General features: G+C 41.2%; 2 protein-coding genes across 2 annotated transcripts; both read left to right on the top strand.

Moving 5' to 3' along the window:
* The first annotated feature begins 1,660 nt into the window (after positions 1–1,660).
* Positions 1,661–27,904, top strand: MTCL3 (MTCL family member 3). Its single transcript, XM_065630361.1, has 6 exons — positions 1,661–2,581; positions 2,948–3,172; positions 6,590–6,748; positions 24,619–24,690; positions 25,329–26,504; positions 27,794–27,904. Exons 1-6 carry the CDS (start codon positions 1,676–1,678, stop codon positions 27,902–27,904), a joined length of 2,649 nt encoding a protein of 882 aa, XP_065486433.1. The 5' UTR covers positions 1,661–1,675.
* A 7,068-nt stretch (positions 27,905–34,972) lies between these two features.
* KIAA0408 (KIAA0408 ortholog) lies at positions 34,973–49,426 on the top strand. The gene is made up of 6 exons (XM_065630363.1): positions 34,973–35,210; positions 39,353–39,551; positions 42,342–42,683; positions 43,029–43,108; positions 44,442–45,816; positions 47,735–49,426. Exons 2-6 carry the CDS (start codon positions 39,417–39,419, stop codon positions 47,906–47,908), a joined length of 2,106 nt encoding a protein of 701 aa, XP_065486435.1. The 5' UTR covers positions 34,973–35,210; positions 39,353–39,416; the 3' UTR covers positions 47,909–49,426.
* The last annotated feature ends 22,663 nt before the right edge of the window (positions 49,427–72,089 follow it).

Here is a 72,089-nt window from a genome sequence, read left to right as displayed (position 1 = left end):
ATCCCTAATAAATCCAGGTATAGTGTAGTGTAGTCTCCCGATTATCATATTTAATTTAATTTTGAACAGCAGGTAAAAGGGAGAGTAATGAGCAAGATACAGGGTCTAAGCTGAGTCCTGGATTTTTGCAGTTTCTTTTGGTTTGGATTTCAAGAGTGACATTTTGTACCTGTACAGCTCTGAACAACAGCAGTTTGGGAATTCTGGTTGTGACAGTTAATAGAGATGCAAAGAAAATAATTTATGGTGGTGTGGTACAAGTGTAGGTTTTGATAGGTCAATAGTCCCATGCTTCCTTTTTCCTAATTAATACTTGGGAAGTTTCTGCCAAATTGTGTTCTTTTGAGCATTACTTTCCAGTATATTGCTTAAAATCGAGGCGGTAATGACAGTGCATTTGAGAGGAAACCTAGTGTCCCTGCCAGTGAGAGCAGAGCAAACACAGTTTCATTGTCTAGTGTGTTCCAGGGAGTAAACCAATTGTCAGGATATGGTGTAATGTCTACACTGACTTTGTCAAGTTGGGTTTCTTTCTTTATTCCTTGTTCTAGTAGGGAATGGTTAGGCCATGTTCTAGGAAGGAATCTTTAGGCTGTATTAGGAATGCTGTCACTTCTACTTTGGCCATGTTTTCCCTTTAAGGCCAGTTGAATAAAGGCTATGTGAAAACAGCTTGTGTATCATAGCCATTATTTTCAGAATATATTAAGGAACATCTATGCAGCATGATATGGCTTTTAACAGCCCTTTTAAAGAATCTTTTGTGACCATGAAAACTCTACTTTTGTCACTATAGGGGGAAATTGCCATCCGAGCACCTGTCGGTGAATATCACATAACATCTTGTACTGGGTGAGGCTGTTTTGAAAATCTGCTGGAGTCATTATGCCTCAGTCATATGTCAGTATAACCAATAGCAAACCTGAGTCATAATCACCATAAGTCCTGACAAAACCTCTGGAAAACAAACCAGGACAAATCTTGGTTTAGAAGATGATTGAAGGGCCCCTTTGCTTTATGGCTCTTGATTCCTGTGTTTTGGGGCCCTATCCTTGTCCTGGAAGGGTCCCTCTCAAAGCTGAAGGGAAATCTGTTGCGTCCACGTGTGCAGTCCTTTGTACAGCAGCCTTTCCCCACTCGGCTGTGACAGACACCTGGAAGAGGCCTCTGAGGAGACAAACAGGTGCAGTAGTAGCCCAGACTGGTACTTGGTTTGGTAATGCAGATGAGCGAGAGGGAAGGTTGTGCGTGGATGGACATTTAACTGTGAGTTGGCAGCCCGTAGGGGGAAGGGCTCGGCATCAGGGGGCAAAATGTCCCTTGATGCAAGTGGAGAGGGAGCTGATCTCAGCCTCGGCCCTGCAGCGTGGACTCTCTCCCTAAAACCACTCCGGACTGACGCCGGGCTTCAGCCTCGGCCGGCTCGTTCCCGCCGCCGCTCCGCCGGCAGGTGCCCGCGGGGCAGAGCCCGGGAGCAGGCGGGGCACTGCGGCGGCAGGGAGCGCGCACGCTGGCCGCCGGCGCGGCCACCGAGCCCGTCGCCCCGCCGCCACCGGGCTGTCCTCCCCGTCACCACCCGACCGTCTTCTCCGCTTCTCCTCCCCCAGCTCTCAGGGCGGCGGAGGAGGCGGAGGACGCCGCCGGTGATGGACGTCTCCCCGAGATAGCCGCCGCCATGAGCCAGCCGCCTGCAGGGGGCGCCGCCGCCGCCGCCGCCGAGCCTCGCCTGCATCCCGAGGGCAGCAGCGGCAGGAAGCAGCCGCGAGCCTCCTCTCCGGCCAGGGCCCGCGATAACCCCCCGCGCCCGCCGCCCGCCGCCGCCGCTGCCGCCTCCCGCGCCCCGGCCGCCGCCGCCAAAGCCGCCTCGGCGCGCCCGCCACCGGCCCAGGCCCCCAGGGCCGCCCGCGGCCGCGCCGCCGACAAGCCGCAGCGCGGCGCGGGGCCTCCGGGAGCTGTCCAGCCCGGCGCCGGTGCTGAACCCCCGCCCGCCGCCGCCGAGGAGCCGGGGCCGCGCACCGCTGAGCCCGCCGCGCCGCGGGCCGCCGAGGAGGCGCCCCCTGCAGGAGGCGGCGGCGGCGTGGGGGAGCGGGAGGGGGCGGTGGCGCCGCAGCCGCCGCCGCCGCCCAAGCACTGGCGGGGGAAAGCGGGGCGGTCTCCGCTGAAGGGCGCGGGGGAGGCGGCCCCGGCGCCTCCATCTTCCTCGGGCGCGGGGAAGGGCCGCGGGGCGGCGGGCGGCGGAGGGTACTGGAAGGAGGGATGCCTGCAAAGTGAGCTCATCCAGTTCCACCTCAGGAAGGGGCTGGCGGCGGCCGCCCAGATGCAAACCAAGGGCAGCAACCACAGCAGCAGCGGCAACGCTTCCTCTCCTTCCTCCTCCGCGGCCGCCGCCCCGGCCGAGCCTCCCCCGGCCGCCTCCGCCTCCTCGCCCTCTGCCATGGCGGCGGCCGGGGCGGAGGGGCTGCCGCGGGGCGAAGCGGGGGGTGGCAGGAGCGGCGCCCCCGAAGGCGCCCTGAGCCCGCAGCTGCAGGAGGAGATGCAGGAAGAGATGGAGAAGCTGCGGGAGGAGAACGAGAGCCTCAAGGTGAGGGGACGGGGTGGCAGCGGCAGCAGGGGGGACGGAAGCCGGAGCGGCGGCAGAGGGGGCTGGGGCCGGGCGATGCGGGGCGGGCGGCCTCCCCACCCCCGCGCCAGGAGACGGCTTCCCCGCTGCCCTCTCCCGCGGCGCTAGCGCTGGAAGCAGAGTTAACATGGCCCTGTTGGCCCTGTCGGTGCGTGCGGGCACTGGCACTTCCCTGCTTCGTTGCGGTGCTTTTAATGAGCAGCGTTGTATTTAGGTGGCGTTCCTGCGGGGAGGAGCTCCATTTTGGCCACCTTCCCGTATACATTCTGACATCTGTGCTTTTAACCCACCTGTTGTGTCCCTGTCCCCTTCTTGCCCTGGTGCAAGAATGAGATAGATGAGCTGAGGACGGAGATGGATGAGATGAGGGACAGTTTCTTTGAAGAAGACGCTTGTCAGCTTCAAGAAATGCGCCATGAACTGGAGCGAGCCAACAAGAACTGCCGGATCCTTCAGTACCGGCTGCGCAAGGCCGAGCGCAAGAGGCTCCGCTATGCTCAGACTGGCGAGATCGACGGCGAGCTCTTGCGCAGCATGGAGCAAGACCTCAAGGTACAGATGTGAGCAGATGTCATGGGGAGGGAGTGCTGAGATGGAGACACAAACGTGCTCTCGGTCCTCATGACTCAGGCATTTCCATCCATTCTGTTGTACACTGTGCACCCAGTGCAGCTCATAGGATAGCAATGGCCAAGCTGGGTGATAGAAGCCCTTCGTTATGTAGGTAGGCTATTTTCAGCTTTAGCCTAATCATTTTTTGTAATGATAATGTGCGAGAAGTGACTCAAATACAAATTAGGATCTAGAAGTTTTGGATCTTTGATGATGAATGCAAAACGTACACTACCACTACAAAATTAAACCAACCTCACTGAGTTGTTCCATTGACTTTGAGGGATTTACTGTGCTCTTTAGTAAAGATTTCAGAGGACTGGTAGATTGAATAATTGCAGAGCAGCAACATGAAATCCTGACTCTTTGGTGTCAGTGGAAAAACTGCCGTTATCTTCAGTGAAGGCGGGATTTTCCACATCCATCTGAAACCATAGACACATCAAATTTCAATGTGTAATCAACTCTATTTAATCCATAACATCTCAATGAACCACAGGAAAAAGTTTCAGTCCTTGTTTAAAGATTGTTGTTGGTAAAATATCCATCATCTCTATTCTAGATTGGTCCAACTACAGAAGAAAACCCCTTTCTTGCACTAGTTGGAAGTTGTTTAATTTCTGCTTCCATCTACTGAACTTTGTTAAGGCTACTACTTAATCGGGACTCCTGATTTTTTTTCGATTGATAGATCTTCCTCCATTAGTGATGGAAGTACAGACCTCTGTTTAGCAACATTTGTCCTCTGTATAGGACTAGTTACCTATGTCTTCTTGGATTCAGTGGGCTGCAGTTGGAAATGCTAATTTAATACATGAACAGGAAGAAGGTCATTCTTAAACTTCTTTCTGATAGGTAAGATGGATTGAGAGTCTGTTATTCCCAAGCCTGGTTTGCAGACTTGGATCATTTTTTCTGAAAATTTTCCAGCTTGTTATCATTCTTATTAAAATGTAGACACCAGTCCAAGACATGTTTCAGTAATTTTCTCATTAGTGCCATTTAAAATTCCAATATATTTCTCTGTATTTCTGTTTGATATTCCTTTCCTGCGCATATTCAATACCCACGGTTGCTGTTGTGGCCATGACAGTTCTGTACATACAGCTGTTCACATGGCTCTTGACAAAGTAGTGTCTTCCTGGTCAGAAGCAAAATGACCCATTTGTCAGGGGCCAGATGGAATTGCTGATCAAAGCAAGGGACATTTTGCACACTCAGAATGATGCTTAGGTGAACAGTTGAGACACGCACATTTGCAGACAGAATTTGAATGTGAGCCTTCATGTCCCAAGTGAATATTGTGATTCAAGCTTATAGAACTGATTTATTTGTTGACTCAATGTTATTTTGTATTAACAAGTAACACATGCACAGGGCCTGGGAGAGAAACGGTAAGGGGACCTCTGGTGAGGTGCTCACTTGCAGCAAAGGAGGTATCTGCTAAGACCTTAGGTTAAACTGGACAAAGGGCTCGCTTCAGTTAGGGTTTCTCACGTCTTTCCCAATAACGACACAACTGAGTATTTGTAAAGAAATAGTGTTTTTGCAAAGTGTTCCCACAGATCATTAATGTGTTCTGCTTTGGAGTAGGGATGAACATCTAATGCCAAATTTTTGCCTAATTGAATTCTGGCTACTGGCTGACCATAACTGTAACTCATGAGCAGTTCTCTGTGGTGTTCCCGAGTCCTCTTCTGAAGAATTAATATCCAAAATAATGTCTATTTTGCACAAGTAATGTATTAGGTGACTTAATCCTTCAGAGATACAGTCTTGCATTTAGCTGTATTAAAACGCATCTTGCATAAGTGAGTCCCGTTTCCCAAATGATCTAGAATGCTCTGTAGGATTTTTCTGCATTAACTGACACTTCACCAAATCTTGTGTCAAAAAATCACTACCAGTAATGATCTTGGTATTTTTTTGTATTTAGTGACACAGACTGTATCTATGGACCGAAGACAGATTCTGATAGGATGCAGTTAAAAATGTCCCACAAGATTTTCCATTTACTTTTGTTGGACAATCAGATGAGCAGTTCAGTACTGAGTGTAGGAGAAGACATCAAGATGTAGCCTTGTTGTGTGATTCACAGCTCATCCTGCAGTCTTTTTGGAGTATGGTTATAACTGAAATTCCCCTACACTCTATTTCTGTTGGGCATTGTGTGTCTTGAGTGTGCGTGCAGTGGGAGAGGTTATTGAATGATCTGGCGCTACACTGCAGTGTTGTATCTGTAATTCACACACACTGGGTTTCTTGTCAGGGAAGGCTGAGTCACTAGCTGCTGCTGTTTTCTGATAAATCGGATTCTTCTAGACTGTTTGCTTACAATTATTAGTTTTTTTCTTTAGAGTTTTAGTATGTCAAAGGGAGTTCCTTGACATATAAACATAAAGATTGTTCTAGTGAAAGCCATAAAGGATAGCTCTCTAAGCTGCCCTAGCTAATGCTAAGAAGGATTAATTATACTTTCCAATGTTCTAAAAAAAGCAGGAAATTAGGCTTTTCAAACTGTGTGTCTAAATCACCATCATAACAGTGATTAGTGTACATTTAAATATTTTTGGTGCATGATTATAGTTTCTGGTGGTTTCACAAAATTCAATGCAAGTTGCTTGAATGGCAAAATTCTTATTACTTCACATGAAGAAGAGGAGTTTGATCTTGACTTTTAACTCTATTCCTGTGAAAATGGATTTTTTTAAAAAAAGCAAAAATCAAAAGCCTTAGCGTTCATTTTAATTTAAAATATTGAACATCATTTGAGTGAACATAAGGTCAGTAAAAATGTTATTTGTTCATATTTTACTCTTTAAATTAACCAATAGTAGTAAATACTAGATATTTAGATTAACTGTCCATGAAGGAGAGAGAACTAGCAGGGTCGAAATAAAGATGTGTCTGTTTGTGGTCCTCTACAAGGTACAGGTAGGGTAGGCCTGAAGTAGGTGGGCCCTGATTTTAGATGCTTCTGCATGTCAAGAATTTGAAGGGCATATGACTTAGTGCATTGAAAAACATAAGCTAGCAGTGGTTGTGAGAAAACAGATGCCACTTTGTCTACAGGAATAATGAAGGTTCTGTTTCACCGTTGACATAACAGAACCTAAGTAGGAGTTGGGGTTTAGTATCTAATGTGGTTTACAGTGAAGCCCATGGGAAGATTATACCATTTTTGGAAGGAATCAGCTTGAATTTTGCATCATTTAGAATTCTGTCTGTGGATGTCCTTGTCTACAAGTTTCCTTTCATACCACTTCCATAATTAACATGTAAATGGTTGCTTAGGCACTAAGCACTGCAGCAGTATTTTTTTTTTTAATCTTTCTTCGGAAATATCGTTTCATTTAGGTTGCAAAAGATGTATCAGTGAGACTTCACCATGAGTTAGAAAATGTGGAAGAAAAACGTACTGTAACAGAAGATGAAAATGAAAAATTAAGACAGCAGCTTATAGAAGTTGAAATCGCCAAACAAGCACTACAGAATGAACTGGAAAAAATGAAAGAGGTTAGTGTTGCTATTTATTGCTACACAAAGCAGTTGAATTTCTCAAATTCTTATTGCTGAACTAACTGGTTTTCTTCCTGTAACTTATTTTGGGGGGCACAAAATATGGCAGGCAAAAGTTGAAAGTTGAAAAGGGTGCTGAAGTACAGCTTGAGGATTGGGAAGCTGAGAACGAACTAAAATACTTGGTGTTTCCTAGGCAAAACAGAAACCAAACTGTGGCTTTGTTTTTCCTGTACAAGGAGGGAAATGTGGAGCTGAGTAACAAGTTCAGAGGCTTTGAGACATTGTACTTGCATTAGGATACACAAGAAGAGCACTGAAGGGAATTGGAGGAATCTAACTTTGCAGATGATGTTCCCCACAGCGTTTTAGAGAGACCAGAATTTTTCCCTTGCTAAGTACTACTAGGGAGCAGCAGGCACACTGAGACTGGGGGTCGAGCCACCTCCCCATCCTGTTGGCTCTTTTGGGAGTACTGGAGAGTGAGAGATTCTACCTGGCCTTTCACTCTAAGCAAAATTTTACATTATACCTAATTCATCTTCTGAATTACTCCATTCATCATTATATAGATGCAAGATATTGTGCCATTAAGTAAGCAGAAAATTGTGTTACAGCCATAATAGCCTGGCTGACAGAGATAACAAAGCATGCAGTAAAAAGAGAAACTGTTGACGAAGAATGACTTCTCAGAGCAGATTTTAGAAGCAGCTATCCACTTCATTGTTTAAAATTCAATGAATCCCACTAATTTTCACTTTTGGTAATATTCCCTAGCAGGAATGCCAATGTCTACTTTGATCTTGTATGAAGCAGAAGAAATGTATTTCAGTTGTTAAGAAAGGCAGGAAATTTTCATTTGTATGTAACTTATAGTATTTTTAGGAATGGCAAGTGCTCACTTTAAGTGATGTAATATGAAAAATATTCATATGTTTTCTTTACAGGAACTGAATTTCAAATATGTTAGTAGAGGATAAATGTGGTTTTTTTCCACCTTCTGCTGCTTTTCCAGATAATTGCACATTTGAAAAGGGCATGAAATCTAAGCCTTATTCAGCTTCCTTTTCCTATGCCTGATACTTTCTTATTCTGTTTTCAGTCTGGTTTCTGCCATCAAATATGACTCAGTTTCCAGGACCATCTTCTTTATGAGAGCATGATCTTTCTGTAATTATTCTTATGACTTGTTGCTAAGCTTGGCTTTACTCCAAATTTTCCATTATTCTTGTCCATTCAGACTCTCTTGCAGATTCCCATGTCTGCATCCTTTACTCCTGCCCCATAATAGGTTGTACCACTGTAAGTTTCTTTTGCCTTGCCTTGAAGATCTTGTGGATCTTCAGATTACAATGAAGTGTAGTGGCAATTTAATAGCTTATGCTCTTTAGGAGCTACGTATCTGCAGGAAATTAATGCAGTTAAGTAGGCTGCTTCATCTCTGCCAGCAGTAGTCTCTTCCTCCTTATCCTGATTCTTCCCTCTGGCTCACTATGCTGAACTAGGGTTCTGCTGCTCTCTTACTGCTTTTTCCACTTCTTTCTTTAGCTTAAGTATTTGCAGCTTTTTGTCTTTGCTCTTGATATCAATGGAAAGATACTTGAGACTCTGGAAGAAAGTGTCCTGTTGAAGCTAGGGGCTCCTCTACGTGATACTATTTTCATGAAGCTGAAACAGATGGATGATTCCCATTGGCACAGAATGGGGTCACTGAGCCAGGATGGAAAAATGAAGTAAGACTCTATGCAAGAGTAGAGGTGGAGTGGACAAGAAGTCAGAAATATGTCCATATACTGAACTGGAGAGAAGTGCCATGCCCAGTCATTTTGTGTCATCATAATTAGGCAAGAGCTTTCATTTACATATTTCAAACAGGCTGCTGAGCGCCTTTCGGTAGGAGAAGGCTGCTTTTCAGGCTAGGACTTACATCATAGCATGGGGGAAGTTGGAGGATGGTTGTGGAGGTGCAAGTCAGAGAAAAGCAAGTTTGAAGTGCAGCCAAATTATTATGCACTTTGCAAGCATGCCATGACTTGGGGGACCAAGGGAAGGAAGCTGATGAAGAATACTAATTCTTACAAATTTGAAATTTATAATTTGTGAAGAAGCTATGAAAATGTTAACATGAAACAGCCATGAAAACAACCCAAAGCACTCTAAAGTGCTTTAGAAATTTCCAGAACAAATACCTTCTCTTCTTCTCTGGCAATTGGAGGTTTCATGCATCTTAAATGTCATTGTCAGATAGTCATAATGTTAATTTTCTGTTTGCTTGTGAGTTATTTCCTTCAGTTTCATGGTTTTACCACCTTTTCTCACTTCAATACAGCCATTATAAACAGTGGAACCTCCTGCTTAAGAAGTTCTACTCAGCATAAGTAGGAATGCGAAGTCAAGACCTTTTGTCTGGATTGTGATTTTCACTTTATTCAGCTTAGAATTAACGAGACAGTCAATCTCCAAAGACAATGAAGCATTTTTATTTTGCAGTATAATAACAGTCCTCAGAGTATGTAACGGCTGATTTCTGTGCTTTTGTGACATCAAATGTACTGCAAACACACAAACCTTCCAATTTTTCTTAGAATCTATTTGTGTACAACTGCCATGGGAAATTTGTTCTCCTTTTATAATGAACAGTGTGAGATAAAGAATGGTTAAAAGACTTAATAGAAAATGTTGGAGGCAGAAGCATAATTTTGTGTCAGGTAGTCTCTAGAGCAGGACCAACACCAAAGTTCTCTTTGTGTAGATTCTATATTGTTTTAAAAAACACAGTAGACTTGAGTACAAGCATGTATAAAAGATAAATGCTAGCAGATGTTTGTGCAGAGACAAATCTAGAGTTCTCCAGTGAACATTTGGGTGAATATACTCTTGTGAATGTATTCATCCATTAATATAGGGACATAGTTGCTGTTTTCTTTCTTGGTTTGGAGCTTTTGAAAAAAATAATTAAGATATATTCCATGACAAATGGAAGTTGTTGTTGATGTCAGCAGAAGCTTGCAAGCATCAAGGATCTGGAAGGGTGTTCCAGCAAAGCATACATTTTCTATCAGTTACATTTACTTTCAGTCCTCCAACTTGCAGCTATTTCACTTAATGTTAGTCCTGCATATGTCCACATGGAAACACAAGATTTTTAATCTGCATTGTTAATTCTTGGAATTTGTTTGTAGCAACTGCTGCTAATTTCCTCTTTATTATTTGTTATTATTAATAGTAATGCTTTTTGGGAAGCTGAAAACAAATTAGAGAAATTGTTTCCTAGAAGAAAGATAAACCAACTGTAGCTAGATGTAATTTTTTTCAGATGTAAAAGATTTGTTAAATAGCTGGATTCTTTAATGCGTTCATTAATTTGTTGGTAATCATTTGTTCAAGCCTAGATAACTCTTCTAGAGCTTTTAGTGATAATAATATGAACTAAGAATTTATTCATTTGCTATAGCTATATAGGAAACACCCAGTTAGTCGTGCTTTAGGTGGTACGTTGTGAGACAAATGAAGTAGGAGGAAAACATGGCAGGTGTGTTGGACCCCGGGCTTTACAAATGTTCACTGCAATGCAAATATGTAATTGCAGGAGGCACAGTGTTTTTCAGAAACATAAGTCTTTATGGATGGAAATAGATTGCTCCCTTAGTGCTCCAAACTGGGCAGATGCAAGACAGCTCGGTTCTTACAGCTGCATTAGGGTGTCAAGCCACCATTTTCTTCTTCTAAGCATAGGTTATTAGCCTGGTACAGAGCTTGTGACAACCAGAGATGTCTTTTGCCCTGTCAGTTCAGGCTGCAGGCAGAGGAGTTTGTGCCTCTGTACGCGGGTCTGTGTTTTGCTGGACTGATGCCTGTCTTGTAAGTCAGACTGGTTTGTATGCTGCATGGAAATGGGAGAAGGCAGCAGGGTCTGGGAAACTGGGCACTGGACCTGGGAGAGGAATCTGAATTCTGTTCCTGATTTTGATACTAACCTGCTGTGGGACCACAGGAAAGTAATTACACTTTTCTGCTTACTCTTGCAACCTTTGCCTGCCCTGTTTATGCACAGATTAGTTCTCCATACATCTCTGAGTGCTCAGGCTGCACGGAAATAGGAGGGTAGCCAGAAATTTCACAACAAAACCTGCTAAAACCACCTCCCCAAAAACCAAGCCAAATCAAAACCAACCAACCAACCAAACCCCCACAAACCACCCAAAGAACTCACAACAAAACATCTCCCCCGCAAAATCCCAACAACAACAAAAAAACCCCAATACAAACTACAAAAAAACCCAAGCCAAACAAAACAAAACAAAACGGAATGGAGGCTGTGTAAAGAACTGGTAAGGGATGCTCCTGTCCCAGTCTCCTTGATCACTAATATCAGCTTGCCTGCTATGTCTCATAAATAAAAATCCACTGTCTCTCCCTTCTCTCAGCCCTTTCTCTCTCTAAGCTGCTTCTCCTGCCATTTAAGCATAACGACTTATTTCCAGTCTTTCTCCTGTAACTCACAAAATCTCAGATTCTCCAAATTCTCTCTCTATCTTGATCCTGTTTTTATTTTGTGTTCGTTTGTTTGGTGTTTGTTTTTTTGCTGTCTTCTGGCTCCTAAGTCGCAGTCTTGTCCTTCTCCGTGCCATCCTCTCCTTCCCTGCATCCTTCCAACTCTTCTTGAGTGTCCAATCTCCTTCCTGGATTTTGAGTCTTTTCCAGTTCATTTCCCTCTTATTCTACCCCAAGTATATTATCCCCATTTCTTAGTTACAGCTTCTCTCTTCTGCAAAATTTGTCCTTTTCCCCTGATTTTTCCACTCCCTCATATAAATGTGTCAATGTCCTTGGCTTGTTCTGTTCCTTTCCTTGTTTCCAAGCTTCAGTTCTTCACTTTTGCATCTGGATTCAGAGACATGGAGGATCACCCACTATGCTAGGAAACAGCAGCTATATCACTGTGAACACTGGAGAAAAGGTTTCTGGTTCTAATGCCTAGCCTCAGCTTTATCTAGACCTGCATGAAGCAACAATTTGCCTTCTGGGCTGGGGTTGGAACATAATCTGTTAGCTGGAGAAAATGTGCAGGTTGGTAGCTGGGGTTAGAGAGGATGTGGTAGTTTGTAAATACAGAATTTTCACCAATTTAAACTGGTAAACTCGAAGAAATGATTATGTGGTAATGTGTAGGAATGGAAGATTTCTGAAAGGTTATGGTTTGGCAAGTTGACGACTTATCCTGAGACAGATGCTTGGTGTGGAATATCTGCAACATCTAAAATGTGGTGAGGTTGTAAGAAACTGGAAACAAGTCTCACAATGAGTGGTGGTTTGCAGCATTTCCAGTAGGCAAGGCAACCATATCCAACAGCAGCATTACAGTTTTGGATGCCTTCAGAATCAAAACTTTCTTGACTGCTATTTGTCTTAGTCCCTTCTCTTAGGACCTTAAGCTTCATCTCACAGTCAGGGCTGCCAGTGCTACCATTGGCCATTGAACACCTGACCAATGCTTCCTTATTTGCAAGAGGTCCATCAAAGTGATTCCCACAGCTGACTTGTTTATCGCCTGTGAAAAAAATGGTTTTAAGTCCATTGTATAAATCAGGTGACTTCCAGTTGTCTAAAAACCACTTCATCTATTCCCTTTTATTGAGCTGATGGTCTGTAGAAGATACCCCAAATGATGCCACCCATGCTTCTCTGTCCTCTGCCTCTTACCTATAGCTCACGTTCTGGCCTGTCACCTCTTACAAGGCAATGCTACATGCAGTTGAACTGCTCTTTTGTGTAAAGCACAACCCTTCCTCCTCACCTTTAGAGTTTTTATCAATCCATGGCTGCACTCCAGGCGTCGGAAGCTATCCTGTCATGTCTCTGTGATCCCAGTGAAGTCATAGCTCTGTAAATGTTCATGGTTTCCTAGCTTCTGTCTGTTGCCCATGCTGCACACATACAAGTCACTGGAGGTGGATACTTGGTTGTGCTGCTTTGAAAGGGAAAGTTTCAGTCTCTTCCATCATACTGTCCCCTCAGTGCTTCCTAATTGCACCTTAGGCTTTCATTTTGCTTCAGAGTTTAAGCCTCAATTCAAATAGCTGGTAATGGAGGGGGCAGGGACAAGGCAGATAGAGACATGAGACGCTAGCACGCCTGCTGATGTAGCTGATCAGCTTCACAGGATCGGTGTAGTGAGCGATACTCTTCAAGGAAGTACAGTAATTTACTTGCTCCTGGCACCAGATGGCAGCAAGGGAGGATTTAATAAAAGTCTCTCACAAGCCCAGTTCCTTCCTGGGTCTTTTGGAGGATCCAAATACCAAGTCTATCAGCAACACTTCCACTAAAAGTACCCTTAAGCAGAGAGTTTTTTGTGATCTGAAATCTCAGTTTGCTGCCTCATGAAAATTCACTTTGCTCTGGTGGAAAGAACAACAGGATAATGAGGAGGCTTTTTTAAAAAGAGACGAGAAACAAGTCTCTGCCTGTGTTATACAAGAAAAAAACAAACAAGTCCTCTGTCTTCAAGAAAGGCTCGGGGATTCTCTAAGTGCCACATTCCTGCAGATGCACAACCCCCAGTTACTTCTGTCAGACTTACTTGTGTGAAATTCTGTTACCTTTGGTATCCTGCCCAAATATTTTGTTCCTTTAAAAACAGTACTCAGCAGGGATGCTATTCATCATCTGTGAGGGTGTGATTCTGGCGTCTTTGCTCCGAGCACACTGCGATTTCACAGTGAGCAGGATAAGCAGAGTTTGCTTCAGTTTAGTTCTTTGAATAGGAGAAAATAATCATAATGCAGAAAGAAATTGATATCAGTTACAAAATCTCTTGTAGTAATACTCTAAAAATGTCATGTCATAAACAGGAAAAAATATTATGTGTATGTGAGAAGCAGTTTACACTTAAACCTCATAAAATTACATCTTAATTATGTATCAGCCATCAGAAATTCATGTGAGCCATTTGCTTCAAGAGAGTTTATCAAAACTGAAAATAAACAGCCTGATGGTCAATAATAATGCCGTTCCAAAACATATATAATAAATAGTGAATGATTTCAAAAGAATAAAGCTTCATAAATATCTTATTGTGAAGAGGTTTTGTGAGTAAAGATGCCTGGGGGGAGATTTTTTTCAGAGAGTCATTGAAGCTGATGTGCTGCTTTGTGGATTCCTATTGAATTGTCTTAAAATTTGTAAGGATGTGTAAAAGGAGTGAGAGGACTGCTTGTTAATGGAGAAGTACTAATGAAAGAGTGGCAACTGTAGTGAAAAAGAGTGTATTTGGAATATGTTTGAAACAGAAAATAATTTAGTCATCACAAAATAAAGTTTGATCAATTCTTTTGAACCTGTAAACATAATGCTGCTACTCTGGTTTGATGGGGGCGTAAGAGTTTCTTCCTTGTGGCAAAATGTTACTTTATTTTCCTTGCTTTCTGTGACGGATATCAGTAGCCTTAGATTTGCAAGTTCTCCAGATAAAATCAGAGTCTCTTTGCAGTAAGCGCTATTTTAAAGAAAAAAAAATAATGACCATCTTAAACAAACAAACCAACAACCAAAAAAAAAACCCACCAAAAACCAACCAACCAAACAAACAAACAAAAAAACCAAGAAAAACCCAAACCAAACAAAAAAAAAAACCCAAACAAACAAAAACCAACCTAACTAGAATGGAGGCACAGAATAAGAGCTGAGCTTCCAAACATATAGAATCTATGTGTTAGAGGAAGGACATGAGTCCCTACATCCTGGTCTCAAGTCAGCACCTGTGACCCTTTTTTTGCTTAGAGCATTCTTCTCAAAGTTGTTCTTTGCTACAGAATTGCTTCTGTTAGTAAAAAACTAGATTTGTAAAGTAAGTTGGGCTAAGGAATAGGTCCACACACTGACGAGATTGCTAGCACATCCCTTGGATGGTTTTGGCCTGGATCAGCTACCACTGCCTCAGGGCTTGGGTAAGATTTGGGGTCTAGCCTGGGGGAGAGCTCATTCCTGATTGACAGTTTGAATGCTGTCTGGCTTGTTTGGGAATAAGCTGTAGGGAATTATAGCTGTATTGCTGCTTTAGCTGAAAGGGGGCCAAGTCGTGGGGTGCCAGTTGGCATCAAGTCCTGAGAACAGTTCCTGACCCTTTCATTTATTAGTGTAAAAACTAGGCAAAGGGCCTCTGGCTTGGTATGGAGCCAGATGAAATGGCAAATGAGACCCAGAATAACAAGTCCAGTCCATTGCTGCCATTTGAATTCCTGCTGCTGAGAATTATTGGCAAGGAGTAATCACCAGCAGTGAGCCCATGGGCACCACCAGCCCATGGGTAGGGCTGTGGGTGAAAGCCCCACATGAAGCTCGGCAGGGTATTCAAAGCTTATGAACACTCAGGTCTCTGGCAAGACCCCAGGGGTCAACGCTTGGCCAGTTGTGTTTAACATCTTCATTACTGACCTGGATGAGGTCAGCAGGACAAGGATCCTTCCCCTCTACTCAGCTCTTGTGACACCACACCTGGAGTGCTGGGCTCCTTAGCAGAAGAGAGACATGGACATACTGGAGCAAACAAGGGCTGTGAAGATGATTAAGGACCTGGAACATGTGTCAAATGAAGGGGGGCTGAGAGATCTGGGACTGTTCAGCCTGGAGATGTTGGGGAGCAGCAAGGACTGGCAGCTCCCTGTGGGATGGGCAGTTCTGGGGGACAACATGGCTGGGGGGCAGGTACAATCAATACTAACCAGGAAAAAGGACACCAGGATTTAGATGTTTGTTCACTACAACCTGGAGGTTTAGTTTTCACTTACCACAGTTTTCATACTATTCAGAAATGCAAATCTCTGGCAGTTTAGCAGATTCAGGTTTTGATAACACTACACAGTTTAGAGTTCTAAGAACTGCAGTTCTTATTTTGAAGGGCAGTATATTAACCTTTTTGATGTGCAGGTGTGCTTTTCTGAAGTGTTTGGTTTTGCTGAGATGTTTTCACATATTATGTGATTTTTTTTCCCCCATTGCTAGTATTAATGACAGTATAAATCAAGATGCATAGAATTAGCCTTGTGGATATCAATTCTATTTTGCTTTGTCTGATCCTAGTTGTATGATTGTGTTAATTAACTTTGGCTATCTCGACGATGAATCCAGGTTAGGATAATAACCAAACTCTTTGCTTAGGTCACAGCTGAGTACTTGCACTTAGAAGGTATTTGCCATGCATCTGTTTCTGTATGTGTTGTGTGTAATGAGAGGCTTCTACATCTCTGTAAAGCATGACTGATGATGACATCCAACTGGTCTAATTACCAAGAGTGTTTTATATTACAGGCTTGGCTGAATAATTTTAATTTTTACAGATGCTAGCAGTTTAGATCTTTGATTAAATGATTAATTGGAAGCACCAGTAACAGTGCCCTAGAAAGAGTTTTGAACTGAATTATTGCCTTGATGATACACACAGATACACTCTGAGGTTCATTTTCCTTGTGGTGTGCTTCTAGGAGTACTGTTGCTGAGCTCCCAAACTTCGGTCAGGTTTCATGCATTCAGAAATTATGAGGCCAGAATTGTATAATATGACCAACCAGTCTGGCCTGCTGAATAACATGAGTCATAAAATACTCCCAACTATTTTATTTAAACTGATACCTACTTTTCAGAAAAGGGTGCTGGTCTGTGTTATAAATTGACAGCTGAGACAGTCTAACACATCTCTTCCTGAACTGTCCCAGGAACAGTCACAATTTTACACCTTCCTTCTCATCTGAATTTGCTCAAAGCTAATTACCCGCCAGGAGATGTATGTTCTTGCTACCACACTAAACTCCAGCATCAATGCCTTGATTTTTTTGTTTTGTTTTGTGTTTTTTGGTTGGTTGCTTGTTTTTTATTTGTTTGGTTTTTGTTTGTTGTGGGGGTTTTTTGATGTGGCTTTTCAAGAGACCTCTGTTCTCTAGGCTGTTTTCCTATTGCCTTAGCATAGCTTTCACTCCATTTTCTTACATATGTATCTTCATATTTAGTCGCATTAAAACAGATATGATTTGATTGCACCAAGGTTTGTATCAATGACTGTTCTTTTCAGCATTTAACATTTCTCCAACCTTTACTCTAACTACAGTCTTTATCCAATATTATTTTATGTTTTTTCCAGGCAGCGGCAAAAAATGTTAATTAGTGTAGGACCAAGAATTGATTCTTGTGTGACCCCATTAGGATGGCTGTGGCATTAATCTGCAGGTGATCTTCTGGTTCAGTGACATTTATGATAAATACTGAAGAGTCAGGTGTTTGTTCATGACAGCTAGTTAAAAATGCGTCCCAGTGATCAAATATTTATAATGAGCTGAAGACTGTCAAACTTCATATCAGAATGAGATTTTCACATTCTTAGCAAAGGGAACCTCTAAGTAAGAGACTTAAGTCAACCTCTACAAGGTTTTAAGCCAGTCTAAGAGCCACAGCCCCTTCCCTTGCTGGCAATAAGCATTTCCCTTAATAAGCTGAACAAGTTTCATTTAGGAGGAAGAGGTCATTTGGAAGGAAGAGGCATGGGGCCAGTCATGAGTCTTCTGAGCCTTTTGTAGCCCATGCAGCCTCTGGACACTCTGCTCCAGACAGCACTGCAATATTCTCCCTCCCCTCATCTCCATCTTTGCATGGCAGAAATACCAGGACAAGCATGGGGTGCAGGCTTATGGTAGAGCAGATTGGTACCAGACAGTATGAGAAGGATGGGTGTGAGGATGTCCAAACTTCTTGTAGCCTCCATGGTTTATTTTTTCAGAGCACCTTCTTTAGATGAGCTGCTCAACAAAACTTAGATTAAAACTTGGATTTGGTTTGTGGCAGGATCACATTGGCATAACTTAAGAGCACTGCAGAATCTGATCCTCTGTTTTCAACAACCTAAGTTGTCAAACACCCTTGAAACTTCCCCATATGTTGTATTATGGAAAATATTTTTCAGCCAATTTACAAATGGCTAGCTTTACAATAGAACTTCCCTAGTGAACACAGACAAAAGAAGAGACAATGAGTAACAGAAGACCCCATCCTTATAGTCAGAGGACAGAGAGGTGATTGCTGGCATATGAGAGAAGGATTTCTTTCCCCTGTTAGCAGAAAATCTTCTCACTGCTCAGGCTTCTAGACCAAGTGCAGATCTCAAAATTTCTCCTACCTGAATTAATCTTAAATTTTTGCATCCTCTCAACCTCTAAAATATGTTTTTTTGGTGAGACATCCCTGTAACTGGAGGTGTTGACCAAGGTGCACTGCCTCATAGGGTGAGATGCAAAGTTCCTTTCTCTGCTGTGTGCCTACAAACCTCCAGAGATGTACATGTTCTTGATGCCATCCTACCCTGCGAATACAGGGGAGGGACTGTAAGAGGTGTCTGTACATTTAATACAACTCTTCTATATGAAATGAGCTTGAATGCAAAGGTTTACATGATCAGCCTGCAATGTTGCCGAACTGGCTGCTGTATACATTTCCAGTGAGCAGTGTATAGGTGCACATTGTGTGCAGAATAATTCTTCATTTCCTTCTCATTACTTTTAATTTTCAGACTAACATTTTTTGTCAGGGTATGGGAACTACACTGGTTTATATATATGCATTTTTGTAACCAAGGCAATGAACCTCATCTGGTTGCTTGCACTTTCCCATTCTTGTGAAAATTTATTTGAAATCTTTTCTGAGATATTCTTCTAAGACAACTGAAAAACTCTACAAGTGATAATAGGTGTGAGAAAGAAAACTCTTTTTAGATTTGGCAAAATCTCGTGTATATTTAATTCATAATTGCTGTATCCATGTCTGTGACTGTGATTACTGGTATTGTTATGTGGTGGTGTTTTGAACTATGCTAACACACTCTCTGTCATACTGGGAGTCCCAGATAAAGGCTGGGACAGTGCATTGTACTAGGCATTGTGTACACCCTGACAAAAAGACTGACTCCCTTTTCCCAAAAAAGACAGCTGAGCTGAGAAATAAACAGCAACTTAGGAAGACCTAGGAAATAGGTTTAACTTGCATCACTTTGCAGCAAAATACCTTATTCTAGCACTTTCCCTCCAAAGGATGCATAGTGTTCTGAGATTTGCTTTTGCATTTCAGGATTAGGAGCTGAGTGGAAGATGATTGTGATCTCTGCCTCTTTAATGAGGCCCAGTTGGGTAGTACTGGGGAACTAAGCATGCCTAGCTTTTCCATCTTCTGTCAGGTTCAAATGGCAGGAGACCTCTTGCCCTTCAGAGAAGTTGCCTCTACTCTTTTATGATATCCTGCTAGATGAGAGAGTGTGCAATCCCAGAAAGCAAAGTATTGGAGTTTGGCCAGCTATTTGACCAGGTCATATGGAGAGCTTTGAAAAGGCAGCTTTCATCTTCTACTGCTAAGGATTTTTTTCAAATAAGAAAAAAAAGAACAGAAATGTAGTGAAAGCATAAATGTGCTGCTTCATTTTATGCCTTGCAAAGAACGTTTTTACCTGGTTATACCACACGGTTTTCGTTATTTACTCTAGCACTTTGGTTTCAGTTCAAAATGCAAAGAGTTTGTCTAGGTAAAGTGCAAATGTTGTGTATATTTTACCTTCTTTTATTTTTTTATTTAATTGTCAAATAAATAATGGCAAAGGATCTGAAGATGATAACCGAAATAACTCCTAAATAAATGCAAATTAAATAATACAAATATTGGAGGGCAGGTCCTCTTTTCTCTTCTGCAATATGAAGACATTCAAAAGACTACATAAGAATTATTTTTCTCTCTAGGATGAAGCAGTAAAGATTGCTTTTGTTTTCTATCATTCTTCAGCAGTGTTTTCAAATATGCCAGTTTTAATATGAAGAAATCATTGCTAGAGCTAGTAGGGATATGCTTAGTGTTTGCTTCATGGACAGGGGTGCTGTGTTTCTTTGCTTTTCACTTATCCCCTGCTTTTCCTTTCCTTCCTTAATTTTGCAAGCAAGTACAATACTGAAATGCTCAGAACTCTTCCTGCCCTTGAAGGCGCTGGAAGGACTAAAGGATTGTATGATTCTCTGCAATTGTGCCGATGAGGCAGTGTCTTGAGTTTGTTGGTGGCAAATTGCACTTGTAGAGTTGCAGAATAAGGGAGACATTTTAGACACAAGGATTTTTTTTTTTTTTTAGGATAATATGTATTTTCAATTTGCCAAAATGGGTAGCATCCATTTAGTTTTTTCTACGTATTCTGATACATTGAATTAGAGTCGGTGGCAATAAGCTAAAAAATCTGTCTTGCATCTGATTTGATCCAGCTCCATGAGCTAACTGACCTTATTGACTGAAGGGAAAATACAGAGAGAGTCTTAGGGCAGATTTCCATTTCCTTGATCATAGTCACTCTGTGCCAAACAGAGGCAAGTTTATGCAGCCCAAAAGATGTTCAAAATTCAGTGACTTTTCAAAACTGTAAAGATGGTGATAGGTTTGCTCCAATTTTTGAAAGTCCTGCAGACCTGTCACAGGAGTTCAGAGGCAGGTAACAGTAACCGTGTACAGTATAGTTGTGTAACAGATGAGAAGTTTCAGCTGCAGATGTAGAGGTTCAAAAAGCTGCACACCCTGTGCCTTAGCCTGCCCTGTGAGGAGGGATAAGGGCTATTTTGGGGGCTCTGTGCACCCATAAATCCCTTTATATATCAGAAATTCCTCCTGTGGTTGCCTGCATTAGGTCTTGGATCATATACACCCAGATGAGGCTTGAAATAATCAAACATAAGTGTCTTGAAAAATCTTGGTATGTTTTGCTTAGGTCTTCTTTATTAACTGCTGAGAGATTTACTGTAGCTTAAGATCAGGTAGCAAGAATCTGAGTTAATTTTACAGCTTTCCTACTCAGTGGAGTGTGATGCTATTATTTCTGCATTATGTTATTCTCAGAGTAGATTTCAGTTCTTTTTACGCCTGAGAAGAACTGAGCATCACAGGTGGTGTTAGGACCACACATTTGGCTTGCAGTTTAGGTCTGGCAAGAGAAGGATTATACCATCTGGTCTTCAGAAGTGCTTAGCATCTCCAGCAAGACATTGGATAAACTCCAGTGGAGGTTACCTGAGAATCGATGCTGCTGAACATTGCAACAGAATTGCCCATTGTGTGTCATCCAGTGTGTATATAATATAAACATTATCTACGGTCTTATCTAGATTGTGGAAACTTCTCAGCATTGCCAGAACACACATGCAGCCCCATGTGTGCTGGCTACAGTGGATGCTGGAATAGTCAGGTCAAAACCAGTTTTACCTCCTAGTCTTTCAGAGGTAAGCGGAGATTATACAAAGTAATGATACATGCCCCAGTTACTGGTCGTATTATCCCTAGTGCTGTCTAAATACTTCATTAGTACTCAAGCAGTTTAGCAAACTCCCCATTGTAGAAACAGCATTATATGCATTTTTTGCTTGTTTTCTCCTGCAAATGGGTAACTTGGTTTGAAGTTATTAAAACCATAAAGCTGTCTGGTGAGCATTAGTGATCAGATAGTGCAAAAGCAGTCTTATGTTTGTTATTTTAACCTTTATCTTTGTTTACACATAATCTTTGAATAAACTTAATATGATTTTTAAAGTTATATAGAAGAAAAGTTATCTGAGCCCCAAAATTATCTTTAACAAAAAAATCAAATTCAAAACCACTTCTAGAATATGAGGAGCAGATTTTTTTTGCTATAGTTTGAGAAAAAGCAGAGATGGCTGTTAGTGGCACTACAGTATTCTTTGTGGTACACTGTGACATGAGAAAAGGATCAACAAGATGAGAATTATATTAAAAGGTGACAAACACTAACTTTTGAACAAAAAATTTTGTACACGAAGGTGACTGAGTCACTCACTGGCCCTGTCTAACATTTATTAGTATATCAAAACAAGCAACATGCAGACTGTTTTAGTACTGTCCAGTTGCAGGTATAATATGAAGATTCGCTTTTGAGAGTCTGGGCTGCTATTTTTTGTTTTGACATATGTTTATTTGAACCTTGTTTTTTTTCCTTTTTCTGTTTTGCTTTGATACTCCTTTTCATTAGCCGCAATAAATTGTTTAACGATAGTTGAATTGGAAGAGTGGACTAGTACAGGGCTTGAGAGACATCATAGAAAGAGTAGCCACAGTAAACTGTGAAATGTACCTCTGAAGTAGCTGTCAAAAATTCATTATTTATAGCAGGATATACTGCTTGATATGTGGCATTCTTTATTCAGTATGAGTATTGCCTCAGTGCCCTAACATGATGTTACGGGGCACTGTGATTTTGCAAATGTCGAATGTCGGCTGAGATGTGCAGATGAGATCTTAACCTCTAGTGATCAGAAATTGTCTGATGGTGTTTTTCACAAGAAAAGGGATCATACGACTTCCAGCTGGGCCTAATCCACTTACCCAAATCATCCTGCTAATTGAATTGTTCATGTTCTTCACTGCTTTCTGCAATAAAATGGTGCTGCTAAATACCATCGTTTGTTGGTGAATAATACAAGCTCTGTGGATGGTTTGTTGTGATTCAAGTAGAACAGAATACAAAGTATTAATAGTGCCTAGTCATTAGACAGTGACAACTATTGCTGTAATTAAAATGTTACTGTCCTGACTACCAAAAGGAACTTTAACACAAAAGATATGGAGAAAAAGGAGAAAAAGGGATTTTTCCTCTTATGCCACACCCATAAAAATATTTTTTGTCCTCTGTAGTTTCTCCTTTTTTTGGTCATAGGAAACTTTTTAATGTATCTCTTATCTTTTGAAAAGTTGTAGGGAACACAAGAAGTTGCAGCTCAGCATTTCAGAACCTCATTATATCTGGAGAGATGCTGAGCTTGGCAGGGTGACTAAAAGGCATTTAGATAATCAAGCAAAAATATAGTTTAACTATCCCTTAGTTATTTTATCAATGGGTGGCATTGGCAAGAATCTGGTGCAAGAAGTTTGAAGGGCTAAGTGATTTGAAAAGGGGCTTTTCAAAATGATAATACATAGTGGTATAATCAGTGGCAATACATACAAGGAAGCTGCACCTCTGAAAGTTCAACGCTCTATGAATTTGCCCATTCAAAAAGAAAAACAATGAAAAAACCTTCCACATGCATGTGCCATTTCTGCAATAGGATAACTGATGGGTGACCATGGAGAAGAATAATTTTGTTTGTAGACTGCATCCCAAAGTTGTTTGGTTTATTTTTAAAGGAAAAAGAATTTTAAAATGTTTGTGTCTTTTCTGGATTCTTTTAGAATTCCTTGTTTCACATCTATCCAGGTATCACAGTTAATATGACAATGATTTTTCATTTGGTTTTGTTGTTTTGTCTATTGAGCATTCAGTGTTTCTGCAAGAGGCGTAACAATTTTAATTCTGGTTCTTGGTGGATCCATCTGTGAATTTTATTTCTGATTCTGAATCTGAGGTAATTCTTCTAAATTCTTGGATAACTCTGTAGTTAATTTAAGCAAAAAGCTTCATGGGAAATCATCTCTTGTGGTTGCTCACATTCATATGTGAGTCCTTTCTATGTCATTGACTTTTCCTTTGGAGTCCATGAGCGTAGTGTTTGTTATGGGGACAATCTGCAGAAAAAAGAAAACAATTGGTACCAGCAGGCGAATAGGGCACAGAATCATTATGTACAGCATACTCACTTGCTGTACTCTGTTCCTTGGGGATTATGAAGATGTTTTAATTCCCAGTATATGGAACTGGACGGCTTTTAGATACAGCTGGATTCCCTGGCCAGTGCAGGCAAATGCGTGTTTCTCAGAGGCACGAATGATTCTTCTATCAGAGAATGATCTCAGAGGGAGATGGTGTTGGTTATATCACTGCTCTGCCTCAGGGCCTTCATTGTACCTGGGGAACATAAAAACTGGAAACAGCTGCAAGTGGGATGTTATGTATGAACATATTCTCTCACTCCCTTTCCTCTCTCCTGCTGTTTTCTTGATGAACTGTACTGACTGTTGACAGTGGGATGGTTGCAGTTGTTTTCCACTGCAATCGCTTGCCCACTAACGAACCTTCTACCATCAGCAATTACAAGATTTTTGCTGGATGTGCTAGCAGGCTTTGATCCCAGTGCTTCCTGCTCTAAAAGCAGGAGTTTCTTTTCCACTCACTTTGGCTACATGGCAGATGAGAAGACACCAAAGAAGTTGCTCTCACGGTGGTGCATACATGTGTTTGTGTGATGCTGTTCTTAAGCTAATATGCTTTGTTTCTCACTAGGACTTTGTAGTCCAAGCAGTTTTAAATTGTATTTACTTGAATATGTTCTGAAAACAGAACCAATCTAGTGACCAGATCAATGTGTGAGTTTGCACAGAGTTTGTCTACAGTGTACAGCTACGGAGGTGTGACCACAATACACTGCAAGCTTGAAGCCCGTGGATGGGACACAGAGAAAGGTTTCCTTGTAGATGTACACCAAAGTCAGCTGATGGATCTCAGTGACACTGTTTTATGTAGCTTGCCTATCACAAAGGGTAAGGCCACATGTCTGGCTATATACATCTTAATGTGCCTTGGCCTCATTAGGGTTAATACAAAATAGGCAAGCCTGAAGCTGGGTTTCACTGCTTGCCTCAGTTTCCCCATCTGTAAGTTAACACTTGGCATACCTGCTTTCTTACCTCTCTTGTCAGGTGTTAAGCATTCATTATGCACTAGTCTTAAAATGTGTTGAATAAAAAAAGGTAAGAGACTGGTTAAACCCTCTTCTTCCCTCTGCATTTGGTATCAATCATCACAATAAATTAATTCATTTATAGTTGCATTTGACTTGCTATGTTTTAAAAGAGTGACTGAATTATATACCTCTTTAGTGAAATATTCAGTGCATCTCATTTTGTTGTTGTTGCAGCAATCACTGAAAAGAAGAGGGAGCAAAGACCTACCAAAATCAGAAAAAAAGTCACAGCAGACACCAACAGAGGTATGTTGTAATAACAGTAGCCTGGTTTCTCATGTGAATGCTTCAGAGACACTATGGGAATGATATACATGATTTGTAGATTTGCACTTTGCTTGCTTGTTTGTTTTGCTCTTTGTTTTCCTGTATGCTGTGAAATGGAGAGCCCTTACCACAGATCTGCAGTCAGACAACACCATGTCAAAGACCATCTAAACAAACCTCTGGTGCTGCAACACAACCCACCAGTTTTCATGTACTCTGTGTTTTAGGGAAAATAAGTAAATAGGAGCATCAGTGAAGCAAGATTATAGGCCCTTTGTGTGCTGACTTCAGGATTTTTGAACCCTGTAAGATCTATTATAGTGTTGCAAGCCTAGAAATTATAAGTATTTTTTACAAGCCCCACCCTGCAAAGTATTTTCTGGGGACTGTGCAAGCTTTAGTTGTGCGTAAAATAGCCTTTTCCCCTCTTTTAAATGTAAGTATTTATTTCCTTCTCTTTAATTTATTGATCAGTGAAAAAAATGATTGCAGGAAAATCTCTGAATATGTAAAGCTATGTACCTGTGCTTGTTAATCTTGTAATTTAAGACCATCCACTGGAGGTCTCCTGTTTTACATCAAGTTTCTTCAAATACTTCTTTTTTCTTTATTCTAAGGAGGACAACGAAGACCTGAAATGCCAGCTACAGTTTGTCAAAGAAGAAGCAGCCTTGATGAGGAAGAAAATGGCTAAGATTGATAAAGAGAAGGACAGATTTGAACATGAGCTGCAAAAATATAGATCGTTTTATGGGGATTTGGACAGTCCCTTGCCAAAGGGTGAAGCAGGTGGGCCACCTACCACAAGAGAAGCTGAACTCAAGCTTCGATTGAGACTTGTGGAGGAGGAAGCTAACATTCTTGGGAGGAAAATAGTGGAACTAGAGGTGGAAAATAGAGGACTGAAAGCGGAGCTTGATGATTTAAGAGGAGACGATTTCTCAGGGACCGCTAACCCGCTCCTGGGAGAGCAGAGCGAATCCCTGTCAGAATTACGACAGCATTTGCAGCTAGTAGAAGATGAAACAGAATTGTTGAGGAGAAATTTAGCTGACTTGGAAGAACAAAACAAGCGCATAACAGCTGAGCTGAACAAATACAAGTACAAGTCTGGGGCCCACGAGAGTTCTAGACACCATGATAATGCCAAGACAGAAGCGTTACAGGAGGAGTTAAAAGCTGCACGAATGCAGATCAACGAGCTGAGTGGCAAAGTCATGCAGCTCCAGTATGAGAACAGAGTCTTAATGTCCAACATGCAACGCTATGACTTGGCCTCTCATCTTGGGATCCGTGGCAGTCCGAGAGACAGTGATGCGGAAAGTGATGCAGGAAAAAAGGAGAGCGATGATGATTCCCGTCCCCCTCACCGCAAAAGGGAAGGCCCCATCGGTGGGGAAAGCGACTCGGAGGAGGTACGCAACATTCGATGCCTGACACCCACGAGGTCTTTTTATCCGACAACATCTGGGTGGCAGAAAAGCTTCACTGACAGGCAGCAGATGAAGGACATTCGCTCAGAAGCTGAGCGGCTGGGCAAGACAATAGATCGCCTAATTTCTGACACGAGCACTATCATAACAGAGGCGAGAATTTATGTAGCTAATGGGGACCTCTTTGGACTGATGGATGAGGAAGATGATGGCAGCAGAATACGCGAGCATGAGCTTCTTTACAGGATCAACGCACAGATGAAGGCCTTCAGGAAAGAGCTCCAGGCTTTCATCGACAGACTCGAAGTTCCAAAGTCTTCGGATGATCGAAGTGCAGATGAACCTTTGTCAGTGAGTCAGGTAGACTTTTACTTATTACAGCCTACAGGTAACAAGGCTCTGCCAAATGAATTAATCCTCAAATTTGATGTATGGCACATGAAAAGTCTTTATTCTAGACAGTGGACAAAAATTGCCATTTCTTAAATTATTTTGAACACTCATTTGGCCATCTGAAACCTTGTTGTACCAATGGGGCTGTTTGTGAACAGTGAATAAGCCTAGTCTCCTGGAAATTTAAAAAAATACACTCTAAGGCATATAAGATTTTACTCCTTTCTGGCTTTGCAACTGCATTTGCCAGAGCGGTGCCTTCATCACCAGTAAAGGCAGCGCAGAATGCATTTTTGGCACATAAATGAACATGATTGTTTTCTTAGTGGTTGAGTTCCCGTTAAATAAATAAAAAGAAAATCTTATTAATTTTAATAGGAGGAAACATTACATTTCCAAAATGATAGACAATATGACAAACCACAGAGCAAAATAAAACATGCAAATCTACTCTACAGAGTTACAGAGCCACACGGTAGTGTGAATATTGGAATTGCTGTAAGGGATTGTATCTTCTGAAGGCCTATGGGTCACTGCTTACATTCAGTAGTGATTAGCATCTTTTCTGTAGTATGTTTGTATGCAGAATTGTTCCAGAGAGGTTTTGGGGAGCAAATTCCCTGCTGACTCAAGATCTTTTGCCATGAAAAATGAAAATTACCTACCCTTATCTTATCATGCAATCCTATAGTTGGCAAATCTTGTTATTGCTCATGGTATTATCTAATGTTTTAGTAACTCTCTTGCTGTGTTAATTCACTTTGTGCTATCCTGCTAGTTTACAGTCAAAGTAGTTGCCAGGTGAAGCTGAAAGCTATTATTTCTTGTTCCTATGCTGACTAATTAGTCTTTTGTTTCCTTGTATCAGAAAGTCACAGACGCAGTGAGTTTAAAGTTAATCAATTACTATACATGTATTGCATGAAATCAAACAGAAATGGTATTTAGCATGCTCACTTTCTGATCTAGAAATAGTTTTGAGCTTGTAGAGCTCCCATTAACTTAAAGGCAGAGCACTGCATGGGCTAATACAAATTTAAAGCAAACTAATTAGTGTCTTCTCTAAAAACATTACAGCAATAATTAAATCGGGCATTTTGGGGCTTGACCATGCAGAACTCCTAATGAAGTCAATGGGAGATGGACACTTGGTCCCTCCACGAGCATAGTCTGATTCACTATTTATTTTGTTTAAACTTTGGACTTGCTATTCCATTAATTGACTGTTCTCTTTGTCTTTGTATTTACTTTCCCAGATGTTTCAGCCTATCATTTTACTTATTCTCATCCTTGTATTATTTTCATCCCTTTCATACACAACAATATTTAAACTTGTCTTCCTTTTTACACTGTTTTTTGTACTGTAAGCCATTCATCATTTACTGTTCATTGTAGTATTCTTTTCAGTTTGTTTATTTTGTCCACCCTCCAAGATAAGAAGTGCAAGAGACATAGTTTCTGTAATAGCCACTGCTGTAAAAACACTGAAGACTACTTGTTTGCCAAAACCAAAACAAAACCAAAAAAACTGCAAAACAACATACCAAAAAGTCACCCAGTTGAATAGGAAACCCACTCACCACGGTGTTCCAGGTAAGCAAACAGAAAATGATATTTTTCACTTTTTCTGGTTTTATAATTTTTGAATAAAAATATCCTGAGTGACTGGAACCAATTTAATACTCATTGATTTACGCCAGATCAGAAACAAAGCAGAAATATGCAGAGTGAGTCTGAGGAGTTTATTTCTTTCTGCTTCCCACTCCCAGAAAAATAATTTGTATTCTAGTGACATATGAATAGCAGAATTACATTTGATGTGTATTCTGCAATTGTACATCACAGCTTGTATATATATTGCATGATTGTGATGATAATGTTTTTCAGCCCTGTATTACGTGGATTAGACATCACGGAGGGGACAAAATCATACTGGTTGGTATATTGAGCACTGCGTCTGGAAATGTGGCAAGGAGCAGGAGCCCCTGAGAATGGGATGCATGAGGAGGAGGTATCAGAGTAGGCGAGGAGTCTTCTGAGAGATGTAGGCTGCTGCATTCTCTCTGTGCTCTAGAAAAATGGCCACAGTGCAGTCTGACTTGAACAGAACAGGGTGATGTGGGTCACCTTGTCGGATGTCAAATAACTGTTCCTGACAACCTAGTTTATCAGATAGCGTTTTCCAGTCCGTAGCTACCAGGGCTCTGGATTCTCTCTCCAGGTCTCAGAACGAGTTTTGAATGAACATGGTAACTCTTGGCTTGCTGAGTGATCCCCATCTAACCATGCCATTGGTAGCGAGTGACCACAGGTGAGGGAAACTGGTGTCCATAGATGTGCATCAATAGGCATTGAATATCCCTGTCTTCCCTATGAGAGGCTGCACTGAGAGTGCAGTCGACTCATGATCTTTCTGTCACGCTGAACACGGGCAGGTCCTACAAACAGTAGATCTTGCACTGTGAAAACCTCATCTGAAATGCCCAGTGGAGCTCAGTTTTCTGTTTTATTCATCTCATGTTGAAACCACTGAGTCCCACAAATGTGAATTCTCCAAGGTGATCATTTACAAGTACGTGTACTAATGAAATATTTTTGTATGCAGATGCCATGATAAAAAAATCTAGTAATAGTGGTAGTAAATAAAGCAGCTGTTTTTCTAGTTGGTAATAAGGTTTCCCTTTGAATGGCAGCGCTCTCTTCACTTAACCCATTCCTCGGGGCGAACAGTCCATCTCCATGCCAGGGTTGTGATCTGCTACATGAAATAGTAGAGACACCATTTTGAGAGAAACCCCTCAGAGGGAAGCAGAGGTGGGGCAAGAAAATTTATTTTACGAGAATGAAAAGAATAGTAAACTCACAATATTCAGTATTAAACAAAGCTTGTGGTTTTCTCCTTGTTTGTCGAGCTTTCCCTCAGCATACTCTGCAGGTGTAGTAACCTTGATCACTTAAATCACTAAGCCTCAATTTAATACAAATATTTATTCCTACCAGAGGATGTTGTCATCATTATTTTGTAGTCAGCAAGATATGTCTAAAGGAAATTATAATTAATATGTGAGATTAATAGATAACCCTGCCTACTTTCCTGATTAAAGAGAAAGTCAGGCCCCAAGTAATTTTGATGATTTTCTAAACTGTTCTAATTTATTCTTATGTTCCTAAAAGTTAAGTTCTACATATTAGAAACTCTTTTGGCAAGATATAGTCAAGCATATCACACCTTCAATGTGAATTTCTGTAACTGTAAAGATAATTCTCAAATCACTGGGGAAAAGGCCATTTTGCTGCTTTTCTCTCAGGAACTGTTGTAAGAAATTTTGCAACTGCTTGAGAAATTACTTTTTTTCCCCCATAGATTTGCAATTTGGACATTAAAAGTGTAATAATTTGGGGCTTAAACTTGTCGTATCAAATCTTAGCATGAGACTGACTTTTTGAGTTTCTTTCTGTTTTACTGTTTCCCTTGGGGGAAGAAAAGATCATTTGGGTTTTCTTAAATGTTACTGGCTCAATCCCATACAAGAGAAAAAAAATAGTACTTAAATCTGATCTGAACTTCTGGGCTTTCAGATTTCAACCCACACTTGTTTATACCTTTCTCAGCCTTGTATGTAAGAAAGATGTGTAGACAGGGCTTGATTTACACTGAGCGTATCAGTAACAGTACTCCTATAAAGTAGTAGGAAAGTTTAATACACTGAATTCATACATTGAATACATCTTGGAAGTAATTGGAAAATATTTGCTTCTTTCTTAGAAATCAGAAAAGGTGAGAATGAACCTCTTGAGGCAAAAGGTGGAGATAACCTCTGCACAGGATTGGCAATTGATTTCCCCATTGATTTCTCACAGTGTTTTTTCTTGCATATAGCTGGAGCTTTCCTCATCCTAATTCTGTCAGGCATCAACAAAGCAAATCAAAGCTGAAACCTTTTGGGACATTTAGGGAGCTATTACACAGGCTTCAGTCTGAAATTAAAGCATACTGAAGCATACAAAATCACTTTGAGAAACTCCCCACAGTCTTTGAATCTGTGATGAACAATGAGAACCATGAGGACCTCTGCAAACCTCAGTACAGAGGAATCAAAATGAGAAATGAGATGTGTTTTTCATGTCCTTCTGCATTTAATTTGAAGGGAGTGATTGGAGCTGCTTATCTGTTTCACGTCAGATATTGCAGAAAAGCTCACAGCTCTCAATTTTTCACTATTTTAAAAGCTGCTGAGAAAGCTAATAAAATCGGTATGGACATGTGTCTGTAGCCAGAAGATAACATCTAGCCAAAGAAATAAGTGTTCTGTGTCTTGCTAAGTTGAAGTAACTTGGTCTCACAGACAAATGCAATAATTATACTTGCCAAGAAAGGAAGCAGACTATCCCCACTTGGTTACTGGGCTGGTGGGCAAAGTCCAGCTCCCAGGGGAGTGAGTATAACAAATGCAGCTGAACATGTGCACAGCCTCCAGCAGGAGTGCGTGGGAGTCGGGTAGGGCAGAGCCAGGCAGAATACTGCTGATTACTCAGATTCTGCCTGCTGCATAGCATCTAATTCTGAAGAGCGATAATAAGAAGAATATAAGATTTTGCTTTCATGTAGCAACAAGCTGGATATGCCAGGTTACCTATCAGTTCAAATCTCAGTTATACCAACAGCAGATCCACAGTCCCCGTTTTGGAATATTCTGGCAAAATATTAATATTCTGGAAAAATCATCATTGAATTTGAACCCTGAGATTGCCTTAATTTTGCATTTCTCTGAAAGATTAAATTTCAGTTTCCTGTGTTCCCAGGGAATTCATTGTATGTTCTTTCAGAAAGAAAACTTGCATCTATATCTATAGATTTAATTCTGACATTTTTACACTTGGGTAAATTGGCAGTAACTCCAATGAATTTTTATGTTGTTTAGAAAACAGATGCATTTTTTTCCTTTAAGGCAACCACCTACATTCAGTTAAACTTGTTTCATATTTAGAGTTGTCTGTGAATGCCCTGATGAAATACCTCTAGAAATATTTTCTTTCCTGTTACTGAAAAATTCCCATGACACTAGAATGATCGTCTTCTCCAGGATCAGAAATATTTCTTTCAACCAAAAATATCCATGCCTGAAGCTTCAGTTAGAGACAGAGTAAGTGTCTGCTGACAGACGTCACCAGTGCTTCAGAATCAAAACTAGACGAGAGCAGGTGCTACAGTGCAGAAATATGCCTGGCAGTCGGAAAATAGAAAATTGCCAAAATCGTGGCTGTCTAAATATGTGTTATAAAAAGAGATGAACTGCACATGAACTTTGGGAGTTGTTTACGAAAACAAGCAGAGCTTTAGGATATTAGATGCCCTTCCCCTTAATCACCCCAGAATTTGATAGGTGAGTAGGAGACTTCTAAAGGCATCAGTATCAGGGACGTAATTCCCATTGGCTTACATTTCTGTCTCTGATTTAATGCCAGGGGAAGTGATATTCAAACCCAACTTTTGCCATTACACATGCCGTTGCCTATGGGGAAAATTACAGTGGCTCTATTTAAAGTAAACATCTAAAGTATCTGCCACCGATTTCCAATGTAACCTTGGAGAAGTGACATGACATAACACTTTGTTGGCTCTGTTTCTCCATTAAGTTATATACTATTGCAGAAGTGCACAATAATAAGAGGAGACAGAATTTGTATTCCCTCTGCCCATTTCCTGATTTATATATCCACTCCTGAAATGTATATGCCAGGAATATTGAGGTGTAAAAAGTAACATCATTCAGGAATCTGACGTTGTGATTGGGTTGATTACAGTGGCAGCAGTGCTGTTCTTCCTTCTTCTTACCAAATTTATGTGGACACAGCAAAACAGGTGTGCCATAGCGAGTACAGCAGAACCAGAGATGCTCTACGATGATCTTGAGCGTAGACTATTAACACAAATACACATTGCCCTGAGAATGGAATCAGATGCCCATGCAGAAACTTAGGCTCCTTTGACTTCAGTCTTGTGATGAAGAGAAATTTAGCGGAGGGCTTGTTTAAAATGCCCTTGCAACTTTTTTTGTTGAGGTACTGGCTTTTAACAAAAGCAGGGCTGATACAAGGTATGAACAAAGAACGCTTTCTCTGTGGAAGCAGCAGGTTGGATGTAATAGACCTAGAACAGCCTTCCTGCGTATTTTGCCTGTGCCAGAGGCCAGCAAGCCACGTTTGCTGCTTTGTCTGCTGCTGCTGGGGGAAGGACAGTCTGTGTTGGATAACTTTTTCCCCAAAAGCAAAAGTCACTAGTGCTACACTTAAGGGTGTCAGGAGCAATGAGCTCATGTTTTTAGAGCTTGCTTCATGGGTTTTTTGTCTCAACTTTGCTCTGCCTTTCCTGTATTTTAGGACGAGTTTAACATGGCCCTGTGACCTATGAGCGGTGTCCAGCACTTGTCTCCTAATGAGCTCCTTGATCTCACACATTTCTAATTCCTTGCACTGACAGAAATGTAGGATTTTTCCTGACTGAAATCTCAAGTCTAGGATTTAGTCCATTATTTTCTTTAATTTTACTGTGTTTTATTTCAAAGAGTTCATGTAACAAGATGAGGGCCATTGAGTCAGCAATGTTAAATACACAAAAAATAATAGCCTATGCTGATAGATAGGAATAAAAAAATACATCTTCAGAGTCTGTCTTTTTTGCAGTGGCGCAGCTGTGCTGGCTTCAAGGAGGAGGCAGTACTGTGGCTCTTGGCCTCCAGCTGTGGGCTCAGTTCTGCTCCTAGGCACTCAGGCCATGTCAGGTGGTAGACTGGGACATAACCTCCTAAAATAAAGTCACACTGCTGCTTTATGAACAGGGAAATTTTAAATCCTCAGAGTTCAGAGGCCGAGGATTTTCTTCAGGAGCATTCAGCCATGTACTTGGGCATTTTTGTTCACTTTCTAGATCACTGAAATTTTCATAAATAGCCCGAGTCCCATTATTTATGTTGCATGGGAGCAGAATAAGCACCCAAGTAATGTATTCACTGAGACTTACAGCTAGACTATATAAGGAGAAAAAATGTGTTTTCCCTGAAACCTGCTTTGATATTTACTATAAAATGCACCCAGAGCTAACTAAAATCTTTATGCTGTGCACAGATTTTATCACAGATAGAGCCTTGTTGTTCTAAGGAGAGGAGTGCTGACTAAGCAAAGGATGTGTGAATCCTCATATCGTGTCCTTCGTCTCACTGATCCTCTTGTCATCAGCTGGTCTGCCCACAAAAATGTATGTCAGTCCTGCTTAGTGCATTCGAAGACACCCGTCTGGTAGCAGAATTTCTACAGTTTTATGCTGCATGAGTCAAGGACTTTGTGGCCTTTCTCCAGGTACACGTAGGAACAAACGTTCCCTGAAATGTGAATTTTCTGACTATGGGTGGTCTTGCTCACTGTCCACAGACACATCTGAGCACAAGTAGCTGGCAGGGCAGCGATAGGTGCGTGAAGCTTCTGCCGGGGGTCTCTCTCAGCATGCCAAATGAAAGCAATTTGACACACGATGCAAAAGGAGAGACACTGCGGTAGGCAGGGACTCAAGGAGCAGGCTGAGCTCCTCCTGCCTGTGGCTCAGCAGGGGGAGCAGCTTAATTTCCCTACGCTGGCTTCAGGGTCTCCCGTGGACTTTCACTTGCTGGATCGCTTTTGTCACATACGTTCCCTTCCCTCACTCCACACTGACACTTGCTGTGGGCACACTCAGTGCTTTAAATCCAGGCCGAGGTGGTTTTTGGACCTTCCTTGCTAGTCTTATGACAGGGACGAGCTTCCCTGTGCAAGGGAGATTCTCCATCCAACTTCAAGCACGTTGCTGAGACACAAAGTATCTTAACAGACTGGAGAATCTGATCCAGAAACCTTATAAAGTAGCAGGAATATTTAGGTGTATCCCAAAGAAACCATTGTCACCATTCCCAGAATGCAAGACAGTAAGATTACACAGTGCCCAATAATTCTGCACTTCATAAGTGATTGCATATTTAGAATACAGAAAAAGATTTTAGAGGGGAGTGGTTTGCTTTTAGCTCTTTAAGATAGCTGTTAACCAACAAAACTGCCGGTTTAAGCAAACTCCCTTTTCAAAGCACTTTATGAGGATCGAGTTGTGAAGTCCAAAATTATCATACTGGAAAATATAACATGAAAACTGGGTCTGGAAGGCAGCAAAGAATCTTCCTGGACAACATGGATGCTAATAAAAGAAACCTAAAATTGCCTATTGTCATAGCTTTAATATTAACACTGGCTGCTTTGGCAAGCTTTAAAGACTGGACTGCACTATAAAACCTAAAAATGTCCTGGACTTGGAGTTGTTTACACAAAATATGAGGAGATATAAAGTTACAGAGCTGGGGATTGGAAGAGATGACTTTAAAACCATCCTCCGTGCACTGACGTCACGTGGAAGCCAGCTGCTGGGATGATGCTGAACGGAACTGTTTTTCTGTTTGCAAAAGTTGCAGAGTTATTCAAAGAGAGTTGCAAATGCTGCCCCCGCTGAAAGGCTGTGTCTTGCTTAGCGTTCTTGTTTCTTTTAAAGATCAAGATTCGCAGAACCGGATCCCAGCTAGCTGTGCATTTCATTGCTTTCACTGCTGTTTAGAAATGGACTGAAAAACTTCTAAAGGATTTCTTATTCCATGAAAGGTATGGTTACAGTTTCTTTTAAATCAGTTGTTTTGAACAGTTAAGATTTAAAAAGGGAGCAAATTACTAATGTGGCAAACACTCTCTAATGTTATTTATAGGTAGTGTGGTGTTTATGTATATTATATATGGTCTGTATTCTTAGAGAAAGACTATTCATTAGTTCAGTCTCTTCAGAGCAGGCACAGATAAATCAACAAGACAGGGATGACAGGTAGCATTGGGAGCACTCATGTCTTTCCTTCTTTCTCTCTCTTTCTTTCTTTGTTTTACTTCCTTTTATCCTTTGTTCCTCCCTCCTTTCTCTTTTCTTTCATTTTCTTTCCTTATTTCACTCTCTCATTTATCTTTTTTCTTTTTCTTGTCTCTCACTCTCTCAACTGTAGTTTCTTTTTATGTATAAAGTGCATAGTATTGTGACACGACACACTTCTATAATTGAATGAATACATAAATTTGCAATTTTGTTAGTTATCCAAATACAGCACTTTGTTGGAAATATAATTTGATAGCTTTTTTTCTGTAAAATTGAGGGAAGATTTGTGTATCTGAATGATTGTGCATATTCAATCTAATTAATCTCTGTTGACAAATAACATCTCAGCTGATGTCACTGCAGATTATTTTCAGAAGTTGATAGACGTTGGTTGCAAACTATTTTGCGTTTATAATATGTGGATAGAAAGGGCATGAGTAATACATGGGGGAATAATAACATTAGCACCAAATAGTTGCTTATAAACATTTTTTGCTTGAGAGGAGGGAGGGCTAAAGGAAAAGTTAAGGGAAAATGCAGCTGATGTAGACAGAATTGATTATTTGCTTGAATTTGATTTCTCTAATGAGCTTCTGACCTTGTCTAGGACATGCAGAAAGTGCCAATACTGCAAAAGCACAGACACTGTTCCAATCCGCACAGTAAATTATAATGTGGCATTTTACATCCCTTTGGGTTGCTTAAGCCCTGTGAAATACCCATGGGGACATCTTGGTGCACTATGCTGACAAAGGGTATACTACCAGGACTACAAATTGCATTTAATTGCTAGTAGGGAAAAAAACAAAAAAGAAACAAAAAAAAAACCCAAAACAAGCAAACCACTCCACCCTCCCTCAAAAAAACACAAACCACACCAAACTAACAAAACAAACAAACAAACAAAAAACCCAACCCAAACCAAAACAAACCACCACAAAAGCCAACCACCAAAGAAAAAATGAGGAGCCATAGAAACAGGAGTTAAAACTCTCTGAGGAATTTATCCACTGTACAATAGCAGCAAAACTGTATAGTCATCCAGCTGCTAACATTAATAAACATGAGTTTTCTTCTCAGAATTTACATCAAGAGGAAATTGGAGAAGCATAAGAAGCAATACAAGCTTTTTGTGGATCTTAGAGCTACAAGTGACTATCTGTAACTTCTGTAATTAACCTCTTCCAAGACTTGATTTCATTTTGATAGTCTCTAATCTCTTATTATAAAAAGAGTCCCAAGTGAAACAACTTGGAAATTGTTAAGAAGAATGCAAACATGGCAATAGTAGTTCCCAGCACTAAGAAACCACCAGGGGCCTTTTCAATGCTATATGCATGCTTGGAAGGATTACATATTATACATTCATTCTTATATGTGAAAAAAAAAAAAAAAGCTATATAGTATTGACTTTCCAGTAATATGGTGCTGAGTGAAGCATTGTCATTGTTTCTAGTAGTTCACTAGCAAATTCACCACTTGTGCAAGTTGTAGATAGATTACCCTGCCTATCTTGTTCATGACTTTACAGCATTTACGTGTTCTTCTGTTTCTATTTGACATTTATTTGAGGCATTCTATTGGAGCAGAGAATAATTGACTTTTGTTTACTTCTCAGAGATGTCTTGAAAGTTTGTAAAGACATGAAGATAGCCAAAAAACCCCACCAAAACCAGCAAATGACTGTACTAAAAATGGTAACCTTTGAATTAGCAAACCGAGAAAGTATTGAAATGATTTTAAAGTTCATTAGCAATAGATGTCTAGATTGCAACAGATCTTAAGTACGGTTTTGGTTTTTTTTTTGTAAGTTGTTTTCAGCCGCTGCTTATCGAAGTCTGGCACAAAGCTGTAATGTTGGCCTGGAGAGACACAGCCTCTGTAGCCTGGCTGCCTTCCCTAAGAAGCCATGAGCAAACCAGTGCTTGACTTCTTTTATGATGAGAATGTTGTACTGTCTTCCAGCAGCTCATAGTCTCAGGGAGTTTTGTGGTTTTTTGTAAAGCTATCCCACATGTTTTTAGGCAGGTAGAAGAAGTGTCTGAAACCCGCTTGTAAGTAGCTGAGGGATAGATTGCCATTTCAGAGCTCAAAGGCAGGGGTGAGTCAGAGTTTGAAAGAGTAAGCTCCAATGCTACATTACATGGTGACATGGGTACACTGTTGTGAAACAGGCTGATAGAGATGTTCGAAGAATAGTCAGCTTGTTCTCTAAGTCCCCAGTCTAAAACTGCTTGGGGTAAATGGTTTCGCAACACCTAAGCTAGAATGAGGCCCATGGTGGCTGTCAGTTGAAAGATCCTGTGGCAGTACTTCTATGACGTGAAGACCCGAGTAACCTGTTGGGCTTCAACTGAACTCTTCTGTTTATTTGTTCATGAAAGGAGCTGACTCCAAGTTTGGCATCACCTTCCCAGTCAGCTGAAATAACGCAGACACTGGTAAGCAGTGATTACTCAGTAGCCACAGCTGAATCAACAAGACTTGTCCAATAAAATACAGAATGGGGAAGGACTTTATGTGAAGCTTAAGAATGAATTTTCACTTTATCAAAGAAAATGTGGGTGATAAAATGGGCAGTTCCTGTGAGTTGAAAATCACTGACCGTCAGTCAGGGAAATGAACAAATTCCAAGAATTAACTCTCTGACAATTCATTTGCCTGCCCGTAGGCTTGGTTTCTGGCAGGAGACCAAAGCAATGCAGAGGCATTTTGTGACTAGAACTAGATTCCACGTCCACCTAAGTAACACAACAGCTGGCTCTGAGAGCCAAAGTTAACAAACTTAAGTGTCAATGTGTGTGTACCAGCCATTATACCACAGGAGCCGTGGTAACTGAATGAAAGAGTGTTACTTCAGCCTTGCTGGCATGGTAAACATGCTGATGGTAATGGAGTTTCTACTGTAAAGCCTAAGAAAGCAAGAGGAACACCAGGCCCATAAAATCTGTAACCGTTTTGCTCAAAAGTCAGATGAGCAGATCCAAAATATTTCCCTTAAAATATACATATTTAGTGGTTCGATTAATAGTTTTTCGTCCACAGATACTAAGGTACCAAAGACTTCTGAAGGGGAAGGAAAAACTGAAGCACAAATTAGTTAAATATTCTGAGCATGGTTTTGAACTAAAATTGAGTTATTGCTATTGGAGAATACTTCCTAGTTTTCCCTATGCTCGTTCTGGAACTAAAATGTACAGATTTAGATTCGTAAATCCAGAATATATGAAGCCTTTATAGTGACCTGTAGTCTTTTATATAGTAGAATGATGCTTTCTGCATGTTTGTTATCTGTTATTAGCTTTCCTCTCCTGTTTTCCTTCATGTATTCTAAAGCATTCATGTAGCCGTGAGAATTTCCTGCATGTATCAATTTTACAGTCTTCAATTGCCAAAAGAATGTGACAGTCTTGGTTGTGCTACATGCATGTGTGAAAGGACTGTGCGAGCAAACTTGATACCTTTATGCTTGCAGTTGTCTTCTGAACAAACATAAAAATAGCTTTCACCCTCAAGGGCAGACGTTGCCATTCAATATCGTGCAGACTTGAATTTCATTGAAAACAGGTTTATAGTGAAGAGTAATGGCAAGGATGTGAAGTGGCCATGGTACAGAGCCCTCTGTGGCAGACATTCCTGAATTCTATGATGCTGGGTGTGTGTCCTCCTTCCCTTTCCAGATTTGGCCTGTCTGCCCTCGGGTTTGTGTCCCATAACGCTCAGTTCGTCCATATGCCGGTCACACTCCAGATATATATCGTGCAATCATGTGATGCTGTCTCCTGCAAGCACATTTCACTTAATTATTTTGGGGTTTTGCTTGGTTGTTTTTTTCCCTGGAAGCTAGAATCAAACACAAGTAAGACTTATTCTGATAAACTTCCAGGAAACATTCAGGGAAGAAAGAAAAAGAGCAGAGCTATCTTCTTGCTATTACACAGACCGTAACCATGGACCTGCATAAACAACTGGAGAATACTGAGAGGAACTGGAATAAAGAGAAGATGGAATTGCTGGAGAGATTTGACAATGAAAGGAAAGAATGGGAATGTCAATGGAAGGTCATGCAGAAGAAAATAGAAGAGGTACTTTTAAACAAAACTCTGAACACTGACATTTTCACTTCATTCTCATCAGTGACTAGTGGCTGCTTCAATTTATATTTTTCTGAATTATATCCTATTTCCTGTCTGTCACTGGAAGTTTCTAATAGCTGATGATAGAATGCAAAACCTGGGGTTAAGCAGTATTTGCCATTGCACATTTAATAGTCATGAATACGAAGCAGGAGGTTAAATGTCACTTTATGTGAAGTTTGCAATGATATTGCTGGCTGCATATACTGCTGCCAGTTCTGCTGGGCATGAGCCACGCTGCTGATATTATACATGTTTTTTTCACGTACATGCTGAACAACTGCATATATGGGGTTTAGGAAAATGCATATTTCGTAACAAAAATCTAGGTATCGATTCTCTGGCAAAAAAGAATTAGATGGTACAGATCTGCTGGGGTAAATGGTAATATTAAAAAGAACATAATACATTAAATGCTGCATGATGCAGAATAATTCTGGCTAGAACCTGCTCCATTTATGGACAGCTTTTAGCAGACAAAATGGCTACAGTAAATATAATAGTATGAAAGTCCTGACACCACTTGTGTTTACACGTACTAACAAACATTCACTCCCTGCCAGTTCTAATGCATCTCCTTCCAGAAACAGTTGAAGTAATTATTAATTTTTCTTTTATCTCCAAATTGTCCCTGCAACAAAACCCTCTGGCACTCCGTAATGCATAAATTGAATCTGCCTTGGCAACATATAGAAGCAAGTTTTTACACCACTGAGCTTTCCACATTTTTCATTCTAATATACACATGGAGTAGTTTTTCTTGCTTTCTGCCAGCACTGTCCTGTGGCTGAGCAACACAGGAATGCATGGCAGAGATTGCTCACATGAAAGTATGAGAAGGAAAATTATCAGAGCCAAATGAATTGTAGCCATACACTGCTCATCGAACCAGCCTGCAGCATAATTCCACAATGTCAGCTCTCTTGTATTTTACCTGCAGTTCTTACAGACTTTGGTATAATAGTCTTTCCCACGTTTTGTCTTTTGTGTTAGGACATTTCTGTGCAGTCTTACCAAATTCCACTGCCAAAGTGGGAGTGCTTAAAAAATTAGTAATATGATCTCTGTGTGTGGTTGAAATTCAGTTTGTTAGGTACATGAACTGTTTTGAAATGAAGATAATGTATTGTGAAAAGGTATTCTGGCTACTAGTAGTCCTGACCATGGCAGCTAAGACCATGTTTTTTCCATGTTCTTTATTAACATATGGATTAGGAAAACGTGACAGAGACAGGGATAAAGAACGGAATGGGGCTGAGGGGAAGAGAATGAAGCAAATCACTGGGTACTGCAGAATCAGACAAAACTGCAGATGATACTCCAAGGTTACCAGTATCCTAAGGTCCCCCTCTTAACCTCTGTCTAAAGCTGCTCTTGATATCAGTTGCCTGGCATTTCTTTGCCAAAAGACACATGGCGGAGAAAAGGGAAGATACATCTTAAATGCCATCATGTGTAAAGGGATTTCCTCAATAAAACTTGTGCTACCATAACAGCTTGTATTTTTGTTTGATAGTTTTCTCTAGCCCACCAAAACCTAACTTAATTCCTGGATTCCTCCACTAAGACTTTTGTGGTTTAGGAAATTATGTTGTTGAGCTGTGAGGTGGTATCCTTCCTTCTTAGTGCTATGCTGAGTTCATATTAGGCCCTCATTTCTTGGAAATGACTAAGTTAAGCCCTCAGGTTCCGTGAACAGCTGGGTTTTGGGAGGGAAATCTGAAAACCCAGGATGAGGTCAAGTGTCACATCTCTGAATGTAAGAATACTTCTAATCCACAGCATTACCCATGAAATGGCCTCATGTTCTTCATGTTGTTATTCTTTTTCACTATCCTTCCAAAAGCTGTCATGATGGCCTTGTGCACTGCAAGGGAGCAGGCAGATGGCCATTCAGAGGTGCCTGCTCTGTGCTTTCTACATAAGAGCAAGTTAAGAATGAATGTTTATAAAGACCCATGGGATTCTTGGCACTGGAAATGATACTGTAAGCAGAAGAGGTTTTTATGATGTTGCTGTTTTTTTCTAATTTATAATTTATCACAGTTTCCTAGTTTTAATGTGCTGGGTGACAGGAATTAACACTTTTTCTTTTACTAATGAAGCTACTGGATCTCAGCAGATAGCATGAAAGAAGATAAGAGGGTGACAGCACATTGTGAAATAACACCATTCTGCAGTACTGATTTATCACTACAGTCATACGGAAGAATTGCACTTGCCTGAGAAGCGGAAGAGTCTGCTCTAGTGCACATGGTGCTGTGTGTGATGAGAATTCACTTCCTTTCCTTAGATTAATACATGTTAACAGGCTGTGACATAGCCAGAACTCTCTCCCTCCCTCACGTTCCGTCACATTCCCCATCCATCAGATCAGGCCTGTGTCCACCACATAGTGCATTGATATTACTTGGAAGAGAACAATACAGCTTCTGGCTTGAGGCAGGGCCATTGACCTCATGAGATCTCTTCCAAACCCATCCTATGGGTGGAAGCCATACATTAAAACCATGGCAAGGAGTTTGTGAATGGTAACAGCCCTTTCCTCATCCTTTGGCAATCACTTTCTGTGAACTATCATGCTGTGTGACTCAATTCTTTTCTACTAACACATATAAAATCTTTCTACTTGATGCTACTGAGTGAAACATCATTCAAAATAGAAGACGAATCTGTTCTTTTACCATAAAATTCATCACAGTACCATGATTTAATATAAGGTTCTGTTGGTTTTTTCAGCTTTACCAGGAGGTAAAACTTAGAAGGGAGAGCAACATGAATGTCCATGATAATAACGCCATTCAGAGCAAGATGCTGCAGCTGTCTATGCATTCCCCTACTTCAGAGGAGACTGACACGGTGGAGCTGAACTATCAACACCATGTGGCAAATGACAGGATGAAAAAAGGGAGTTTACTCAGTAAAACAGGGCATGAATGTAAAGAAACCAGAGCCAAAAGCAGAAACAATGTTCTATTAATGGATAATCTGGCCTTCGAGAACTGTGAGGAACCTGAAGACAGCCTCAGCATCAAAACTTCCACAAAAAATGCCAAGAATTATATTGGTGACCTCAATGTAGTAAGTAAAGTATGAGCATGTTTCAGATGCAAGGTTGAGGAAAATACTGAGGGCTTTGGCCTGCCAGGTTAACTGAAGAACTAGTCTGCCTGATTTTAGTTTTCCAGAAAGACATTGTCTCTCGGTCCCCCTTGGTTTGCTATTGATGAGTGCCTTCTCACTGTTTAAATGTGTTAACAGCATGCTCTTTACCTCCATTCATAACCTGGGGGAATTTTTGTATCTTCCCTTGTGCTACTTTCCTCTGCTGTGAGTCTTGAATGCAAGTCACCACAAGTTTCAAAATAATTCTGGAGATACCATTTAAAAGGCTTATGTTAAAGGACTGTTTTTATGTTTACAAAGGCTCTTAAAGAACTTGCCAGAGTCAGTGAAGAATTATGCAGCTATCAAGAGGAAATTCGGAAGAAGTCCAACCACAGAAGGTAAAAACATATTTCAACTTTTTATATTAGAGGAAGAAAATGAATAATGTGACTGTGCTCCTTTTTCACTTTGAAGGAGTGTTTGCTGTTGAATTTATTAAGAGTTGGGCAGTTCCTGTCCTCCTAGTGTTTCAGTGCTCAGCATAAAACATTCAAATGAAGTATACTGAAACAGGATACAAGGGCATGCTTTACTAGCAAAATAGAGTTTATCTATAAAATGAAATCAGTATTTATATGAAATAAAATTGAACTTGTTTCCAGTGGCTATATAGAGGATTGGGAAAGCGAACAGATATTTCTGTCTGCCCTGGTCCCAATTCCATGCAGTTCTATACAGTACTGTATCGGTTTCTTAGGCTGTGAGGTTCCCTACATTAAGCCCAGATCTAGCCTTAAGTCTGGGGAACATGTCACGGACTGACAGTCCAAGAGTGCAAAGACAACAAGAGAAGGAAGAACAACCATACATTTGTACTAACGGAGAGATGGTAAGCCAAACCCTGAAAAGTACAGTAAATGAATATCCCAGTGTCTGTTAAAAATTCAATGTTTGTGGTCTTCTTTAGTGAGACAAACACCAGTCTTCCTATCGACTTATGCAGAAATGCTCACAAGGTAAGACTGTACCCATGGTGTGACAGGGTACACACCATGAAAGAGATTGAGAAAGGCTATGGCTCAGCTATGCCTGCTGAGACCCCATGGAAGTCTGCAGCATGGCAAGCTCTTCTCAGATGCTCCCAAAGAACAGGACTTCTTACATTCCCCCACGCAACCAGTTGGCTGTCTGTCGCTAATTCATTGTTGCAGCTGTGTTAGCATTTGTATCTTTAAAGTAAACAGATTCATAGCTGATGCATAGCTTCTAAACCCAGGCTGAGAAAGGTGACTTCTGAACAGATCTCAAAAGACACATTTGTACTGCTGTGTGGAAAGTTAGAAACCTGCACAAGGGATGCACTATGTCCTAAAACTTTCTTCATTCAGTTCATAGTCAGGTAGCTTCTCACTGGAGCCATTAAACCTCACAAGATCCCACTGTCCTTACTGTAGGATAGTTAAGAAAACAAGCAATCATCTACAAAACCTCAGAATTTTAGTGGCAAGTGAAAGGAATAGGAGATATTATTTCCTTTACTGAGCTTTCTTCAAATTCTTCATCTATGTTTCAAATATGTTTGGTGTATCAGCTGCAGCAAAACTGCTCCCAAGTCCTTTTAAGCAGCTGGTATTAAAACACCTGCTCATGGGGAGAATGAATCCACGCTGAGGTCCTCTGGGGAAATACCCTTATTGTTCATCCCTAAAATACCTCTCCTTTTATTTCCAGAATGAAGTCACTTCCTTTCCTGGGGAAATTTGAGGAAACCCAAACCACAGTTATTCTGCCTGAGATGAACCATGTGCCTAGCAATGAATCACAGACTTCAATGGCTTTTCAAACAGAGGAACATAACAATAGGAAGAATCTGATGAGCTCCACGAAGGCTTTGAAGGACATGTGTTATGGTGCTCTTACTGGTGACAGAGGATCAGACTTCAGACCTTGGCAAAAGAAAGAAGCTCCACCAGTTCCTCCACGGAGCACTTCTCGTCATCTAACAAACTCACTTTCTGCAGTCGTACAGCTTTCTGAAGCACCAATAAGAGATCTAGGCATCAAAAGCAATAGCAAGGCTCAAGACTGTAGGAGTGGAAGGGGAGCGATGAATCCTTCACCTATAAACCAGAATGAAACTGTGGCAGCCTGTGCAAATGAAGGGCAGGCTGTGCAAGGTCCCATGATGGTAACTTCTGCAATATCTGTAGCCAAAAATGGGTGCAATGTACCATCAAGTTTCTGCCACAACACATGGGCATATGATGTGGGCAAACTTGAAAAAGATGGTAAAAGTGGACCTTCCCCACTGTCACCCCAAAAGAGTTGTTCAGATGGAAATATGGCCCAAAGTAACAAGATGCACCAGAAACAAAATCCCAAGTCTCACAGCAGTCCTTATTACAGTAATGACTTTTATGCCCCTTCTACCCTGCACAAGGATCTTTTGGGAGACTCTAGGTATACTTTGGAAAAGACCCAAAGAAATGAAACTTTAGCAGCAAAGATCGATGAGTTTAACCGGACTGTATTTCACACAGATAAACGTAACAATGCTTTGCAAGATAACCAGGTGCCTCAAACAGCACCAGAAGACCACAAACCCTGTGGCCCACTGTGTGACTCTGCTATTAGCAGGACAGAAACTGTAAATACATCTTGTGTTTCAAATCCCAAATTCTGTGCAGCAAAGGAACAAGAAACTAGCAACTCCAGCAAAGCTGTCACAATGGCAGGGCAGCAAAAGCAAATAAATGGACTTCCAAATACTAGTGGTTATAGGCACATGCTTCACGAGCATGACTGGCGACCGAGTAATTTATCTGGTCGCCCGCGTTCAGCTGACTCAAGGTCAAACTATGGTGTTGTTGAAAAGCTTTTGAAAAACTATGAAAAATCAACAGTGACTTCTCCATGTAATGCAAAGTGCTACAAAGATAAGTGGACACAGGCAAATTCTGAATTCACTGATGGGGGTTGTGAGACATTGAGTCAATATTTAGAAATGCTCCAGATTGAGCAAGGAAAGCAAGAATTTCCAAGGAATTCAGCCAGGCATATTGGGCAGCAACTCAAGCAAGGAAAAGAGAGGCAAAAGTTACCAGAGGTAAGGTTCATAAGAATGGCAAGAGCAAAATCATTCCGTTTTGTACCAAGCTTCAGATTCTGAAAAGAGGCAGGCTAACGTGATATTGTAAATAATTACATAAAAATAGACATTTTAGGCCAGGGTCTGGATAAATCAGGAGTATTTCCTTAGAAGATAACAGTGTTGTGGGAGGGCAGAAGCACATTAGTAAGCATGACCAGTGAAGATGTGTGCCAGATCTCCGCTGTGGTTGTGTGAATCTAGATTTTAACTGCAGTGCAGTTATTCAAGGATTGAACTAGAGAAAACGGCAATCAGGTTTTAACTCACTCCCTCCTTCCTTTAGTTGACAAGCTATTTAATAAGCCTTCCCAAAAGGCTTAAGCACACTCAGCCTTGTCAAAATCCTAGAGGGCTTAGATAAGCATCCTTCAGTGTCCTGAGTGCTGCTAGGTTCAAGATTTCCTTGGAAGTGCCTATGAAAAAGGGTATTATAGCTCCATAAAGTTTTCAGTAATAAAGTGACCTCCTCTTACTCATGTCTCAGTTTCAGGCTTGTCCTATATATTCAAACATAGGCTTACAGAAACAGAAGAGTATGGCATAACTAATTAATTTGTATTTGGCTGAATTTTATTTGCAGAAGTTTAGAAATATTGCCTTTGCCAACATTTTTTCTTAATGAAAAGAGAAACAGATGTTTTTGAAAATATACTATAAGTTGCAGGTTCTGTAAAAAGCCACAAAGAAAAAAAAATCAGTTTTCCTGAAGAGCTCCTTGGCCAATGAACACAAAGAGGCATGCACCTTAGCATCTCAGAAAAGAGAAGGCAAATGTATTCAGAGCTGAGGAACTTACATGTGTTCAGCTTGTCAGCTGGTATGCCTTAAACTATCACAAACTGACAGACTGCAGTGGAGCTATGTGGATTTAAACAGCTGAGAATCCGACCATGCAGATTTTCTTCTGCATGTCTTTCTGACAGCCTTGCAGAGGTGCAATATCTTGCTTAGCTGAAACATCTTTACTACAGTGTAGAAAGAAACAAGATGAAACTTCTGATTTCTTTTTCATCCAATGAATGTTTGATAGGAAAATGAATTTTCATCAGTAAATACGTAGAGAAAAAATAATGACCAGATAATGATTGAATTTACATAGATGTAAGTCCAAAATAACTTTACTAAGCCAACTGAATTTTCTTCATAGGCTCACCCTTTATGTTGTCATTTCTATCAGTACAAACTGAGTGTAGAATACTGCTTGGTAAGGGAAAACCATTTTAGGTCCAGCAGCATTCATGTCACAATGACGTAAAGAACTACAGTTGGCACGAGGCATTTGGTTTATTTTAATTATTTCCAATTTACATCACTGTAGCCACAATCAAAATCTGTTGGTTTTCCTGTGTATATGAGGCTCTGTATGCAGACATGACACTGCATGAATACACAACAATTCTGAATTAGTTACCAAGTGTAAACAGCTTCACATTGCACTAATGAAAACAGAGTTCGTAGCAAGATGTGACTGCTGAAATAGGATCTATCAAAAAATACATGAAAAGTATGTAGATCATACTCCAGTAAAGTATGATGGTATTCTGAGTTCTACGTATGGAACAGTAAACAGAGTTAGCTCACAAAACTTCCAAAAATGAGGAGAAATGAGAAGTGAATGTCAGTTTTGTTTTGCATTAACATTTTGTACCTTTCCTTGTGTCTGACACTTGTCTCCATATATTTTAAACCACAACTGATGGGAGAATCCCTATACATAGAAATAGCTGTTCTCCTGCATTCTGCGCATTACTGTGCTCCCTTTAATAGCTTCAGACCACCTGTTCTGAGGTCACCCCAAATGTCTTCCTGCATTCCCGCTGCATTCCACAAAAGCCATCACTTGTTAAAGCAAGGAATTGCCTTTGTGTTCTAGATATCTGTGCCAGCTAAATGTTCGAGTAGGAAGGGTTTCTCCCGGCCTGCTCGGCCAGCGAATCGACGCTTACCTTCCAGATGGGCATCCAGGTCACCATCAGCACCGCCAGCTGTGAGAAGAACGGCGTACAACTGCTCTGTCTCCTTTCGGTCAGAGACCTCAGTCATCTGAACCCAGAGTTGGGTTGGATGGTGTTGTGAAAGCTCTACGCCTCATTGTAACTGTGTTGGGTATGTGGTAGAGCAACCAGTTCTACACTGTTGTGTCTTACCCAAGAGTGAGCCCTACCACCTGCCGGACGAAGCGTTTTGAATCTTAGGTCATCATCACCAAGGTCTTCAGTGTTTTTATTGAGATGAAATAATGATACCCCTGTTTTTCTCTGTTTTTTTGGTAATAGCTCACATGGAATTTCTTTTGAATGGCATCTTCCTTAATTTGCCAATCAATTTTGAGTTGAAACAATGTATAGTGCTGTATATTCTGACTCTTCTGCAAACAGCAGAACGTAAAGCTGTATGCATGATCATGTGTTCGTAGGTGCATGTGTTGGACTAGGAAGTATACAGGTCTGTATTTAGAAGAGACAAACTGTGCTAGTGTTGACATTGAAATTACAACATATATGCCTACCTATATATACTTTGTGTTTATTTTAAAAAGTTTGAAATATACAGTCCTGATGACATTTATATTTTGTATATCTTTTACATAGGTTCACAGGTGTAGTATTTAATGTACAAAAACTAAATATGCATTTTTGTGACTGATTGCAGCGATGATGCCTTGCACAATATGTATCTGAAGCAGACTAGCTTGACTGATTCATCAGTCATGCTTCATGACATCCTCATTCAGTTTCCTAACCCTTATGATGCTAGGTCAAAATACCCAAACATATTTTTTTCTGAATTAAAATATTATACGATTTGTAATACATTAGCCTTTTTCAGCACCAGAGACATTCCCAAAATGTTCAAATCCCTTTAAAAAGCTTAAATGTGCCATTATATATATAGCATACTGTAAACACTTCGGTAGTTTCAACTAGAGTAACATACAATTTATGAAGGGAAGAAAAGGGTTGTATACGCTCAATTCTGTAAAACTTATTTTTCCTTCTAGCATTATAACTTTGAGGTTTGGCAAAGGCAGATAACAATGGACTTGTTTACTTTCACCCAAGGCAGGAAAACAAGGACCGTTGTTCCCAGGGCTGCAGCCACACTCCTTTTTTACTCTTCTCCTAGACTACAGAGTGCCTGAGCCACTTGCTCACTTACTGCTCCTGGACTGACTCGTGGCAGTCAGTTACGAAGTTTACTTGCACTCTGGCAACAAGCTGCATCTAGTATGGAAAAATTGCATTGAGGTATGATCACAATGGTGCCCGAAATCCCAGACACATGGTGTTGGAAGTATGTTTCTGCCATCACCTGACTTGCTATTATGGGCCATCTGAATGATGTGCACAGAGCCTGGTTTGTTCCTTCCCGCAGCATGAAAGAAATATGGATGCTACCCAGACTCTTCTCGCTGAACCTTCAGAAAGACAGTGTCCTTCATCCTGGAATTTTTTCACCCTTTTCTAGGCTGTTGCTGGATGCATAGTGCGATAATGATGACAAATGTTACCTTTAAACAGCATGTCTAGGTTAAAAGGAGTAAAGAGGCACTTCTTCAACATCAGCCTGATCTTGTCTTGCAACTTTTCTTCTTCTCCTGGAAAACCTGGTGGGTTCCAAGGAATTTCAAAAATCATCCCAGGATCCATTAATGTGCACATCTTCCTATGTGAATGTAAAAAGGATTACGAAGAGAGTGTAGGCTTTTGTCCTAGTGAATTATATGTGTGACAATATAGGGAAAACTAGCTGTGCTTAATTTGATAGTGATCTATTGTCCTACTCCAGTCATGTTGAGAATCCATGCCTTTTCCCTTCCTTTAGGGCCTTATTCTTCTTTCCTCTGCACAACTTTGGTTTTGCCGAGAGAGAAAACAGGAGGCCATATGTTCCGAGCAATATAGCCTGTATGGTAGCAGCAGTAACTGCTCAGGCATGGCTGTATTGGAGCTAGTGGGCACTGGAGCTATAAATCCAACCTTATCACATGATTGTGGCTGCCTGCATGGCAAAAACATGCTCTGAGTAATTTGCTCAATCTAGACTTCTGGTCCTTTCTAGACATGAGTGGTCGGACATACCAATATATGAAGGCTTCGAACGGATCAACAATTCATCAAAATTTACTCAGACGTTATTGCAAAGTTATTACTGGAAAAGATACAAGGACAGAAAACCTTGAAGAAAATTGATACAGCTTGGATAGAGAAAAAATCTGTGTGCTTGAGTGAAAACTCAAGAGAAATACAAATTAGCCTGTTTGCCCCAATTTAGAGATTGCACTCCATTAACTTCCTTAGAACTAGAAAAAGTAGGGATGATTCATAGTGGATTTGGAACACGGCTTAAGATTCTAGCTTACTGTGGAAATTAGCAAACCAATATGCCTTCCATATTGACCTTTTAAATGCCTAAGTAGCTGAGCAGCTTTAAATGCCTAACGCTGAGGAAAGGGTAATATGAGAGAATTGTAAAAAAATGGTTCTTAATTTCAGTCAGTGTTGACTGCAACAAAACTTCTTCAAATTGCCTTCATGGTAAGTTAAGAAGTTTTGCTTTGAAAAAATGGTGGTGCACTTCTGTTTGAAGTATGTAACTATTAAAGTGTTTCCCTTCATTAGTCAGTGAAGGTGTTTCTTTAGTTCCCTTCAGTTACTTTGATCACCTTTGGCAGATATCACATTGTTGAATAACAAAGAAAGGATCAAATACCTACAACATTCCCTAATGTATGTAAGTTTAATGAACAGAAGGTTTTTGAAATAAACTAATAGGTCGAGGACAAGTCCATTTTGTCAAGATTTTCTGTGTCCATCTAATTACATACGTTGGTTCTGATGCCCAAAAGTATCAAAACTGATGATTTTGGTCTGTAGGTGGCTAGTTAGACATACCAATTTTAGAAAGTTGCCACTAACGCTGTTTCAATATTCTCTTCAACTGCTCCTGGAACAGGGCCAGTGCACTGTGGTAGCTTTTTTAGCTCCCAGAACTGTGATTACTGAGTCATAGAAATGGCTTTTTTGCACTTATTTGCTATAGGGAGAAGAGCTCCATTGGACTTTCAGATTCCTCCCATGTTATCTCTGACAAGGAAATATAGTTGCCTTGAAAGCTCTGAAGCAGGAGTCTCTCTATATACACACACACACTCACTCACACACATACACACTTATGTAAGAACCACAAAGAACCACAAATGACCTAAGTATAACTTGACCTTTCAATTAATCCTTGTGTCACCTATGGAAGTGGTGATTTTTGTAAGCCTGTTTTTAAAGTAGATTTTTAATATTATTCTTGCACATGCTATCTAAAGTCTTAATGCAAATGTAGGTTCTTCTTAACTGTGCTCTGAACTAGTCTAAGACTCTCTTTATTACATGTTTGGGCTTTAATACTGAAATAAATACAGTGGGAAGTTTTCAAACTCCTGGCACACACAGAGTCAGCTGCCCATTGAAATGGGATTGTTCACTAGGAATCAGCTGGCTGGTACTCACTTGACAGAAAGCATCATTCTCCCTCATGCTGGGAGATGGAGCCATAATCTTTCCCTGAGGCCTTTTAAGGGTGGAGTGTGGCAGGGGAAAAACACATAGAAAAGAGTCAGTTGGACCTTATCTACAAATGCAAAAGAGCTGGACACCTGAAGGCTGGAAAACCAGCCTGACTCAGAGCCTCTGCTAGAGGCAGAAGGAGTAAAGGAAAAAAAAATACTTTAAAACCTCTGGATATCATTCCTCAAACTCAGAGTACATTTCCACTACATGTTTTATCTTTCCAGTGTTTTTGATTGACTTCTTACGTATCTTTAAAATGTTGCTGAAGGGATGAAGTTTGTTTGTTCTCCAGCAGCAACACAATTATCTTTCACTACTACACATACTGTAAGGGAGTTAGCTGCTATATACAGCAAAGAATTGGCAAACAATGTAATATAATTTTCCAGAGCATTCAGAGCACTAATTTATTTCTCCAGTTGTCTATTTTAAAAAATGTTTCTGTAAATAGGGATTTTGCATCCAAATGGCTTCAACAGCATTTTAGCAAAGATCTACAGCACCCCAGCAGGCAGGCTATTTCCCTTAGAGTTTTGTTATTTCTGGACCAAGCCTAAATTTCCTAGCATGCAAAAACTTATGCAATTCTCACAGTGCTGCTATGCAAATAACTTCTTTGGCTTTGAGATCTGTAATATACAACTCCAGCCATTACACTGCTGATATTCTCTATTGGACTAATCTGTAATGGTGTCTTTGGTTGCATACATGGTCTTTAAACTGGAAGGCAGTATGCGTTTGCTCTAAATACACTAAATCAAAGCCCCTTGTTGCCTCTGCCTTTCCATCCCTCCTCAGTTTCCAGTGGATGCGTATTTTTATGCGATTTATTGCCATTGGTCTATATGTATATGCCATACCACAGGACTTTCTATTTGTACCACGGTCAAAATATTTTTTGGACAGCCTATTCTAAAAAGTGCTGATATTACTATTTCCATTCACAAATATATTAGATCGTGATCTATTGTTTCGCATCACTGAAAATGCACTTTCTTCATCAACTGTTAGTGGCATACATTATACAAAATTTGTGCTCTTTTTCTTTGAAACGATGATTAATCTGCTTTTGAGGTTTGCTTCTATCCCTTTCCCTCTCACCTTTTCTGATTTGCAAAGTACTTGCATCAGCAGAAACGTGTTTCTGATGTGTACGGTTGATCCAGTTGCTGTGCAGCTATGGGAGCTCTTATCTAAGGGTGCCTTGCTAACTATATTACTCTAAAAAGAATTGTATCAGAATTTCTATGGGGTAAGAGAAATCAAACCCTCAATATGATAAAAGTGAAAGTCTGCAAATAAAAATCGGAAAGAAAAAAGAACAAGAGGAGGGTGCAACACTTGTAGTAAATGTTGTGGCCAGTTCTTTGCTTCTAACGGAAGACCCCTCTGCTGCCTACTTCATACCACCTGAAACTTCCAGTAATGTACTGTCTTTTTTCAATCAGCATGTACAATTTCCCTGCTCTGTGAGCCTGTAATAGCAAGAGGTACTGATGGGCTGATGTTACTAATGTCAGAATAACACCAGTCCTTCCACTTCCCATATTTGATGGTGTGGTGGTTATTGAAGAATGCTCAAGCTTCATTTGTTAATCCTTTCTGTGGCAGCAGGTGGTTTTATCAGCAGGTCCATGATGGTGCTCACAGCATGAACATTGTGGAATGCACAACATGTGTCTTCCGCCCACGCTGGATTCCCAGAACTGCACAAGGGCACACTCTGTCAGGCTGCTGAAGCAGGGAGATTCCTGGAATATAAATGTGAACCAACCTTGTGCTTCAGTACAAGAGCCAGACTCTACCTCAGCTCCACTGGTTGTACCAGGCAGTATGACTAGAATACGAGCAATTTCCATCCTCAGTACAGGATGTTTTTTACCACACTGGCACAAAAAATACAGTCTTATGCTCTTTTGCAGAGGGATGCCCTTCTCTAGGGACATGTGGGGAACAAAACAGGGTAGAACCTGTCCTAGGGTGGTATGTCTCCTGAATTTGGATCAGAACCATTTCACATAGTGTTAAATACCGTACTGCTTTTGAGGGAAAAGTGGCAGGAGGAAAATGGAGTGCAATATACCAATTAGTATTTATTCTTATTGTTTTCCTAGTGCCTATCCAGGGGCCGCTGTTTCACACATTTTCTCTGGTAACCACAGTCTACAATGTTTCTGTTTAACGGTCCAGGGTTTGATTCCTTCTAGTGGTGTATGTTTGTGTGTACGGGCAAGATTCACTGAAAAACGACACTGTAAGGGTAAGCCCACGCATCTTACAGTTTTAAATCAGTTTATCTAATGTGTGAACCCCAAATATACTGCTCTATTGCATGAGATTATGTTTCCTTTTGCTACAGGGTAGATGCGATCCCAATATGAATTGTGGGGAAGAGAGTAGTCACCGCACAGGTGTGTCTAAGGCAGGAATACAGGTAGGCAAGCTGTACTGGCTGATATTAATGGGTGAGCTAAAATCCCTTAACTAGTCACCCCAGGAAAGCCAGACATTTTTTAATAGTCAGTCTCAGTGTATGCATAGACTTCTACTAACTTGCTAACATGTCACAGGGATCTTAATGCTGATGTTTTGATTGCCTCTCCAACTGGAGGCATACAACTGCCTGTGGCAGATGTCCCTGCAAAGTCATTTTCCAGTGTCTCTCCAGTTTTCCTAAAGTAGATTACTACAGCTGGAAGAATTTCCGGCATCACCAAGTCATATTCACTGTAGAAAAGGACTTTCGTTAAAGAAAATTGCACTCATATGTGAACTCTGCCAACATGGCACTGCCAGCTGGCATGGTGACACAGAAAGTCAGACTGGTTTACTTCTGTATCACTTCTGTACCACAAGATATCAGCAACAGATCGGCTATTCTGGTACCCTGTATGATATATTGCTGCTTAAGAAATTATTGATGGAAGCACACCACAAATGGTTACACGTGCACCTATGGTCTGCTTGTTTCTTTGCGGAATCCTAGTTTCCACAGAGATATTCTGATTGTTTGGGGAGTTTGAGATTTTTTTTTTCAAAATCACTTGAAGGCAGCTGAGCTACCCAAACTACCCAAGCTATTGCTGGTAAGAAGTTACACGGGGAGTTCTTCTGAACCCAGAATGTCTGCTCAGAGAAGAAACTGGCTACCAAAGGAGGTAAGATGTTCACAAGCTGGCTCATACACTGTCACATCTCCTCTGTATATGTATATATACATACATATATATATATGACACATTGATACATCTTAGCAACTTCCCTTCCAGGAAGTCCCACAGTGTACTGTGCAGCTGTTTTTTCTGTAAGACAGCATTTACTGCATATACGAGTACCACAGTTAGATAAGTAATACATACAGACAAATTATGTTTAATGCTGTATGTAAACAGACTCCTCCCAAAGAATGGTACTGAAATGCTTTACATTAAAACCAGAATGCAACTCAATAGGATACAGCACTTTTTTGAAAGCCTATTTTCATATAAGTAAATGCGATCTTTTTTTTTTTTTTTTAATTAAACCAAATGGGCTTATGCATGTCACCTTTTCCTATTGTAAGCCTACCTCACAGCTCTGATCCTGATTTTACCTCTCGTACTGGAGGGGAAAAAGAAAAAAAGGTGGAAATAGAGTTAATCAGAAATATCCTCTAGCTTAGGCCCTTCAAAATGACTGTTACTGGTCTCCCTGTGCATGCGTATGAGACTGACAGCTTCAGATTAAGCAGTATTGTCCATGTGGAGAAGCTGAATTTCCATTTCTCCGCTCTGTAGTTTTACTTCTTCCTTCCCTCTCCTTCCATTGGGAGGTGAAGATTCAACCACCCAAGGAGAAGACAAATAGGCCTGGCAAAAATAGCTGCCTGGAAGCTTCTCTTTACTCCGGTGTCTCTTCTGCAGGCCTCCAGACCTGCAAAACACATGACGTTTCCACGGACCAGCTCTGAGAAGACAGAGAAAAATGCCTTTTGTGGTTTTTCTCCAATAAGCGCTAAAACAGACAGTTTGGGGCTGAACAGTTTTGTGGTATTTTGGTTTGTTTGTTGTTTTTGTTTGTTTGTTTGTTTTGCTTTTGTAGTGTGGAGAAAACTTTTGCCTCTTCTGTGCTGGAGTCTGTCTCTATCTCAACCACCTCTTGTTGGATAGGTTTCTGCAATTTTAATTCATTTTACAGCAAAATTTCGCAGCAGTTTGGACAGAAAGTGAAGAATTCCTCATTCTCTGTTGGAAGTTAGCCAAAAACTGAACTAGATGTACAAAAGTCCAAGGAGAATTTAAAACTGTTTTAAAATATCCAGCCAAAGTGATCTGCAGTCAGCCCACCACAGTTTTTAGAACTGAACTGTCTCTTTAAGCTTGGCTTTGGGACATAAACCAACTTGTTTCTGCTGTAGTGAGTGGAAAGTGGATGATGAAAGCAATTTGCAACATTCAGAAACGAAGACAACAGCAGCCTGGTGATTTAAGTAGCACTATGCTATTTGTACAGCCTCCTATGAGTAGTTATGTATTATTCTGTTCATCCTAGGATGCCATTCAGTGTCAGCCCATATGTCTTTTGGTCCAGACTGTTGTGCTTCATAGGGGGTACACATTTAAATATGTCTTGGAGAATGAGGCTGAAGGCACCATCTCTGTCACCTGTACACAGTTACAGTCAATCTTAGCTTAACTGGAATGAACAGTGGTGTTACACTGGACTTGGGATCCCAACCAAAAGCATAGTGAAAGGAAATGTCAAGACATTTTAGGGTAGGGAGTTCAACCAAGTCATTTATCATTCATTTCAGCTAAAGTAGTCTTAATTCCTCCTCATGCTGTTCTGTTCAGACATTATAGGTTTGCAGCTTCTTTACAGGGCCAGTTTGAGTATATTCATATTTTTCCCTACCTACATTTTCCTGTGATTTGGAGAAAGACAGGCTATAGAGAAAGGACTTTGAATACGATTGAACATTTCCCAAATTCAAGATGATTGGATTCAGTTCACTCACTTGGCACACAGGAGTGAAATGTAAACTGTGTCTGACCAGAATTTATCAAAAGTTGGAGAGGAACTGAGTCTACAAATTCAGACCTTTGGTTTAGTTTAATTGCTGCTCGAACCACCCTGAAATCCAAAAGCAAATCTCAAATAAATCTGCTAGTTCTGGTACCTCCCACAGACTTCGAATTTTGAATGACTTCAGGAAGAAATTTCAAATTTTACAGGCATGTGTAAGCATTATCAGCATGCAGAGACTATAATGAATCTCAAGGCACTTCATGCAGCTCAAAATTTCATGCTAATATTTCACACTGGTGATCTCCACTCTAGCCTGTAATACCAACTGTGGAAAAGCCATGAATCCCAACACCCACAGGAAAAAGAACAACAACAAAACCACCAAAATAACCCACAGGACAAAAAAATAGTCAAAGCTCCAGCCACACTTGGGACATCTCCACTAAAACAAGGAAGCAGACATCGTCTTTGCTGCCTGGGCTTCGGCATCGGTGACTTATTGCCACAGATGCATGTGGAAAAGGAGTGGTCTCTTCCTCCTGTACAGAGGAGCATTAAAAGGACCTCCCTGTGTTCACCACTGGATTCCCAGGTTTGCATCGACTTTCTTGAAAGAGCAACAACTGGCAGAGCTGAATTGAAATCAGCTCTTGTGCAATCAGGCGATACTGATGCCATTAGTCATCATCTTTGTTCCAAAACCCCTTGCTGTTACTACTGATCAAGAAAGGCAGGAGAAAAGAAGGGTCTTCTTGCCACCCATAGCAAGTTTAGGATTGCCGAAGGGTGACTCTTACAGCGTTTCTTTTCCAGTACTAAACCAAACAGCCTCACTTCTACTCTTTCGGAAATGGTATGTGTACACACCTAGTCACTGCTGATTAAAACTGTTTTTCATTACAAGGAATGTCCATCCAGAGCAGCTGAATTCCCATTTCTCCTCTCTGTAGTCAACTCGCTGTCAACTAATTGAGTATTACAGAAAAGGCCAGTTGCAGCAGGCTGGGAATAAGGAAATGCAATTCTTGAATTTCTTATTTATTTGGCAGAGACACAGAGAATTTGGTTTTCATTACACACACAGCTTTCACCTTTCACTAAGATCATGAGGAGAGAGCATTTGTCCATCTCCACCATTTCAGACAGGTCTTGATCTGCAAAATTCTTAAATGCTATCACACAAGAATAACTTCTGATCACTAGGCTTTGTTTGGAGGTAGAATAAATGACTGTGGTCCAGCTAAGTCATAAATTTGGGGGTTAGGAAGACCACTCATCTCCCCACAAGCAGCTTACAGTGTGAGACCATGTTAGATATGAGATGTTAAATCTTAAAGCACTGCACTGGTACATGTTTATCTTCTAGCTGTGTTTTCTGCAGCCCTGTGGAGCAAGGATTAACATTCCTATTGTTGAAGTGAAGAAAAACGAAGCAGAAAAAGAAATAGCAGGAAACTCTTGATTTTCTGGGGGGAAGCAGGATGAAGGAAGCGAAGCAGATGATTGGAGCAGAAGCAGCTGTAGCAATATAAGATGTGCCATGCATTTTTTTACTGCCCTTTCACAGGGGAAAGAGTGAAACCTCCATCATGTTACAAGCCAAATGCTCAGATTGATATCAGCTCACCTAATGCTGGGGAAGGGAAAACCTAGCTGATTTGGCATTGGAGTGGGTGAGGGACTTGTAGGATTCATTTCAGCAGCTCTTCCCGGGAAGGTGGGTGCCTCCTGCAGAAGGAGGGAGGCAGCTGGTAAGAGGAGGCACCTGCTATGGAGCCAGCCTTGTTCAGCTTGCTGTCACTGCTCATCACAGCCTAAGCAGACTTTCCCCACCCTGAGAGCTGCTCCAGCCCAACTATGTTACTCTGCCATTAACACACTCCTGTCATGATACAGTAGATTTTCTGTCACCACTGCCCTAGTAGAATTAGTCAAATCCAATAATGCGTTAGCCTGGGCTGAAGCAGCATATAAGGTATTCCTGTATGCACCCTGCAGTGGGTCTGGGAATGTCTTGGTTTGTTATAGCCAAAGGCAGAACTGCCAAGCGGGAGGCAGAAATCAATCCCTAGTGATCGGTACCAGGCTGCCCAAGGGTAAGTGGCAGGTCTCTGGTTAGAATGCTGAAAACACAAGAAGGCAGATCTGTTTCCTGAGCTTTGCATCCTGCTTCTCCATGTGGGGCTTCAGTCTCCCAGACCTTTCCCTCCTCCCCTCCCCCTAGCATGAAATATCAACCTATTAAGTAGTTTAGAGTTATATATATATTTCTCATTGAAGAAGGTACCATTTGTTTGCTTAGACTCGGTTCACAGTGGGTAACTTACTGATTGGGTACAGCCTTTGGTTACTTTTCGTAGATTAGCAAGGAAAGAATTATTTAGAGTTTTGGTTGCTTTCTCAAGTAATTCAATAACTGTCGAGCTTGTTCTAGCCAGTGAACTGGGCAACATTTGGTAAGCCTGTAAATCTACATTCACAATCTAAAGGTTTCTCTTTGTTTGTTTGTTTGTTTTTTTCAAAATGGATGTATGTTCTACAGAGGTTCATCCTTGTGTGTACACCTCTGGTCTAGCAACTGCACCTTTACTATTAGTTTTCTGTTCTTGTTCATCTGTAGGAGCTTAATCCAAAGAACAGAAACAGCAGCAAGATGGATCATGGGACTGGGACTTTGGAGATCTGTGCTTATGTTTTTTTATTTACCAGGACATGCCATAGCTGATCTTAGCTCAAACCACTGCGAGAGATTCTTAAATAGGGACCTAGTGCTTCTTCATTCCTACAGAAGTGAGTGAGGCACTTACACAGTTCTGCGGGCTTTGGCTTTCCTTCCACATGTGCAAAATAAGGGTTATAATAATACTTTCTTTGGCTGATTGGTCTGTTTAGATTGTATTAGTCATTCTGCAGACATAGCAGAGAAACAACAGGAACTCCCTTTCAGTGTGAAGGAATAGTAACAAATCCAAAGTCCACTGAAATCTTTAGAAGTCTTTTCTATCTTGGATCATGCCCTATGTGTTTAAGATCAATTTTCAGTTAACGTTTCCTGTGATTGAATTTGTGAGAATACTAAATAAAGGAACCACGAAAGAAAAATCTGAACAGATGCAAATATCATTCTTTTTTTCAATTAACAAATATTTCCCAATTACACTTCGGCAAAATTTGCTGAGTGTTAGTCCTAGTTCTGGAAAAATGTGGATATCCCAAAGGCTAGCTGACAGTCTTGCAGACTGTCATCAAAAGAACTTCTTATTATCAAGGTAGTGGATAAAGTTCTTAAAATATTGCTGAAGTTACCATACAAGGCATATTGGATTCAAAACTGAACTGGTCTGTGACTGTCAGTATGAGTTAACAGATTCTCTGCATCAGGTTCCAAATTTGCAATACTTTATTCTCCCGCCCTGATGAAGGTCTTGGATCCATGCAACTCCCACATTTAATTGCTCTCTGCTCAGTTAAAAACACATCTTCAATCAAGTGCTGGGCAGCCACGGTTAGCACAATCAGATGTTTTAATAAAAGAAAGAAGTTGTAGGTGTTGCCAGCAGAGCTCACACAAAGCACACTGAAAAGGCAGGCAAGCCAATGGCTGGAAAAGTTTCTGTCTCTTCTCTTTAATCACCCCTCCCCTCTCCTGCTGACATTTTCTAACTCAGTAGAAGCTGCCAAATCACAGATGGTTGTGGGGCCTGCATGAACCAGAATAAAACAAGGAAGCTAGTATTTGCAGGAGAGATTGGAACAGCAACAAATAAGACTGACCTGATTATTCAAGCATGGCCGGAAATAATGCCAAGCTGTATCTTCTGATATTTGCTGTATGACTTATATACCAGTATGTACTGCAGAATGCAGTCAAAAAGTGCTGCATCCCCTTTTTTCTCCTGTTGTGTGAATCTAGTAGCTGTTTGGTGCTCTGAACCTGCTGACTTCTAAATTTTGCTATTCCAAGTGCCTCAAACACAGTTTGCAGGGGGCAGCAATACAAAATGTCATAATATTTGCTCACACAGTGATAAGTATCGACATTTTTTTACCAAGATTTTTAATTCCTATGTAATCAATATTCCATTTTGATGAAGATTTGATATTGCATGCTGGGACTTGTAGTTTTGGCACTGTATGAGTATACAGAAGGTAAGTAAAGGCTGACAACAGTTGATTTCTAGATTCACCCTGAGGTCACTTTTGCTGCCCTTTCTGATGCTTTTTTATCAAAGGTCCATGCTGGAGTAAAAGTATGGATATAACTTTCAGTCACTGAAGTTTAAAGAATACAGAAGGGGAGAGGAATGCTCAGTTGCCAGCAAGACTGCTTGAATAACCTACTCCAAGACCAGGACTGCTGCTGCAGTACAATCCCTGCCAGACCTTAGTAGCAGTCAGCAGTATTGTGTACTTTGGAGGAAGGAGAAAGCAAAGCAAAACAAAACCACGTAACAAAAAAAAACCTCAGAAGTAGGAACGTGAGTTAATTTTTTTCTGAAGATACAGTTTCTCCTGTTCTTGGTCACAAGAATATTTATCTGTGCACATGGATGGATTGGCCTTTTCATATTTTTTGGATGGAGTACAATGCCATTGTTCCTGCTTTGTAGCTGGAGAGCAGAGGCACAGAGAAACCCAATTTTTAAAGGCACTGAACTGTCTAATTCCAGAGACTTCTCCTGGGAGTTGAGATGAGTTTCCAAACCATTATGATGTGGCCAGCTATTGTCTTTCCTCCCTCCTGGTCAAACTGAGATTACAGGGTTGAGAAGGAAATTGAACCCGCACCTACCACATCCACCATTATAGCTACATTCCCACCACCTGAGACTGCTATTTGGGCCCTGCTTATTTGTACTGTTACAATTCTGTAAATTGCTTTAAGCTGTAGGCATACATAACTTGCATTTCTGCTTTAATGGCAACATAGGTTAGCTGTGCACATGGTGAAAATGTACATTTTTTAACCTGCTTTTATTTCATTCCTCCCCCTGCTCTTATTAGACAGAGAATGAGTGCAACTTCCTGATTCACATTCTCTGGGTCATTTTATGTTATTTTGGTCTTGTTTCTTTTTATTCAAGCTTTTAAAATCAGTCTAAGAAATGGTTTCAAACTTTTCAAGCATCCTTTAAGGAGAGTTTTGCCTTGCCTCTAACTATGGTTTGAAATTGCCTCCAATACCATTCTGTCCTCTCAAAACAGGCAGGAGTAAATAATGTGTTTTGGATAAGAAACTCTCCCTGGATTATCAAATGACACATAGCATATTTCATACTGTTCTCCATCCCCTTCTTTTTATATTCATACATCAGCTCTTTTCACCACTGCAGCAAACTAGGCAGAGGATTTTTTTGTGGTTCTCTACGCCGACACCAAGTTAATTCCTAACATGGATAACAGATGCCTTGGGGCACATCCACACAAGGAAATGGAGCTGGAGTACACACTGACCTGGAAGATGCTAAGCCACTGAATGCCACTTCGTGATTGTCTTTGAGTCACTTCAACACAGCTTAGTCATGGAATTAGCACCTGGGTGCCAGTTAGTGAGCTCTGTAAGTTCATATGGTGCCTCTGAAAGATGATTTTCAAGAAGCTCCAGATGTTCACTTGCAGGCAGTGAAACTACCATGTCTATTTGTTACTCATGTGGTTAGAAAACACACATACAGAAGAATAATCCTTCCTTTTAGAAACTTGTAATTTTGTTTTGTATAGCAATGGACAGCAAATGATAATGAGAGACTAAAAACCATCACATAGACTAAATGACATGTCTCTTCCTGCAGCCAAATTTAACTTGCACTCCATGGGAGTTTTGCCAATAACAAGTGGAAATGCTTTGTTCCTCAGGGTCAGATGAACAGTAAAACTATATAGGGAAAAATCTAGCTGAAAGATGTGTTTTAAATATATATGTAAAAGTTAGTCCTGCTTGTAAGAAGTTCACTGTCTGGGCTTGCACAGCTGCTCAGGAGCAGCCCCTGGACCAACCATGGGGCTGAGTTCACCCTGCCAAGACCACTTGTTGTGGAAGCTCCTCAGAGAGCCAGATGGTGCTCCCTGATGTGAGCCCTGAGCTATGGCAGCTTCCCTGGCACACCTCCCTGCTGTGCAAAGCATCCCATGGCCCCATCGCCTCTGCCAGTGGCAAATCACAGGTGGAAAGGAGTTGATCCTAAATCCTGCCTTGGAATAACCTACTTAGTTCTTCCTAGAAGAGTCACCTGCCATTCATCAAGTAATGGTTGAAAGGAGCCCAAGTTCAAGATAAAAGCGGGGGTGCAAGTTCAGCCTACACGGGTACAAAGTAGGTTAGCCCCTGCCCTGAAACCTGCTGTTAGGAAATTTTAGGTTAACAGTCTCATTTAAAGTTTCTAGTTTTCTTGTTTGGTAAAATACAACCCTCTCCCCCTTTTAAGAAGATTATAATTAAGGCATGCAAATGCAGTACACAGAATCCTGTTGCTTAGACCTTGATCCTGTTTAGTGCTTCTGATCCCTGGCTTCATTAAAGAAGTGTTTAAGTGGATAATTTTGTTTCAGTAAGTGAACTGTTATCTTAGATTACCAGAGACTATTTAGTGGTCTGCCAAGTTAGGGTTCAGAAAAAGGCGCCTTTTAAAACAGGGCAAAAAAATAAAGCAGGAGGGTAGCCATATGCTGGCTGATTGATTAAAAACATCAGAATACTAAGAGACATGCATTTTAATGTGAGAAACACCAATCTAGTTAAGTACTTTTTGAAGGCAACAGGGGAGATTTGGTCTGCATTGTGCCAGACACATACAAATACATATTGATCAGAACTTGCGGGCATGAGCAGTACGCAGCATTAAATGGATGAGATGGAGAGACAAAAATAATTGTTTGTCCTTGTGCCAAAAGTTCCAACTGTAGGAAGAATTAGGTGGAAACTATCACTGGCAATGTTATAACTGAAATATTTGTGACTACTACATCTCCAAATACTCTAGTATAATTTAGCACACCAAGAGGCATCCTACAGCCTACATTTCTTTTAACTGTGTAGACAAATATTAAAAGACACTTTACTGTAAAATGAGATAAACCTTCTTCGGCATGAACTCATAGGCCCAACAAGTTCAACAGATCAGCAGTGACTAATTTCTGAATGACTAGGTCGTAGCAGAGGTACTAACTATTGTCTGGTATTGAAAGTGTCAGGTGTGACTACCTCCTAACGTTGTATTTATATATTTACCCCCGTTATGCTATTTACATAGCTGTGGTCATTCTGTCCCTATGGGCCTCAGTACTGCCTGTGAACCTGGATAGTACTGCCAGCAATGGAGGAGGAGGAGAATGTCACCAATTGACCATGACAGTTTAGCACACCTGATGCTTACACAGCATGTTAGATCCCCAAAGCACTGGGCAAGCAGTGATTTAGTAATGTGAATTCACATTTTATGTCAGAATAACCATTGGGCATCCCTAATAAAAGTGTTAACTTCGTACCTTTGTATGCTTTGGGTATTTGAGTACTACCAAGACTTTGCAAAGGGGGAGAAAAACAACTTTTGGCAAAATGTACATCCTAATAATGGACAGTTTTTCTGGAAATCAGGCTTCAGACATTAGGAAATCCCCAGGACACAGTCACAGTCCATGATCTCAACAGTCAACAGGTACAGATTAAGAGCAAGCCAACCTCATATTTCTCAAAGGCAAAACTATGTTGGCATGCAGCCTGCCAATAATGTACTAATGGATATTTTCAGGTCCTGGCTTCTGACATCTGTAACTCACTGACAGCAGTGAGTTTCCTCTCACCAAAGGATAACTGTGTCCAAGAGACAAATGAATCTGTTTGCTTTATCTCTGAGGCTACCTTATATTTTGGTCTTGACTGCTACCTATATCTCTTCCTGACTCTCAGTCTCTCTCTCCATGTTTCTCTCCCTGTTTGGAAGTTGAAAAAAAGCAGGAAAGCATAAGCAGTGTCTTTAAATTTGCCACTTTCAGGAGACAAAAGAAACTTCATATTATTAGTTTCTGTAGGCAACCTCCACGCAGATGTGAATTCTCTACTGGAACATCAAATGTGTTCTGCCTCCCTGCTTTCCACCTCCTAACAAGTCATCCTCACCAGCTGTCAGAAAATGTTAAGAGCTCCGGAGAAACCAGATATAAAAGCTGCTATGGAAAATAGATATATGAAATTATAATAATTACCATTGTACTTACCATATTGCAGTATATAATTGAAGGCTGGGTTTTTTTAAAAGCATTAGCCAAGCTTTTAAATCTGTTAGGAAAGAAAGATAAAACATGCACTTCTTTCAGTGTTTCTCACAACTTCATTTCTGAAGGGAGAAAATGGCTAAAAGACAAAACTGCGTGCTTCTCCCAGGTCCAGTTCTCATTAAGTGTTAGTAGACAGTATTTGGGTTTTATTTACTTGTGTTCTGAGTATTTGAAGTCTACAAGTTGATCAAGTTCTGTGAAGGTTTTCCTCAAGCTTACATGGACATACGAGATCTCTGTCACTTGACCAAATTGTTGGTTAATTGCCATTTGCCACCTAAGACCTGGATATCACTTGTAATCCTCTGTGTACCAACTGCTAGGCTGCCATAGGTACAAGGTAATGCAAGATAGCTCAGACTGTTGTGAAAATAAAACACGGTACCCAAGGACTGCAGTCAGACCTAACAATGTAGGGGTTAGGAAACTTGGAGTTTTTCCCTCTCTCTGCCACTCACCTGCTGTGCAACTTTGGGCAAATCACTTTGACTTGTCATCTTCCTCTCTTCTTTTTTTACTTTTCTTCTCTCTCATTTACTTAGGTTGAAAGAACTTGAAGGATCATATGCCCTCAGGATCTTAAAACTTCCCCATGCATATAATTCTTACGTTTGTTGGGCTTTGCATCCAGCTAGGATATGAACCTTTTGGTTCATATGACTTTAGAGAGCACTTCTGTGAAGACAGCCATATATGGAGTGAGTTCAATGGGAGGATTACATATTACATATTAACTGCAGCAAGACCAGTGAATGGTACAATGCCTGAGTGCAGAAAACAATAGCCATTAGTGTGAAATATTCCTAATTGAACCTGACTCCTAACTAAACCACTGCTGTGAGTCACAGCAGTTCTGCAATGTAAATACTTTTCTCAATCAGAGACAATAACATATAATTGGAGTAAGCTTGTTGTTATTGATTAGAACATAATGTGTTAGACACTGTCCTTTTCCATACACTCTATTTATAGTGTCTGCATCATGGAACAGTCATTACAGCTTTTCCACCCTCATTGCACAACCGTGAACAAAGCATTAAATGCACATTCCTGTTAGCACACTAACTCAGGCCTGTCAAAAATTGTGGGGAATAAAGCCAATTGGAGAAGTTAGCGTTAAACATTCCTGTAAGAATCTATCCAAACAGAGTGAAATCCAGGGAAAAAGGGTGTGATTTAGCAAGGGATGTTAGCTTTCTTTTTATGGGGCACGCTATACTTTGAAGACATGATATGTATGTTTACACTGCCAAAACATTTACAGGGCAGATGGAACTACATGAGTCTCTTCTCCCTGCAAAAGCAGCTCTGTGGCTGGTTCTGTGGCTTTCTCTCCACTCCCTCGATGAAGCTGCAGTCCCAGGAGAGCCTTTCTCAAAGAGGTTTGCAGTGGTAAGCAAGAGTTGTATTCAGCTAGACCCTATTCACTTTAAATTGTGATCAGCTGAATGAGGTACTTGTTATAGAGGCACATAAGCAGGAAAGTATCTTTAGGCTAATGCAGTGCAACTGCATGCGCCACTGGAGAGAAACTGATGTGCTGCCAAAATACTCTTCCTACCCCTTGCTTTGAATGCCACGGAGAGTTCAGCTTTGAGACTGCTGTCTTCAGAGCTGTTGCTGCAGGGTGGTAATAGTGCAGTATCACACAAGGCCTCTAATTTAAGAATCTGCTTTCTGCAGAGGACACAGAAAGTTGCCATCTCAAGAATGCGGTAGTACACAGGCTGGGACGGGCACTATGACAGCATGATGCGTTCCTAGGGGAAACAGCAACTCTAATGCTCTCGAATAAGTCCACTTTGTCTAATGTTTGGAGTAACCCCACAGAGCCCCACAGGTGAGATTAGATGCTTACAGAGCCCTCCTTTGTGATATGAAGCAGGTAGTTAATAACCAGGATCCCAACTGAGCAAAGCATGTAAGCGCATGATTAACTCCTGAAGTTAAACATGAGCCCAAGTAGTTCACCGGACTGGAGCCAAAGAATGGAAAAGGTGTTAGCAAAGGGGACATTCAACTGAAAAAAGAAAAGAAGTGTGTTACCAGAAACGCTCATGACAATTCTTTCAAGTTCCTGTACTGCAATATAGTCTTTATTTTGTCCCAGCTTTGCAGAGCTAATCTGGAGTGATTCACCCTGGAAGGGTCTCTATTTCAGTGGAAATTACTTTAGGAGTGTAATTTATTCTGATTGTTAGTAGTAATTGTCTACTTTTCTGGCAGAGAAATTGAGTAGTATTTAAAAGTAAGTAGCAAACAGCAGTGGAAAAAGACCTACAATAAATTCTGTTGTTTACTAGCCATAAGCAAATACAGCTTGCTCCAGATTGTGCATCCTTCTGCTACAGCAGACCCTGGACCTCAGAGTACCACAGAGCAATGTACACCTGCTATAAATAGCCACCAAGGGCTGTTTGAGAGTCTTCTGAAGGTACTAAATATTTTTGCAGGACTAGATCTTTCATTTGTCCTTCATGGTATGACACATGAAATTATATTGCGATGATATATTGGCTTGGATATTTTGGGACTAGCTGTCATTTAGGGCAAAATAGGCAGTAAAAGCACCAATCAAGTTGATACAGAATTTATGTCTATTTCAAGGTCTTTCGCACTTTCTGCGTGGTGTAAAATGTGCCAAATGCAGCCACGTTCCTCACTGATGTGCTTGTTGTGTTCTGTGTTCCCTGTGGCCTCAGTGGCACCTGTGAGCAGGACCACGCAGCTGTGCTCCTGTCCCCTCTCTGCAGGAGCTTTCAGCCCCCACCTTCAGTGACCATGGTCCATCATGAGCTTTAGCTGTTAAAGTGTCTCCAGGGCAAAAGCAAACTATATATCCAGAGGAAACGATGAATATAGTTCCCAATGCACAGGACAAAGTGTAGGAGGGACTGCAGGAGTGGGTAATGTCTGGCTGGATCATCTCATGTCAGATTCCTGTGGATCCCTGAAGAACATGCAGGTCCCACTCCTCACTGCGTATGGTCTATGAGGCTATGCTGAGCAATCTGCAGACCCATGTGAAAGAGCTGTTGTGTCTGCAGGGAATGGTTTGGTGCTAGTAGTGTCCTGTTGTCTGTGAAAAGGTAGGCATTATCCTTTGGACCATGAAGTGTGGGATATGAGTTTGACCTTAAGCGCTATACTGTGTCAAGAGGTGGCCTATAGCAGCATGAGGGTATGCTCTCTAGCAAATTGCTGTACAGCAAGGGCGGGGTGTGTACAAACACACAAACTTTCCCAGGGCTACCAGCCAAAGGACATATATCATCTCCAAGGGATTGTTTTTCATGGGCCAGAGCTGGGTTGACTGCATGGCTGTTAACTCAGACAAGCCAAAGCTGTCAAATCCAGAAGCTCCTGCTGGACCACTGCTTGACACAGAGGACATTGTGCAACAAAAACTGAATTGTTAATAAATTGCTCCTCATGAATCTCCTTGTAGTTCCTGAACTTGTGGAAAGGGCAAATACATCCTTGGAGGATTTCTGTCCTGCTGCTGCTTCTCTGGCACCTGACAGACTGACAGGCATCAGCGCATGCAGTGGTTGAACGAAAGAGAGGGTCACCATGAAAGGAAGCCAAAAGATCAGGCGCTGTTCCAGGCATGGCTCTGATATACAAAATATCATCCAATTGGCATGCAAATCCTTGTAGTTGCCAAACATATCCCAAGAAGAGCTCAGGGTGGTCTCCAGGGCTGGACCACTGAAAGGAAAAAATGCACTAATGGCAGCAAGATGGGGAAGTTTTGCCAAGTCAGGACAAAAATCATATGTGTACCAGTTTCCACGCATGTGAAGACAGCTCTGTTATGTCTATGAGAAAGGACCTACATATGGGCATGGTCATGCACACATACGGACACACTCAGCTCTGGCACACACAGCCCCAGGTGGCTCATATAGCGTCACCCTGTGATGCCATCGGTGTCAGATGAGGCTGCTTGTGCAGACCATGGTGTGAGCTGCTGCTGCCCAAGGGGACTTCACCCTGAGCCACACATTCCCAGTGCTAATACCTGTGCCCCCACTTGGCACCCTCAATCTGGGGAGAGGTCCAGCTGAAAACCAACCCAGAGGAAAAATAAAGACTCATGTTCAGTCTGACTCATGTTCAGTCTGACTAAGTCTGACTCAGTTTGCTGTGTGTCCCCACTTCTGCTGGTGACAGTGCAAGGGAGGCTCTGGACATGTGCAGTAGGTCCAGTCTTGACCCTTTTGATGACACTGTGAAATCAGATCTATGTAATTACACATGAAACCTCAGCCTGGTTCCTGTAGGTCAGATTTGGAGGAGCATTCAAGAGTTTGTTTCAAGGAGACTGTTTGTTTATCTGGTCTGTTCTTTCAAATTAAAATAGAAATAAGCATTAACCATGAAGAATTTTATCCCCCTAGGTATTTAGATTAATTTAGGCTGCTTGAGAGAACATTTGCTGGCTGACCTGGCTTCTCTCGCTTTTTTCTTTCACCCACCTATTCCCAGCTGTGTCCTGCCCCCTTGCTGCAATGGCTGTGGGGTCTGTCAAACCCCACACTGAGCAGTTTGGCATGTTAAATCCTCAGCACGCAAACCTGTCACAAGAAAATGAATTCTTCCCTTGTAGGCCAGGGTACTGGCACACCTTTTGTACACTCTCTGACAGCCACCAGAAAAGGGTGGAAACATGGGGGCAAGAGCAGCAAGGGTGGCAGTCTGCAAGTAAACCAGCACAGGGTCACCCTTTGGGACAACAGTCTCAGAAGGCAAGTTATCTTTTGGACTGAAACAGAGCATTTCCTGACTTGTTTTGTGAATGGCAAAAATAGCGAAAGGCAAGTTAAAGTCTAGTCTTTGATCTTAATAGTGCTTTGCAGTTAGTTCTGAGTGAAACAATCACAACTTAAAAATGTAGTGATTTGCTTTCTTGGCTTGCTTTCCCTTGGTGGCCAGCAGACAGGAGGTGTTGAAATAAGAGACATCTTGTCCAGATGGAGCAGTCATTTGATATTTGATATCATTTCCATTGTGAGGAATAATCAATTACATGAGTCATGTGTCCTTCGGTGTGAACTTATTTAACCTAAAAGCACAAAGCTTTGATCTCCTAAGCACGGTCAAAAGGAGTGGGCATTTCCCACGCTCAGCACCCCCAAGTTTGCCACGCCAGCGAGCTCTGTGCCCATGAAGCCCAGTTTCTGTTGCCTCCCAGGAAGACCTGTGATGCTTTCACTTTGGTTCTTGCTGTCAACACATGTTTTTCTTTAGCTCATGTGCTCATCCCAGGCTTGTGACTCGGCAAACTTCAGCACTGCAACAGGCTGTGCAGCCTTCATGAGCTGCTCCTCTTGTTTTCATGAGGTTTTGCTAATGGCAGCCAGTGGCTGCTTCCATTGAGTCAGGAGAAGTGACACCACATCTCTGGTTTGCAGTCATGTCTCATGCAGTTGTGTCTCTCATCTCTTTTAAAGGGAACACAATCTTGTTTTAGGACATGCAAGACTGTCAGGACTTGAAGACAGATCTTCAAGAGGTTACTTTCCTGATGTCTTTTCTCTGCATAAGTGCTGTGTAGTGGGAGGGGGAACAGCCCTGTGCAGCCCCCTCTCCCTATCACCCACAGAGTAGCAATTCACTCTGATGCAACAAACCCACTCATGGTCCACAGAAGGCTTAGTCCTGCAGATATCTCATGTCTGCACTGGGCAACACTGAGGTTAGTACTTGTATTTCTAATAGTGTATTTGTTTCTGCTCATCAGCTTTCATGTTCTGGTTCTCCCTTTCATTTGTTCATGCCTGGTTTAATTCTTTTCTCTTTACGCTACGCGTTGTTTCTTTCCATTATGTTTTTGTCTACCAGGACAGTGTCGTTTCCAGTTGCCCCTTTCCCTAATTCCACATGCAGCTCTGCACTCCCCTCTCCCCAAACATCCATCAATTTGCTACTGGCTTGACCCAGTGTTGTCACCCAGTTTCTGGGAGCTGTTTTGAACTGCAGCGAAACACTCTGTACAGACTGGAAATGTCAGTACATGCACAGACTTGAGATTGCCAGTAATGGGCATTCAGTGGCTAGAGGACTTCCCTGAAACTCAAAACAACCTTGAGCCAATAGTTTTTAATAATCAATTACATCAAGAAATAAAACAGTATTGGAAATTTAGAAGCATTTATATTTACTTTTCCAATATTTTCCACTTACTTTCATTTTTTCTGCTCTCTTCTAGAAAGACAAATCTATAGATTAATGATCAGTTCTGGCCTTACAAAGACTGGGAACTAATGCTTCGTGGTGTGTTGAGTGCATTATCCAGGAGGAGTACTCTGATTGTGTGTGCACACGTGCCTATGTATGTGACAAGAATGTGACAATGTGGTTTCACCAAAGGTGGCAGATGCAAGCCTTGCATTGCGATAGAGCAGATTTTCTCTAAAAAGAGCTTCTGTTCTTGGACACAGAAATATCCTAAATACAGATATTTGCATTTTCAGGTTTGGTCAGTGTTCATGCTTCCAAAAAAAAATCCCCAAATCTCTAAACCAAAAATACTGTTATAGAAAATGAACTTTAATGCTCCAGTGACTGCCCAGTGTCCCACCTTCCTGGATTATCAAGCCTCACACCAACCTACCAGACTAACTTTCTTGTACCAAAAGAACATGAGACTGAAGATGGCAAGTGGCACTGGAAACATTAGGTTGCTATCCTATACCTAACGTGAATCCTTGCCTGTGAGAGAATAATAAAAATATTTATCTGCCCTAGGTGTTCTGATAATTCATTAATTAGCACTTGTACTGCACTCTCAAATTCTCTGGTGGAGGCAGGACTCTGCGATTACCCTTAGCAGTAGTAGCAGGAGTGGTTTTAGCCATGCAGGCAGGACTGGTTTGGTAGCTGGATGTGACACCGTGCCCGCTGCCATCATGCCAAAAAAAAATCCGAAGTTCAAAGGTATTTCGCGGATCATGTTACATTGGCCACTTCTCCTCATCTCATATTGAAATCTGATGTGTTTTTTGGAAGAGGCAGCTTCCCCTAATCCAGCAGGACTGTTTTCATTATCAACAAACCTCTCGCAGTGGGCCTGCTCTGCTTTGTGCCTGTTGGCTCTGGCAGCGGCTCCCCGGGGTGGCACGGACGTGGGCAGAGCGTTCCAACACCTCCAGCCACCGGCGCTTGCTCCGGCATGACGGCAGCTCCCCGGCAACCTGTCTGCACCCTCCGACCCCGTGCAAATCCTGTACTGCATCAATGCCAGCCCCACCAGAGCATGAACTAACGCGGAGAGAGAGCGATGGAGCACTGCTGGAGGGACACCCCGGCTCTGGCAGCAACTGAAGAAGGCACAGGAGAGGGCTGGAGGTGGTGGATGGAGGCAATGGGAGTGGGAGC

This window comes from Caloenas nicobarica, chromosome 3 (assembly GCF_036013445.1).
Source record: "Caloenas nicobarica isolate bCalNic1 chromosome 3, bCalNic1.hap1, whole genome shotgun sequence".
NCBI classification, from domain to species: Eukaryota; Metazoa; Chordata; class Aves; order Columbiformes; family Columbidae; genus Caloenas; species Caloenas nicobarica.
Note: the sequence above shows the minus strand (reverse complement) of the source record. Positions and strands in the feature narration are given on the sequence as shown.

Coding starts and splice junctions, on each gene's coding strand:
- MTCL3 (XM_065630361.1), top strand. CDS start 1,676: ATGAGCCAGCCGCCTGCAGGGGGCGCCGCCGCCGCCGCCGCCGAGCCT. Junction 3,173..6,589: donor GCATGGAGCAAGACCTCAAG/GTACAGATGTGA, acceptor CGTTTCATTTAG/GTTGCAAAAGATGTATCAGT. Junction 6,749..24,618: donor AACTGGAAAAAATGAAAGAG/GTTAGTGTTGCT, acceptor TTGTTGTTGCAG/CAATCACTGAAAAGAAGAGG.
- KIAA0408 (XM_065630363.1), top strand. CDS start 39,417: ATGGACCTGCATAAACAACTGGAGAATACTGAGAGGAACTGGAATAAA. Junction 42,684..43,028: donor ATATTGGTGACCTCAATGTA/GTAAGTAAAGTA, acceptor ATGTTTACAAAG/GCTCTTAAAGAACTTGCCAG. Junction 43,109..44,441: donor AAGAAGTCCAACCACAGAAG/GTAAAAACATAT, acceptor TTTTATTTCCAG/AATGAAGTCACTTCCTTTCC.